General features: G+C 40.8%; 1 protein-coding gene across 1 annotated transcript; it reads left to right on the top strand.

Moving 5' to 3' along the window:
* The first annotated feature begins 14,369 nt into the window (after positions 1 to 14,369).
* On the top strand, positions 14,370 to 62,911 carry LOC133775700 (zinc finger protein 83-like). Its single transcript, XM_062214176.1, is given in 8 exon segments — positions 14,370 to 14,661; positions 15,039 to 15,291; positions 18,395 to 18,566; positions 33,839 to 33,896; positions 56,589 to 56,715; positions 57,278 to 57,370; positions 60,526 to 62,329; positions 62,331 to 62,911. Coding segments are annotated over 8 exon segments (2,607 nt in total). The 5' UTR covers positions 14,370 to 14,658; the 3' UTR covers positions 62,428 to 62,911.
* Positions 62,912 to 72,089: the final 9,178 nt, after the last annotated feature.

Here is a 72,089-nt window from a genome sequence, read left to right as displayed (position 1 = left end):
TATTCATCACAGTACAGAAAGGAACTCTGGCTGCTAATGCTCATGTACAAATTGAAAGGCAGACTGTAGGATCGTCAGTGTTTCACATGTAATGTGCTTCCCAGGTGGTTGAACTTTATTTTGAAAACTGAGCAATTAAGCATGAGCTCCATAAAAGTATTTGCTGAACAACTTGTTTTATTCATTCAACAAATGTTCATTGCCCATCAAGCTCTGTTCTTAGTGTAAGGGATAGGTCACCAGGAGTCACAAGGTCATGATCCAGAGGCTGCATCTTAATGGGTCTCACACCAGAAATGAATGAGATCTGCTGGTTCATTCCTCAATGGCCACAACAGAAAGGGCTGGGCCAGGCCAAAGCCAGGAGCCAGGAGCTTCAACTGGGTCTCCTACATGGGTGCAGGGGCCCAAGTACTTGAGCCAATCCTCTACTGCTTTCTTGGACACATTAGCAGAGAGCTAGATCAGAAGTGGAGTAGCTGGGACTTGAATCAGCACCCATATGGGATGCTGTCACTGCAGGTGGTGGCTTCACTCATTATGCCACAGCACCAGCTCCAGAAGTGAATAACTGAATGAAAACTCCCAGTGAAGGAGTTATAAGGGCTATAAAAATATGAATCTGGACAGAGAATGAACTGGATATAGACAGGCTACTTTGGGTACTATTAGAACAAATCAAACCATATTGACAAGCTCACCCACTAACACAAAGATGACTGATGATGTCCTGCATCACAGTGGTGTGCACACATTACCCTGGGATGTGAGTAGTAAGGCCCATTCTTCTTAGGTGAAGTCTACAGCCATATACATAAAGGTCATTGATTTCTGAAACATCAGACATTCTGCTTTGAACAGAACCTTCCCTACCAATACACAGATTTCAGTAGACCTGCCAGCACTGGAGATGGTGGAGTTTATGTTGAAATCTGCCCCTGTGTCTGAGATTCAAGACAACTGTTTGTCTCTTGCCTTAGACACTGCCTTTCATACATGTTGACACTCTTGCACATACTCTGAACACAAAATAGCTCCAATTACAGAGGAAATCTCATGAGGGCTGGTTTGAATTTACCTGGTCCTGATCTATTAAAATATCTCTGATTTCCTGAGAGGTGGTTTTAAAATGTTTACTTGGGATTTATTTCATAACTAAAATCTCCCATGAATTTCTAAAAACTCATCAATAGGCAAACAATAACCATCACATGCTTTTTAGCAAATGTGACAATTAATAAATATTAATTTGCCTCAACTTCACTTTTCTCATTTGTAAAATAATTTTTTTAATTTTGTAGAATATTATAGGATTCAATAAACACAAGTGATAGATGTAGTCTTCATCAAATGTCATCACCTTGAACCACTGTTCATCGCTATCCAGGCCTGAACAGCTTCATCCACATTTGGGATCATAAGTGAGGCTTCTCATCTCCAAAGAACTTGGATGTGGTAACAGCACAAGCCAGTGGCTCCAGAACTGCTATAGTGAGGGGAGGTGATCGCCGCACTGTTCTTATGCTATTGGACTGCCTTTTCCTCTTGCTTTCTGTGGGACCTCACAATATCATTTCTTGTCATCTCTTCAGGATCTTTATCCTTTGTCTCTGTTCACACTTTAACTGAAGGCTCTTGATGGGTTCAGATTTTCTAGTGTTTCAAAAATGATCTCTGTACCCTGCAGTTCACATGTGTAGACACATTCTCCAGAAGGCATTCTCAAATTTTTCTGGTGTCTAATTAGAATAAATTTTACTACAAGACTTTGTTCATGACATTAGTGCAAAGGCTAATTTATCATTATGGTGTTTTTAGAAAATCAAAACTTGCTACCTTTAAAATGGGAAAAATAGTTGATCATTGCCTGTTTGGCACAGACATACAGAAGTATAGGTGTCCATCTTTGACCCTCTGAATCCTGCAAAGTCACATTCTTCAGCCTATCACAGTCACTGACTAGATCATTTGTTTAGGTATCCTCCCCCTCCAAAATGGATCTAGAGGAGAAAAAGACAAATGCTGTATTCTGTGTTCAAGAAAAGTTACATTACTTAGGATGAATCAGTGTCAATGTTGGGATTTTGAGTGTGACTCCGTCTGTGACTCACTAAGTATCACAGATTCCTGAGAAAATGAACGGGAACTCCTATCTTTGAACATGTCTTGAGTGCACTACAAGCTTCCTGCCAAGATTAGAAACATGCCGTCTGTCAGCAAACGTAGGAAATGAACAGGTCTCAATTTCTGATGTTTCATAGCCAAGAACTCAGCGACCTCCTCTTCCTCACTCTCTCTCAGAGACTGCCTGAGCATTCAGCAGGCAGAGCTGAGCAAGGAGGTTAATGACCCGAGGCCCTGTCTTTCCATGGTTCCCATGCGTACCAGGCATGAATCCCCAAACCAGCTCTTAAATGGGGCCCCCAACCCAATCCACATGCACATGCAGAGTGCTCCAAGGAGTGAACGGAGGGAACCCTCAACCTCCTCTATGTCAAAACTCAGAAGGGCTTTTTTTTTTTACTACTACTACTTATAAAGGATACATTCATATCCCCAGTTTACATAATAAAAACTATAATTTTCTTTTCCTTTTTTTTTTAATTTTTCACAGGCAGAGTGGACAGTGAGAGAGAGACAGAGAGAAAGGTCTTCCTTTTGCCGTTGGTTCACCCTCCAATGGCCGCCGCGGTAGGCGCGCTGCAGCCGGCACACCGCGCTGATCCGATGGCAGGAGCCAGGTGCTTCTCCTGGTCTCCCATGGGGTGCAGGGCCCAAGTACTTGGGCCATCCTCCACTGCACTCCCTGGCCACAGCAGAGAGCTGGCCTGGAAGAGGGGCAACCGGGACAGGATCGGTGCCCAGACCGGGACTAGAACCTGGTGTGCCGGCGCCGCTAGGCGGAGGATTAGCCTAGTGAGCCGCGGCGCCGGCCAAAACTATAATTTTCTATGTAAATTATCTTACTTTTCAAAGATATTATTAACCACATCCCTTTAACCCCAACCTAGAGCAATCTGAAAAATATCACATGTGGACAGTGATCCAAGAAATTACTTCATTTTTAGATTTCATTATTCTTGGGTTCGTGTACTGTCATTTTCCCTCCATCATCCATCTTAGAACTGCAGCCTTGGACCCATCACACACTGAGTTGTGTTCTTACCTTTTGAAGAATGTTGATCTCAGTAAGCCTGGTTTTCCATACTAGGGGTTTGGATGTTGGTTCCTCAATCTGACCCCAACCTTCTTCCCACCACCTTGTATTTGAATTTCTGCCTGGGCAACTAAGGAATCTAGTTTGTAATTAGGTATGTTGGAAGATTCACAGATTCATTTTTTAAGATTTACTGATTTATTTCAAGGACAGAGTATTAGAGAGACAGAGAAAGAGGTTTTCTAACTGTAGTTCACTTCCCAAATGGATGCAACAGCTGGGGCCAGGCTAAAACCAGGAGCCTGGAATCCCGTCCAGGTCTTCCACATGGGTGGCAGTGGTCCAAGCACTTGGGCTATCTTCTGCATTTACAGGTAGCTGAATAAGAAGCAAAACAGCTGGGACTCAAGCCAGTGCTCAAAATGGCACTCTAATATGGAATGCCAGCATCTCGAGGGGCAGTATAACCCACGGCATCACAACCCAAATATCAATTCAGAGATCTTATCAAGCAAATTCTCTAGCACATGAAAATGGGGGGTACATAGAAGTTTCAAGGCTTATTTTTTTATTTTATTTTATTTATTTTATTTTATTTTGTCTTACTGCCCTTGCATGGCAGCAAATAAAAATGCAATGTGAAGAAGTCTAGGGAAATGTGTTTGGCTCCATAAGCTGTTCCAGAGAAGTAGCAGCTGAAACTGCCCTTTATCAGTATTCAGTGTGAGCTGCAATACTTTGCATTTCACTGAAGCATTGTTAACTAAAGTTCTGCCAAATACATTGCTACTAATTATGTGTGCTCATGATCAATGATGGCCATGTGTCAAAATAAGGAGTAAGATGATCTTTACCCTTTGATGCTGACATACCACAAAGAAAAAGCAAACTATGCTCAGGGACTTCAAATACATTGGCTTACTTAATCCTTAAAGTAAACCTGCTATTTAAGGATTAGTTACCCATTTCAAATGATAACAGCAGTTAACAAAATGATTTTGTACTCTAACAAAGCTACATACCTACAATATGAAATGGCAAGAATCGGAATTTAGGTCTCCTTCTTTCAAAACTGATTACAGTTCAGTTTGAAAGATGTATAGCAGACCTGAGTCTTATATGGAATGTCACTTAGTAGATTGTTCACCCAATTCTTTCTCATGACTCATTTTTCTCATCACCAAGATGTACCTCTATATTGATCAACTTTCCTTCCATCAGCCCTAACTTTCCTAATTTTACTTGCCATTTTAATCCAGTCATTTATTTTACCATATATTTACCAACATTGCATATTCTCATTCACCACATCTGATTATCAACCTGAGCTTCATGACTATAAATATATCTGCCTACCCCATAGCTGCACATGACAGAGTACCTTATTAGGTTATCAATCTTGATCTATTTGATTCAATGTTCTCTAAGTGATCTTAATATATACTATACATATTATATTTAGATAGCCACAACAATTATATATGCTGCATAAATATTTCAGACCTCTCCCTACATATTTTGGTTTCAACATATTGCTTCCCTTTTACTAAACAGATGGAATGAAGCCAGCAGCTTCCTCTGGGTCTTTCATAAGGGTGGCAGGGTCCCAAATGCTTGGGGTGTTCTCTTCTGCCTTTCCAGGCATATGAGTAGGTAGCTGGATTATAAATGGAGCTGTCAGTACCCAAACCCATGCCTAATATAGGATGCTGGCAGTGGCTTAACCTGCTATACTACAATGCTGGCACCCCAACCCAGTTCTTTAACTAACCTAGCCATTCCTTCCTAGTGTCTTTGACAAGGTCCCCTCAATCAATTACTGCCACAGGACAAGAGAAATCCCAACTCTGGTTCTCTTTGATGGTATGTCATCTTGGCATTCTCAGGTACTGACTCAATTGCTTCAGTTTTGTCTCTTAGTATCTCTATGGTGCCAATGCCTAAAGATTCACTTGAGATTTCCACTATAAGGTCTAATCTCAACCTGTGTATATCAGAGGCCCCCAAAATGACATATGATGGCACTTTGAAAAGTTAATGCAAAATGGAAATAAATGACAATTTTATGGCAGGCCTTTGGCCTAGCAGTTAAGACACCATTTTGGAAAGCTGCATCCAGTATCAGAATACCTGGTCTAAATCTTGGCTCTGCTCCCCATTTTAGCTTCTGGATGGGAGCCTAGGAGGCAGCAGGTGGTAGCTCAAGTTGTACTTTGGCCAGATTCAACCCCAGATACTGTGTTTTTTGTGAAGTGAACAAGCAATTGAGAGATCTTTCTCTCTTTCAAAAAATAAATATTTCAAAGACATGTGACCTTATGTGGGGGTAAAAAAATTTAAAATCCATGAATAGTTCTGTCTTAATGTGCATTTTTCATGGACTTTTTGAACACTTATGTTAGACCACAATAAAACTATTACTTTTGGTTATTTGAAAGACAGAGAGGAACAGGAAGCAATCTCTCACCCACTAGCTCAATTTCAGAATACCCAAATATATTCAGGGCTGGGAAAGATCAAGTAAGATTCCTAGAATCCTATCCAATTCACGTCTGTTACATGGGTAGCAGAAGCCTAAGCAGCCATCAGGATGCATTAGCATCAGGATGCATTAGCAGGAAATGAATCAGAAGCAGAGTAGCTGGAGTTGAATTGTCACTCTGACATGGGATGCAAGCATTTCAAGTTTGAACTTGCTGCATCACAATGCCACCCCCTGCCCCACACATGCTTTGAAAGAACTTGGACATTTTGTCAAGATATACCTCATGTCACTAGAAAGCATATGAAAATGTTTTCCTGTATATCTCTAAAAGACTTCATGTGCTCAATCTCAATAATACAATGTAATACATCCACATTGTCAAATCAATATATCCAAAATCCTGTTAACTGGTTCTGTAAAAAAAAAAACTCCTCAGATCCAACAATAAACCCAATCCTTTCCAATAACCCCTCTACACTCCAGTGCCCAGCAAACATGCATTTATAATCCTGCCTCATGAATCCATATAATCACCCTGCATGCCTTAACTACAAACACCTATGATGAAAAATAGTTTTTTAAGTATTTACTCCCAAATACAATCACCACTAACCCACAGCATCAGGGTACACCTAGCCTATTATTATGTCTTCATCATGTGCATGAGTCTGTGAGTATGTTTGTTAAAGTGAGCATGTGTGGCAGTATTTGTGTGCAATATTTGTGCCAGGATTCTCTTAGATTTGATTTCCCTTTATTGAGAAGACAACTTTCCACAAAGCAACCTTCTGGAAATTTCCCTATACAAGTGCAAGTATTTGTGTAGTGGCAAAAAGAAAATAAAACAAAGATGACAGTCTTGAAATCTTTCTTCTACCATTCTTGACCCTCTATTTTATTCTTCAACAATATGGATATGAAGGTCATGATAAGTTAATCTACATACTTAGGTGTATGTGTAAAACTTAACCACAAAAATTTCATGTTTGTCAATAAACTCTTCCAACATGAATCACACCATGTGATTTTTAAACTCAAGTGTTCTAATTTGTTGTATTATATATGCTTGTTCTGCGCAGTTGTGCTACTCAATAACTACAGATTTTGGTTTCCATATTTCAGAGAATGTATTCTTCATTTTTGTACAATATTAAGTTTTATTTTGGAAATCTGAAAGGAGACTGCACCTACATTTAAACTGGAATTCTGAGTGACTTTTACAGATCAGTGTCCGCCAAGCAAGTATCAGACTGGATTGTCACTCTCAAAATGTTTGCATGTAGGACATAATTATTGCAAACAAGGTGCAATCTTTAGTCCACTTTACAGGAATTCAGCAGCAACTAGGTATGGGGTGAGTGATCAAAACCAAATTCATACAGACCAGCCATACCAGACAAGCACACCCTCTGCTAGACAGGAGGCACAGTATAGGACAATAAGAGGCTTAGTTTAAGTGATAGTCATGGCTTCTCATTCCATGTCATCTCACTAAATCACTAAAATTAAAATAATTCAATGTCATTTTTTTATTATTATTATTTTTGACAGGCAGAGTAGACAGTGAGAGAGAGAGAGAGACAGACAGACAGAAAGGTCTTCCTTTTTGCCGTTGGTTCACCCTCCAATGGCCGCTGCGGCCGGCACATCTCGCTGATCCGAAGCCAGGAGCCAGGTGCTTCTCCTGGTCTCCCATGCGGGTGCAGGGCCCAAGCACTTGGGCCATCCTCCACTGCCTTCCCGGGCCATAGCAGAGAGCTGGCCTGGAAGAGGGGCAACCGGGATAGAATCCGGCGCCCCAACCGGGACTAGAACCCGGTGTGCCGGCGCCGCAAGGCGGAGGATTAGCCTGTTAAGCCACGGCGCCGGCCAAGTTGCATTTTCTTAATGAAAAAGTTATTCCTGTATCTCATAATTTTTTAAAGTTCAGTATATTATGTTCTTGTTTCTAACATGTATATATTACATGTAAAGATAACTCTTCATTCATTTGCTCAATTTGAATAGGAGAATTATCATTATATTGTTGAGTTTTAAAAGTTCTTTATATATTTTACTTTCTATCCTTAAAGATATACATTTTACAAATATTATCTCCCAGCATATGGTGTATCTTCCATTGTTTGAACAGGGTCATTTGAACAGAAGGCATTTTTAATTTAGTACAGTCCACATTTTTTTTACGGTTCAGCATTTAGTGTTGTATGTAAAACTAATCACTAAACTGAATTCTTAGAAATTTTCTCCTATGGTTTCTTTTTTTTTTTTTTTTTTTTTTTTTTTTGACAGGCAGAGTGGATAGTGAGAGAGAGAAGAGACAGAGAGAAAGGTCTTCCTTTTTGCCGTTGGTTCACCCTCCAATGGCCGCTGCGGCTGGCGCATCTCGCTGATCCGAAGCCAGGAGCCAGGTGCTTCTCCTGGTCTCCCATACGGGTGCAGGGCCCAAGGACTTGGGCCATCCTCCACTGCACTCCCGGGCCATAGCAGAGAGCTGGCCTGGAAGAGGGGCAACCGGGATAGAATCTGGCGCCCCGACCGGGACTAGAACCCGGTGTGCCAGCACCGCAAGGTGGAGGATTAGCCTATTGAGCCACGGCACCGGCCTCAATGTCATTTTTGAGATTTAAGCAGAATTAGAGCCCATAGTCCCAATCATGGTAAGACATGATGGAAATCATAGAAAATTGAGTAAAATGCTTACTATTGTAAATGGTAGACATAAACAATTGTAATTTGAAAGAATGTAGTATCATTAATAATACAAAAACAGAGAAAGTTGTGATAGATAAATAGAGATATAGATATTGTGAGAAACAAGATGATAATGAAGAATTAAATAAGATATAATCTAGTAGGAATCCTTATAATGTATACACATATTTATGGCAAAAGTTATGAAAAACTATCAAAAGGAAGAAAATCTAATTCAGTGGAATATATGCCTTGTTAATGATTGAAAGACAATGTTATTAAGATATCCATTCTCCTAATAGGTTCAGTACAATCCAATAAAAATTAGCAATCATATTCTGCAGACAATGATAAATACTTCTCCAAACTTCAGAAGTCTAGGACATAATAAATAAGAGCAACATGAGAAATCTATAATTCTTGATATCAAGTTTTATTATAAACCTACAGTAATCAAGTGACCATGATGTTGGACAAGGAATAGACATGTGGATAGGTAGAATGGCATAAATAGACTTAGGTGACTATTTATACTTAACTGATCTTGGTCAAAAGATCAGAGGCAGTCCCTTCAAAATATGAAGTCCTTCCAACAAATTACGATGGTGCCAATGTATAACAATGTAGAAAAAGGCATCAGGACAAACATTTTGTACCTAATTTTTAACTCAATCAACATAGTAAAAATATTTTTATGTTCAATGAAAAAATAAATGAATTCCAGTAGAACCATAGGAGGCCGGCGCCGTGGCTTAACAGGCTAATCCTCCACCTTGCGGTGCTGGCACACCGGGTTCTAGTCCCGGTCGGGGCGCCAGATTCTATCCCGGTTGCCCCTCTTCCAGGCCAGCTCTCTGCTATGGCCTGGGAGTGCAGTGGAGGATGGCCCAAGTCCTTGGGCCCTGCACCCGTATGGGAGACCAGGAGAAGCACCTGGCTCCTGGCTTCGGATCAGCGAGATGCGCCGGCCGCAGCGGCCATTGGAGGGTGAACCAACGGCAAAAAGGAAGACCTTTCTCTCTGTCTCTTCTCTCTCTCACTATCCACTCTGCCTGTCAAAAAAAAAAAAAAAGAAAAAAAAACTGCAGAGAGACGCTTCCGGATCTTGTGGATGAGACACGGAGGACTTACAGGGAACCCACCGCGTGGAAAACCAACCGAGACGAGTCGAGCGGGAGAGGAGCCAGAGCCACAGAATCTCGCCAGCGCGGGAACGGAGAATTGAAAATGAATCTTTACACGAATGGAGGGAGAAAGGGAGCGGGAGGGGGGAGGGTTGCGGGCGGAAGGGAGGTTATGGGAGGGGGGAAGCCATTGTAACCCACAAGCTATACTTTGGAAATTTATATTCATTAAATAAAAGTTTAATTAAAAAAAAAAAAAAAAAAAAAAAGAAACCATAGGAGAAAATTTCTAAGAATTCAGTTTAGTGATTAGTTTTACATACAACACTAAATGCTGAACCGTAAAAAAAATGTGGACTGTACTAAATTAAAAATGCCTTCTGTTCAAATGACCCTGTTCAAACAATGGAAGATACACCATATGCTGGGAGATAATATTTGTAAAATGTATATCTTTAAGGATAGAAAGTAAAATATATAAAGAACTTTTAAAACTCAACAATATAATGATAATTCTCCTATTCAAATTGAGCAAATGAATGAAGAGTTATCTTTACATGTAATATATACATGTTAGAAACAAGAACATAATATACTGAACTTTAAAAAATTATGAGATACAGGAATAACTTTTTCATTAAGAAAATGCAACTTGGCCGGCGCCGTGGCTTAACAGGCTAATCCTCCGCCTTGCGGCGCCGGCACACCGGGTTCTAGTCCCGGTTGGGGCGCCGGATTCTATCCCGGTTGCCCCTCTTCCAGGCCAGCTCTCTGCTATGGCCCGGGAAGGCAGTGGAGGATGGCCCAAGTGCTTGGGCCCTGCACCCGCATGGGAGACCAGGAGAAGCACCTGGCTCCTGGCTTCGGATCAGCGAGATGTGCCGGCTGCAGCGGCCATTGGAGGGTGAACCAACGGCAAAAAGGAAGACCTTTCTCTCTGTCTCTCTCTCACTATCCACTCTGCCTGTCAAAAGAAAAAAAAGAAAAAAAGAAAATGCAACTTAAAATAACAGACAGACAACTACACATCTTTTTTTTTTAAGATTTATTTTATTTGAAAGTCAGAGTTAGAGAGAGAAGGGGCAGAGAAAGAGGGAGGTCTTCCATCTGCTGGTTCACTCCCCAGTTGGCTGCAATAGCTGGCGCTGCGACGATCGGAAGCCAGGAGCCAGGAGCTTCCCCCAGGTCTCCCACGTGGGTGCAGGGGCCCAAGAACTTGGGCCATCTTAAACTGCTTTCCCAAGCCATAGCAGAGAGCTGGATTAGAAGTGGAGCAGCTGGGTCTTGAACCAGAGCCCATATGGGATACCAGCACTGCAAGTTGCGGCTTTACCTGCTGTACCACAGTGCTGGCCCTGACAACTACACACCTTTAAGATGGGTATAATAAACAGATAAACACAGCAGTGTCAAAAGTTGGCAAGGATACAGAATAGCCAAAAATCTCATTCACTATTGGTCAGAGTTAATAGTGGTGCACAAAGCATCTGGAGATGTTATTGAAAACACTACAACAGCATCACCATAAAATGCAGTAAAGATGTCTATATATATATTTACATAGCTGATGTGAAAACATATACCTACACACCATTCAGCATGAAGATATGTGCAGCAATTTTATTCATAATGGCTTTCACCTGTCTGGAACCAAGATGTCCTTGGTGAACAGAAAACCAAACTGTCACAGAAAGTGGGGACACTTAAGGCACAACAGGGATGATAATACACGAGACCCTTAGGGTGAAGACTGGACATCAGGGTACAAGGAAAAGTGGGGGGGGGGGGCTGGATCATACAGTTTCCAGAGACAAAGGAAGACATTGTCTGCAGGTAAATGGCATGTAGGCACCTGAAGGAAGCCACAGCTTTAGGCAAAGGGCACAGTGGCACTCAAAGGCTTCCAAAAGCTACAAACCGGGTATTAAGTTAATCCAGGGTAGGACCAAAGTCACTCTGTAGACAGAAGGATTGGTAACACAGAAGTCCTGACATATACTGTATGGACCAGGGAGGCAGGTCATGGCTACATGCATAGGGCCTGGAGATACATGAGGATTGGCATGGGATGTAGGCACTGGAAAAAAGGCCCTTGAGGAAAGAAGTGCTGTAGATAAAATGGATGGAGACTCATGCAGCTGGTACAAGCTGCTGGAACAAGGAATAGTGGCTTTTAAGTGTTGGCCTGATATAAAAGACTTTTAACATGAAAATCATACAAAGACAAACATGGGTCCCAGCCTCATGAGATGTTGAAACTACAGATAACATGAGTTCCAAGAACAAGATTAGAGATACACAAAGCCACTCATAGCTACTGGAATGTGGGACTGTGGACACTGGGAATCAGACAAGGCCTGCAGGTACAGGATTTGGAAATAGGAGATGTTATATAAGTCAATTCTTAGAGGAAATTCATAGTCTTAAGTGAATATGTGAGAAGACTGAAAAACAATCATTCTGGCTCCCTTCTTAAGAACGAAAATGTGCTATCCAGTAAAACATTCAATCATGGCAAGGAAAAATAGACAGGCATCAATGAAATATCTGTGGTAAGACTGTAGTAGTAAAATCTTCAACAGAAACAAATAAGGAAAAAAGCTATTTAAAAATTTAATTAAAAATAATAAAAGCCCTTAAAGAAAAATGTAACACCAATTACCCATTTCAGAAGTCAAAGAGAATTATTTTTTCACAGATAGTAAGAAGATTTTCTGAAATACCTAAGGGTAAGATTTCAAAAAAAGAGACCAAAAGCCATCAAATTTTTGAAATCAATTTACCGAACCCATATACTGCATGATAGGAAACTTCTATATGAACTAAATAAGCTGAATCAATGTTTTTTTAAAAGATAATTCACCGTATACATTTTATTTATAGTTTTGTATACTGTCAATATGAATGGAACTACTTTTATACTTGAGCCATCTTTTTCCTAGCAAAATAATCTAAGTACTACAAAGTGTTAAAACACAGCATAATGATATAAAAATAGCTTTGTAGTTACAAAAACCAAAAAACCCGAAATAACGCACAAAATTAATGTTCAGTCCACCTTTATGTCATATTCCTGAATCCTTCATCAATGTTACATGAAGAAAAAAACAAAAGCAAAACAAATGAAAAGCTGACATCAGAATCACTAATGTTATCAAATAGGGAAACGAATTAAAATTGAGCAGCCATCTGCAAAAGTACAGCAAAGATGATGCTGTAAAAAGAAACAAGAAAAACTGCTAGAAAACTGTGTACATCATACTACTTCAAAGCAGAAAAATATGCTCCTTCATATAATTGAACATAAACAATACTTTTTCTATAAGGTATAGAAATGCAAGCTCTTTTTTTTGAATATTGTGGATGGGTAAAATGTGTTTGTATAATTCTACTAAACTATTACAGAGTGTGCAAGTAATAAGTCAACGTTTGCAATATCAAAATAAGAAACAAACAGTGAAATTCCACAAACAAAATTTCAGGTCCAGACTTATAGAACCTTCCAAACTTTTGGGGAAAAAAAATCTTTCTCAATTCCCCAGATTTACTCACAGTGACAATAAGCAAGAAATATGTTGACTTTATTTTCTGAATTCAGCATTCCATAGATGACATGGTCAGATCAGGACGTGGAACACAAAGGAATGTAAAAAAAAAAAATCTCTTTTTATACAGACACAAATATTTTAAGCAAAATAGTTTTGTTTAGCCATATATGTACAGAACAAGCAAAAATATTTAAATCATGTAAATCATTCATGTGAGTGAAAACCACAAGAGGAAAATCACATGCTCATTTTGATTAAGTGTTACAATGTATTTAATGGAATTCGGTGTTTAGCATCTAATGAAATTTTTTGCAGAATAATAAAAAAGAGAAATTTCGTTATGATTAAAGTCGCCTTCAATAAAGTCATAACAAACAGCATAATAAACACAGAACATTGAAATACATATTTCCCTGGGAGTAGACCTGGACAAGGTTCCCTCTTCTCTCTTCAAAATTGTTCTGGAGGTGTAGTCAGGAAAACTAAACAGGAAATAGGTAATATCAGGGAGAAGGCTCAATTTTTAAGCCAGAAAACTGTCGATATATGTGGATGACACCATCATATATGATTATATATATACATAAAAACAAATACAGACTCATAGGAGGATTAAGCAAGATCACTGGGTACAAGAGCAATCTATATAATTAAGGGTGTTAGTGTGTAGTACCAAGAAATGGAATAATTTTAAAGCATAAAATATCAACTAAGAAATGAATATCAATGAGAGAAATGAGACAAAGAAACGTTAATGAAGTCTTGAAATCAGTATTAAAAAACTCAGATAACCCAACAGAAAAATAATCCACGCGGGTAAAGAAAAGGCGTGGACTCCAGGAAACTCTCGGGAAACTCTAACTCGGGTGCGTGTGCTGGAATGAGAAGGCCTTGCCAAGACAGCCACTGGCAAGCAAGTCAGTTACTCAGAATGGCTTCCGAAACCCCCTGGGAAACCACCGGGCAATGGAGCCTCAGGAATGGCTTCGGAAACCGCCTGGCAAGGGAGCCCGCATGGCAACAGGCGGTGATTGGTTAGGGCCTAAACCGCCCCTTGACTGGATTGGCTGCCTCGGCTATATTAGCTGTTGTAGCAACTGAAACAAGGAGTCTGCGGGCTGCTCGCCTCTGGCGCGCTTTCACCCGCCTCCCGGGGTCTGTGTGGTGACTCCGTGCCTCTTGCCCCCACCGTGCTCCTCCTTTAAGAACGAAACCACAGCAACAGGTGAGGACGTGAACCAGCAGCCTTTGTCACAGGATCCCAGCAGGATGAGTGACAGGGAGGCGGGAGGCGGCTGAGGAGGTGAGGTCATCAGAGAGGGTCCTCACCCCGGTGGGGAGGTCCCAAGAAGATGACGCAGCTTCAGCGCTGAGCCCCAGCCCCGGCCCGCCATCTGCGCACGGAGCGCAAGCCCCAGTGACCGCTCCTGCAGGGGCCGTTCTGATTGGCTGAGTCTCCGCCACCTCGCGCGCGCACTGGCTGTGTGCGGGGTCCTGGCAACAGCGCGCCAACGGCTCTGTTCTCCGCGGCAGCCATTCTCTGCTTCCCAGCCCCGGCCCGTAGCGGCCCGGGAGGCTCAGTCCTTGCTGCTCTGTGAACTTCCCTCTCTCCACGAATCCTCAGGAGGACACCCACAGCCTCAGAGACGGAGAATGGTGAGTGTGGGCCCCGAGCCTGAGGCCGACAGGATGTGGGCGGGGCCGGCAGCGGGACGCGGGCGTCTTGTCCGGTTCCTGCCGCAGCGACGTGGGCTCAGTGCCCGAGCCTCAGGTCTTGCCGAATTGTGCGGTGAGCCCAGGAGGGCCCTCAGCAAGATTCTGGGGTTGCTGTGTGGGATTCATGCGGGGAGAAGCTGGGGGCGGTGGAGTCCTCCGTCCCACCTCTCCCAGGAGTGACGCGATCCCCGGGTTGGGAAACAGGAGCTGATGTCTGCAACACAGGACTCAGCGTACTCTTCCTAGGGTCTTTCTGTCTTTATTACACGTGCAACATACAAAAATTGGTGTGATTTGGCTCAATATTTTTGTCCCAGGTTGAGGCAGCGTCTGGGGATGGCTTTCTTGTTGGCAGAGGCCCAGGATGGCTCAAGAGATCACGTGGCCAAAGACGGGGCGTGCAGGAGACTAATGCAGAGTGGGTTCTACACAGACCCCCTGGAGATTACCACATTACTCCTATGAATGGACTAATATTGATGATTCCTTGCAAAGTCTCACTTCTTAATTTAATTGGCATTAAATTTCCCCATGAGTTTCAGAGGGGGATAGACCATGTAATAAAGCACGGTAAGTCTGGAAAAAGCTCTCTCAGTGTGCAGATCTCCTCCCCCATTGCCAAATACCACCGCCCCCTGAAGTTCATAACACTATCAGCTGTTTGTTCCGTGACACATTTTTTCATTTTGTTAAAATGCTGTTTTTAAAACAATATTGTCTTTTTTTTTTCTGCAGAAAAATCAGTAACCCTTCAAAGTGTTTGTCTATGAACATTTCACATAAGAGAAGCAAAGAATGCCTACCTGACACTCCAGTGTAAACAATCTTTGTTCCGGATTGGGTGTTTGTAGCAGTGACTAAATTGCTACCTGGGACTCCCACATCCCTATCAGAATTTCCTGATTTGATTCCCTGTTCTTCCAATCCAATTTGTAGCTAATGCACACTCTAAGAGGAAGCAGAGTATGGCTCAAGTACTTGGGTCCCAACCACCCACAGGAGAGAAAGAGATTAATTCCAGACTCCTGGCTTCAGCCTTGTCCAGCCCTGGGTGTTACAGGCTTGTGGGAGTGAGCCATTGGATGGAAGATCTCTCTCTATAACTCTACATTTTAAATAAATAGAACTAGATTAATTTTTAAAAATCTGTATACATCTTTTATGTGCGTAAAGTGTAGATATCTGGAGATTCCGCTTGGAAACTCCCTTTCTCTTGTGTTGTGGGTGATGACTAAAAATGGCCCAGTGGGCAGGTACCTAGCAGTGTGACGTGAGTGTTAGCCCCTGATTCTTCCTAAAAGAAGCAGTAGGAAGGAGAGCATTCAAGGGCCTTCAGCCCGAGTGGCCTGGGAATCTGGTTAACCTGAGTGTGGGGTCCCCTGTGAGCTGTGGGGTAGGAAGGTCTTTCCCTGAGCTGCTTCTCTTTCACGACCTTTGTGGAAACTTGCTGCATTTTATGTATACTTTGTCCACTTAGGCAGAAAGTATGTCAGGTAGAAAGTATGTGCCATGACTTGAGTGTTGGATTTTTATTTTGTTATATTGAACCTCTGTTTATTCAATATTATCTGAAAAAAGAAATTGAATTCTTTACATATGAATGCAAACATCCACAGTGATTACTCAGGTGAAGAAGGAGTGGGCCTTGGTCAGTTCCGATGTCTTCCTAATCTTTTCTTCCTCTGTCCACAGAGGTGACCAAGTCCTGATTCTTTTTTATATTCTTTATTTCTTAACTTCCATATCACCCAACAGGGTTTTGCATATTCAGAATGTTCAAGAGATTGCTATTGGGTATTGTATTATGCTTAAATCATTTTTTCCATCCTTTTCCCTGGTCTTGTATATACACGCTGCTACCTAAGGCTGTGATTCAGCCAATACACTCACTGCTTCTACCACTTATGGGACTTGCCTTACTTCATGTTTATTTTTTGATTTTGGAGACACTATGCTTCTTGATTTTTGTTCCCCATGTGCTAAATCAGAATAATTTTTCACATAATGAGAAAATATGGTTAAGTTGTAGGTTGTAGATAAATAAATTCAAATTTATCAGGAAGTGTTTATACAGTAGATAAATTAACTGTGTGTTGTTCATTCATGTGTATTTATTTATTTTGTGATTTGCCAACACTTGGAATGGCCTTATTTATTTTTCCAATGTAGCATTCATATGATTACATACTATTAACTATTAATTACCATTGTTTGAGTATTTTTCTGTTGTATTTATTTTCACTGATTACTGCCGGTGAATCTGTACTTTTCCTTACAGTTCTATAACTTTGTTTTCCTTACATAGGAAATTTTTAGGACTACTGGTAAAAGCATTGTTTTCTTGGAGAATGGCCTGCAGTCTTACTATATAACCCTTGTTACTTAAATCCTGATTAATCTGAAATAGATATCAATCCAGGCTTCACTGGATTGCTGTAATAATGGACTATTTTTCTGCATATTTTTATATTAGTCTATCTATGTTTATGTTTGTCTTTTTTTTAATTTATTTATTTTTTTTGATAGGCAGAGTGGACAGTGAGAGAGAGAGAGACAGAGAGAAAGGTCTTCCTTTGCCGTTGGTTCACCCTCCAATGGCCGCCGCGGCCGGTGCACTGTGGCCGGTGCACCGCACTGATCCGAAGACAGGAGCCAGGTGCTTCTCCTGGTCTCCCATGGGGTGCAGGGCCCAAGCCCTTGGGCCATCCTCCACTGCACTCCCTGGCCACAGCAGAGAGCTGGCCTGGAAGAGGGGCAACCGGGACAGAATCCGGCGCCCTGACCGGGACTAGAACCCAGTGTGCCGGCACCACAGGCGGAGGATTAGCCTATTGAGCCGCGTCACCGGCCTATGTTTGTCTTTTAAATATATATATATATGTGTGTGTGTATCTTACATTGACAGAAATTGGATGTATTTAGCACTAAAATGATTTTTGGAAATACTTACATAGTGTTGATATATAAGTCAAGCCAATTACCATGTGTATTACATCATATAATTGTTTTGGTACTTAACTCATTCGCTTTTTTTTTCTCTTTTTAAAGATTTTATTGTTTATTTGAGAGGTAGAGTTAAAGACAGAGAGGTAAAGACAGAGAGAAAAGTCTTCCATCCTCTGGTTCACTCCTCAAATGGCTGCAATGGCCAGAGCTGGACCTATCTGAAGCCAGGAGCTTCTTCTGGGTTTCCTACATGGGTGCAGGGGCACAAGCACTTGGACCATCTTCTGTTGCTTTCCCAGGCCATAAGCAGAGAGAGCTGGATCAAAAATGGAGCATCTGGTCCCTGAAACAACACCCATACGACATGTTGGTGCCTCAGCGCCAGCCCCAATGAAACCCATTTTCATTAACTATCGTTACCATGTTGTTCAACAGACCTCTTGTACTTAGTCCTTCTATGCAAATGAAATGAGTTCTTCTTTGACCAAAATGGCCTCAGATCCCCTCTATATGTCTTTTTATTTAAATGGTTTTCCATTAGATAGCACAAAGTTGAGTCTTGGCTTTAATCTTCCTCTGTCAGTTTCTTTCAATTGTTGTATTTAGTTAATGTACCTTTAAAACAATTATTGATATAGTTGGATCGATATGTAAAATGCTTGTAATTATTTTATGTCTTTACTTTGTTTAAAAAAGACTTGTTTATAGATTTTTATTTATTTGAAAGACAGAGATTCAAAGACAGAGAGTGAGGAAGCTCTTCTATCTGCTGTTTCACTCTTCAAATGCCTTCAACAGCAGTGGCTAGGCCAAGCTAAAGACAGAAGCCAAGAAGTCAATCCAGGTCTCCTACATGTGTGGCAGATATCCAAGTACTTGAGCCATCACCTGCTGCCAGGGTATGTATTAGCAGGAGACTGGATCACAGTTGGCAGCTGGACTCACACCTGGCACTCCAGTATAAGATATGGTCATAACTCGTGTGTTAACTGCTGCAACAAACACCCATGCTTGTGTTGTTTTGTAAATTTCACTATTTTTCTTTTACTTTATTTCTTTATTTTTAAATATATATTTTATTTGAAAGGCAGAGTTACAAAGAAGCAGAGATGGGGGTGGGGAGACAGGAGCCAGGAGCTTCTTCGGGGTCTCTTAAGTGGTTGCAGGGGCCCAAGGGCTTGGGCCATCTTCCACTGTTTTCCCAGGCCATAACAGAGAGCTGGATTGGAAGTAGAGGAGCTGGGACTCAAACCGGCGCCCATACGGGATGCCAGCACTGCTGGTGGTGGCTTTACCCGCTATGTCACAGTGCCAGTCCCTCACTTTATTTTTTTTTTTTTAAAGATTTGTTTACTAATTTTAAAGAGTTACACATAGAGAGGAGAGGCAGAGGGGGGGGGGTCTTCCATCTGTTGGTTCACTCCCCAATTGGCCAAGACAGCCGGAGCTGTGCCAATCCAAAGCCAGGAGCTTCTTCTGGGTCTCCCACGTGGCTGCAGGGGCCCAAGGACTTGGGCCATCTTGTGCTGCTTTCCCAGGCCATAGCAGAAAGCTGGATCAGAAGTGGAGCAGGTCTTGAACCAGTGCCCATTATGGGCACTTCAGGCCAGGGCGTTAAACCGCTGTGCCACAGTGCTGGCCCCCCTCACTTTATTTTTAAAAAAATGTTTATACATTTATTTTATTTATGAAAGAGAATCACACAGTGAAAAAGAGAAAGAGTAATCTATCTTTTGAAGATTCACTTCCCAAATGCTTGCAAGAAATGGGTCTGGGCCTGGCCAACGACAGAAACCAGAAACTTAATCTATGTCCCAGATTGAGATGGCAGTGCCATAAGTACTTGATCATCTCCTTCCTTCCAGGGTGTACCTTAGAGGAAATTGGAGATGGGAGTGGAGCAAGGACCCATGCCTGTTTTTTTAAATTTTCCCTATTTTTCTTATTCTTTCTATCTTTATTCATTTATTTATTTACATAGTATCTGTAATGTATGATGATGAAAGTTAAAAATAGCCTCCTATTGACTATGTCAAATGCCAACACCTCTCTTCTCATTTTAATTGAGATTTCTATAGGATTCCATTTTCTCTCTTCTATTAGCATATCAGGGATATGTGTTTTGTAAATTGTTTTGGCAATTTCCCTAAAGTTTGCAATGTACATTTTCAGATAACTTCAACCCACTTTTAGATAACATTATACTATTTTTTAGGTAGGGTGAGTGTGGGTACCTTATAATACAATTCCTCCCTCCTATCCTGTATACAATTTCTGTCATTCCTTTTAGTGATCAGAAGTTGTAATAACCTAGTACATCGTTGATATTAGCATTTTGAATAAATATTTTAGAATTTTTCTGTTAGGTCATGTGGAAATAAAGTATTTTGTTGTATTTCCATTTAATTGGTTTGAAATACTTTTCTCTTTATGTGATTAGACATCAACATGTATATTGCTCTTTTTTTGTCTGATGAATTCTTTTTTGTAGATTATTTATTTGAGAGACAGAAGAGTCTTACCTACATGTTCACTTTACAGATGCCCAGAACTACAGTGAGAGGCCATGTCTAAAGTTGGGAAATAGGAATTCAATCCAGGATTTCCACATGGGTGGCAGGAATCCAATGACTTGAGCCATCACCACTGCTTCCCAGTGTCTGCCTTAATGTGAAGCTGGAGTCAGGAGGAAGAGCCACAAGTTGAACCCTTACTACTAGGCTAAGCACCAACCCTAAGCCTGTTTTTTAAACTGATCCCAGGTTGAACACCTTGCCTGTAATTGATCAGCAGTATTAACAATGAATAAAACACTATACAGTAACTATGTGGTGTGGTGCAGTGTGTTAAGCCACCACTTGGAATACCCACATCTCATATCGGTGTGCCTCAATCAAGTCCTGGCTACTCCACACTTCTAGTCCAGTTTGATGTTAGTGCATCTGGGAGGAGGTAGGTGATGGTCCAAGTACTTGGGTACATTCCACCCACATGGGAGATCCAGAAAGTGTCCCTGGCTCCTGGCTTCAGCCTGGCCTAGACCCATCTCTTGCAGGCATTTGGGGAACAAACCAGTGGACAGAAGGTTTCTTTTTGTCTCTCCTTCTCTGCCACTCTGCCTTTCAACTGAACAAAGAAATCTTAACAAAAACAGTGTAACTAGCCTTCCATCTAGGTTCAAGTTTGGTTTTCTTTTCTTTTTTCTTTTCTTTTTTCTTTTTTTTTTTTTAAGATTTATTTAGTTAGCTGAAAGGCAGAGTCAAAGAGAGGCAGAGAGAGAGAGAGAGGTCTTTCATCTGCTAGTTCACTTCCCAGATGGCCACAACTGCTGGAGCTGCACCAACCTGAAGCCAGGAGCCAGGAGCTTCTTCCGGATCTCCCAAGTGGGTACAAGGGCCCAAGGACTTGGGCCATCTTGTACTGCTTTCCCAGGCCATAGCAGAGAGCTGGATTGGAAGTGGAGCAGCCAGGTCTCACACTGGTGCCCATATGGGATGCTGGCATTGCAAGCGGCAGCTTTGCCTGCTAAGCCACAGTGCCAGCCCCTCAGGTTTGGTTTTCTAATACTGGCGTTTAAAGGATACCAGGTAAACTAATTATAAATCATGTAAGGGCTGATCTGAAAGTTCACTGGAAAGGCAACCTTGACTTCTTAATCTATAATTAAGGACAATATAATATAGGATCTGTGTCCTATAAAATATTGACTCCTAATTAGTTTTTGTGCTTTGTAAGTGGAGTTGTTCTCTTAATTTCTTTTTCAGATACCTCTTGTTAGTATATAGAGATGTTTTTGGTATTTTACAATTTTATTTAAATGATTTTTGTTAACATGTACTACTTGTATATTATTATTTATAATATAGTTATATTGTATATTATCATGCAGTTTAACATTTGAACATATATATGCAACATAAACTCATCAAGCCAAGCAACTAGCCTTTCCATTTTTTGTGCTTGTTTAGGTCATACCAGCTCATCTCTTCCAGTTCTTTATATAGTATATCATATCGTGAACTATAGTTACCATGCTGTATTATGGAACACTGAAACTTGCTATTTCTGCCTAACTGTATTTTAGTACCCATTAGCTGATCTCCCTCTCTCTAGATCCCTCACTTTTCCCAGTCTGGTAGTTGCAATTGTAAGTTCAGATACATTATTTTTAAAACTTCCACATATGAGAGACTACACATGACATTTATTTTTCTATGTCTGGTTTGTTTCACTTAATGACTCCAGTTCCATCCATTTTGCAACAAATAACAGTATTCCTTTTTCTTTTTTATGGGTGTCCATTCATTTATTGGTAGACACTTAGATTGGTTCTGTATCTTGGGTACTCTGACTCCTGCTGTAGTGAACATGGAAGAGCAGATATCTCTTTGATATGCTGATTTCATTTCTGGCTGATAACTATCCAGAAGTGGGTTAGCTATGCCATAGGGTAGATTGATTTTATTTTTGAAGAATGGCTATAGTTTTTTCCAGAATGCCCATACTAATTTGCTTTCTCATCACCGGTGTATAAGGGTTTTCTTATTTTCCCCTTAATTTATTTTTAAAAAATTTTATTTATTTATTTGAAGGAGTTAGAGACACACACACCTAGAGAAAGAGAGAGAGAAAGATATCTTCCATCTGAGGATCTGCTGGTTCACTCCCCAAATGGTGACAGTGGTCAAGGCTGGGCTAGCCCAAAGCTAGGAGCCAGGAGCTTCTTCCAGGTCTCTCACATGGGTGCAGGAGCCCAAGTACTTGGGCCATCTTGCACAGCTTTCCCAGGCACATCAGCAGGGAGCTGGATTGGAAGCGAGCAGCAGAGAACTCAAACCAGGGCCCATATGGGATGATGGCACTACAGACAGCAGCTTAACTGCTGTGTAATAGTGCTTCCCCATCAAAGATTTTCTTCAACACCCCACCAGCGTTTCTTATTTTTGTCTTTTTGGAGTGAGGAGACATTTCAGTGTGTTTTGATCTGCATTTCTCTAATGACTAGTGATATTAAACATTGTTTCACATATTTGTTGACTATTTGTATTTGTTCTGAGCAATGCACATTCAGGTCCTTTCTCAATTCTTAAATATATTGTTTGCTGTTGTTGCTGTTATTTTGTAGTTTTTCCAGTTCCATGTATGTTCTGGGTATCAGCCCTTTGTCAGATGAATAGTTTGCAAATGTTCTATCCCATTCTATTGATTATATCTTCACTTGGAATTGTTCCCTTTGTTTAGAGAAATCTTCTTAGTTGATATAAAATTTGTGTATTTGGGCTTTCTTGCCCAAACTTGTGGGATCTTATCCAAAAGCATTGTGTTTTCAGTGTCTTATAGCTTCCTGTCAGTTTTGTTATATTTAGGTCTTACATTTACATGTTTGGCTTACTTTGATTTTTGTGTATGGTAAGGTGTGTGGAGGAAGAGAGTCTAGTTTCAGTCTTCTGCATATGGATATCCAGTTTCCTTAGGACCATTTAGTGAAGAGATTGTCCTGTCTGTGTTGTATTTTTGAAGGCATTGTAAAGATCAATTTTCCTGTAGATGTGTGCGTTCCTTTTTGGAACCTCTGTTCTGTTTCATTAGTCCGTGTCTGTTTTTATGTCAGTAGTTACAATACCTCTGTACTATGTCTTGAATTTAGATACTGTGACTTGTTTTGTTTCTCAAGATTGCTTTGGTTACTTGGGGACTTTACAATTCCATATTAATTTTAGGTTTATTTTTTCAAGCTCTGTGAAGAATTTCATTTGTGTTTTGTTGCTAGTTGTGTTGAATGTGAAGATTATTTTGTGTGGCATGGAAACTTTATAAATTTTCCCAATCCATGAACATGGGGGTCTCCCTATTTGTTTTGTCTTCAATTACTTTCATTAGTGTTTTGTGATTTTTCTTCTAGAGGTTTTTCACATCATGGGTTAAACTTACTTTAAGGTTTTTTTGTTTTTGTTTTTGTTTTTTTTTGTAGCTATTATGATTTAATTATTCTTGTGATTCCTCAATGAACTCAATATTGGCATATAAGGCCGGTGCCATGGCTCACTAGGCTAATCCTCCGCCTGTGGCACCGACACCCCGAGTTCTAGTCCCGGTCGGGGCACCAGATTCTGCCCTGGTTGCTTCCAGTCCAGCTCGCTGCTGTGGCCCGAGAAGGCAGTGGAGGATGGCCCAAGTGCTTGGGCCCTGCACCTGCATGGAAGACCAGAAGGAAGCACCTGGCTCCTGGCTTTGGATCAGCGTAGCACGCCTGCCGTAGCAGCCATTTGGGGGGTGAACCAATGGAAAAGGAAGACCTTTCTGTCTGTATCACTCTCTCTCACTGTCTAACTCTGTCTGTCAAAAAAAATTATTGGCATATAAAAGTACTCCTGATTCTTTTGTTTTCATTTTGTATCTGCAGCATTACTGAATTTGTTTGCCAGTTCTAGCAGTCTCTTGATTGAATCATTAAGTTTCTCCATGTGTAGAATTATGCCATCTGGAAACTGAAATAATTTTAATTGTTTCTTTCCCTATTTGTATGCCTATTTTCTTCACTTGACTACTTCTTTGGCCAAATTTTACGGTGCGATATTGAATGACAGTAGTGAGATTGGGCATCCTTGTCTGATTGCATATCTTAAAGAAAATGCTTTAAGCTTCTTTTTGCCATTGAGTAGAATGGGTATTCGTCATATATATGCTTTCCTGAGTTTAGATATGCGCCTTCTGTGGATATGCTGCTCACAATTTTGCTCATAAATCAATTTTAATTTCATTGAATACTTTTCTACATCCATTGAGATGATTATATTGTTTTGGTTTTTTTTTTTAATTTATTTTTTGACAGGCAGAGTGGATAGTGAGAGAGAGACAGAGAGAAGAGGTCTTCCTTTTTGCCGTTGGTTCACCCACCAATGGCTACCGCGGCCGTTGCATCATGCCAATCCGAAGCCAGGAGCCAGGCGCTTCTCCTGGTCTCCCATGCGGGTGCAGGGCCCAAGCACTTGGGCCATCCTCCACTGCCTTCCTGGGCCATAGCAGAGAGCTGGCCTGGAAGAGAGGCAACCGGGATAGAATCCGGCGCCCCGACCGGGACTAGAACTCGGTGTGCCGGTGCCGCAAGGCGGAGGATTAGCCTGTTAAGCCACGCACCGGCCTATAATGGTTTTTATCCTTCATCCTATGATACGGACATTTGGTTTATTGATTTGCATATCTGACTTATTCCCTACATTCCCCAGGATATAAAGAACTTGATTATGGTATGTAAGCTTTTTAATAAGTTACTAAATTTCGTTTGTTAATGTTATGAGAAATTTTATATCTATTGATCAGGCATGGTGGTATATAGCTTTTTTTTTTTTATTTGAAAGAGACAAAGAGAGGTCTTCTACCTGCTGATTCCCTTTGGTTTTGGAGTCAAGGCAGTGCTGGCTTCATAGGATGAGTTTGGAAAAGTTCCCTCCATTTCAATTTTTGAAATAACTTGAGAAAAATTGATGTTAGTCTTTTTTGATCAATTTAGTAGAGTTTAGCAGTGAGGCCATTTAATACTGATCTTTCATTTGCAGACTTTTAATTCCTGATTTCATCTTCTTACTCATTGGTCTATTAAGGTTTTCTATATCTTTCTGTTTCAACTTTGGTAATTTATATGCATCTAGAAAATAACCATAGCTTCTTGATTGTCTAATTTGTTGTTTCTAGTTACTGTTAATAGTTACTGGTGATCGGGGCCAGCACTGTGGCGCAGCAGGTTAAAGCCCTGGCCTGAAGCACCGGCATCCCATATGGGCGCCGGTTCTAGTCCCAGCTGCTCCTCTTCCAATCCAGCTCTCTGCCATGGCCTGGGATAGCAGCGGAAGATGGCCCAAGTCCTTGGGCCCCTGCACCCGCGTCAGAGATCCGGAAGAAGCTCCTGGCTCCTAGCTTCGGATCGGCGTAACTCCGGCCTTTGTGGCCAACTGGGAAGTGAACCAGCAGATGGAAGACCTCTCTCTCTGTCTCTACCTCTCTCTGTAACTCTGTCTTTCAAATAAGTAAAATAAATCTTAAAAAAAAATAGTTACTGGTGATCCATTTTATTTCTATGCTATCAGTTATAATTTTTTTTGTTTTCTTGAGTCTTCAGTTTTTGTCTTAGTCTATCTAAAGGCGTATTAATTTTGTTTCTTATTAAATTTGTTTCTCTTTTCAAAAAACCAGTCTTCATTTCATTTATCTTTCATGCTGTTTAAGATTATTTTTCACTTATTTCTACATGGTGGCAGTGGACCCCTCTACTGCCCTCCTATGCACACCAGCAGGGAGCTGGTTTTGCAGTATAGCATCCAGGAATTGAATTGGTACTCATGAGATACTGGCATCACAAGTGGCAGCCTAACCCACCATGCTTCAGTGACACCCCTCCACTTGAGCTTTTTGCAGTTAGTGTTATTGTAGTGTATCCTTTAAAGTGTTTATTTACTTGGGAGAGAGAGAGAGAGAGAGAGACATATTAACAGATACTGGATTACTTCACAAATAAGGCAGTAGCTTCTTCCAGGGCTCCCACGCGGGTGCAGGGGCCTAAGGACCTGGGCCATCTTCCACTGCCTTCCCAGGCCATAGCAGAAAGCCGGATTGGAAGAGGAGCAGCTGTGTCTCGAACCAGTGCTCATATGGGATGCTGGCGCTTCAGGCCAGGATGTTAACCCGCTGCGTTACAAAACCAGCCCCTGTCTTCGTATTTTTAAAAAGATTGATTTATGTGCAAGAATTACACAGAAGAGAGAGAGAGGGAGAGACAGAGAAAGAGATCTTTCATCCATGGGTTCACACCCCGGATGGCTGCAATGATCAGGGCTTGGCCAGCCCAAAGTCTGGAGCCAGAGTTTCAGCCGGGGTTCTCATATGTTTGGCAGGTTCTCAAACTCTTGGGCCATTTTCTGCTGCTTTTCCTAGGCCATTTGCAGGGAGCTGGATTGGAAGTAGAGCATCTGGGACACTAATTACCACCTATACGGGGTGGCAACATCACAGGCCGTGGCTTTACCCACTATTCCACAGTACTGCTCCAAATTATTTTATTCTTTCTTTTTTAGATGTTTGGCCACCTGAAGCCATAGTTGTAATTTCTTTCTTTCTCAGATAATAGTGATGGTCTTCTAGTTGGCTGCAAGAAATTTTGGCAAAGGTCTAAAGTTTGGTAGTTTGGGAAGGTTGTTTATTTCTCATAGTTCTAATAGTTGGTTTCTAATGTCAGATCTGGGCTCTCCTGAGGCCTCTCTCCCCATCTCCCTATCTTGCTATGTCTTCACATGGTATTTCCTCTGTGTGTACCTGTGGTATGTCTCGTTCTTGTAAGGACATAGGTCAGTTTGAATTAGGACCTCACACTTAATCTCACTTGACCTTAATTAACATTAATTACCTGCTTAAAGACCCTATTTCCAAATAGAATCATAGTGGTGGTTAGTGTTGCAGAGTATGAATTTTAGAGAGACATGCTTCATTTCATAACAGTGAGAAGGGGCTCAGTGGTCTACTCATAGGCAGCCATTTCTGAGGAGGATTTAATTTTTGAAATGAATAGTAGGACTTCTCACAATATTTTCACTTTTACCTTTGTCAAAACAGGTGCATGCATACACACACATACACACATATACACCTGTATATACATATACATACTAGAATGAAAGAGTTTGATGTTTGTACAGGTAAAATCAATATAATAATCCATAAGATGGTGTATTAGCAAACATTAAAAACAATGAAAAATAGAAATAGCAAAATCTGCATTTACAAAGAATAGTATCTGTTATTTATAGTTTCTGAAAGATAAACATTGAGGTATGAGGAATAAAAAACTCACCTTATAGTACTACAGACCAGTCAACATGAGGGCTGTTTTCCTGAGACCTTAAATTTCAAATTATTGTTCCTTAAAACTAATACTTAGGGCTATATCACAAATAGGAAAGATGCACTCCCAAAGCATGAATTATTGTAGCAAAATTTTTAATTATTGCTTTATATTTTCTCAGCCTTATCTGCTAAATTGGCCACATAGTGAATCATTATGGGATTTTAGGAACTTTGACAACCATTTGAGATACTTAACCTTTTTTCACATTTATCATCATATTTGTTGTCAACAATGTGCTGAAATTTCCAGTTTATCAAATATGGGGTCACCATTACAAGATTTTTTAAAAAGATTTATTTATTTGACAGACAGTTACAGAGAAGCAGAGGCAGAGAGAGAAGAGAGAAGTCTTCCGTATGGTGGTTCACTCCCAAAATGGCTGCAACACGCAGGAGCCAAGAACTTCTGGATCTCCCACTCAGGTGCAGGGGCGCAAGGAATTGGGCCGTCTTCTACTGCTTTCCTAGGCCATAGCAGAGTGCTGGGTTGGAAGTGGAGCAGCTGGGACTCAAACCAGCACCCATATGGGATGCCGGTACTGCAGCTGGTGGCTTTACCTGCTACACCACAGTGACAGTCCTGATTACAGGATTTAAAATAAAAAACTATACAATATAATGACACGGGTCATCTTAACATTTGCAGTGCCTCCAAGACACATAAATAATAATGTACTTCATTTCTAAGAGATTGTTATTGACTTTTTTAGCTAATATGTTATTACTACATGGTAATTATGAACATAATTAATAATTAGCTGAACATGCAAGTATTAAAGTTTATTTCCTAGAGGGAATTCTGATGTGACAGTGTGAGCATATATATGCTCTTTGACATTAGAACTGATTAGAAATATTTTAAAACAGAATTCTTGTAAAGTCTCTAGAAATGGTCCTAAGTACATATGGCAGATAAAAAGATATTAATGGTATGGGGCCAGCGCTGTGGCATAGCAGGTAAAGCTGCTGCCTGCAGTGCTGGCATCCCGCGTGGGCACCAGTTCGAAACTCAGCTGCTCCACTTCCAACCCAACTCTGCTATGGCCTGGGAAAGCAGTACAAATGGCCCAAGTCCTTGGGCCCCTGCACCCACCTGGGAGACCCAGAAGAAGCTCCTGGCTCCTGGCTTCAGATTGGCGCAATCCTGGCCTTTGCAGCCATCTGGAGAATGAGCCATTGGATGGAAGACTTTCTCTCTCTCTGCCTCTCTTCTATGTAACCGTGACTTTCAAGTAAAAATAAATGAATCTTAAAAAAAATTAACTGTAGGCAATCTAAGACTTTGGAAGAGCAGGGAGACTCAGTTCTATTTTAATCCACATGTGATTCTTCCTCCCTTGTGCAACTGAGAACACAGGGCTCCCCTTGCTGCCCGCTGCATTTGGCTGGAAAGACATCCTCATTTCTTGTCTCTCTAGTTATCTGGTACCAGAACCATGTTCTGGTGAATACTACTAAGAGGCCCAGATTACATTTGAGTGACAGAAGCTTTATATTGGGCATGAGAACACTTGGACCCTATCTTGCATTACGTGCAATATCCATGGTTGGATGGATAAGCCATTGATTGTGATGCCCACATCCCCTGTCAGAGGGTCAGTTCAGGTCCTTGCTACTGTGCTTCTAATTCAGCTTTCTGTTAACGTGCATGAGAGGCCACAGATGATATTCCATATACTTGGCTTTCTGCTGTGCATATGGGAGACATGGATGGAATTCCTTAATCGTGATTTTGGCCTGATCCAGTTCTAAATGTTATGGATATTTGAGGAGTGAACCAAACGATGACTTCTGTATCTCTGCAGTTCAAATTAATTAATTAATTAATTTTTAAAAACTTGCAAAACTGGGAGCTGGGAACTCACCTAGGTCTCCAATATGTCTCACATTTTCTGATTTACTTGAGGCCCTGCCTTTTGGATGGTGTGGTCCCAGGGTGGGCATTAGCAGGAAAGTGGAATCAAATCTGGTGTGTAGCTGGGACTCAAACTCGAGTAGTCTTGGATGTCTTAATCCCAAGCAGCATCTTAACCTCTAGGGCTGCCTCACCCTTTTCTTTGAGGTAATAAAAAGTGCTCTGAAATTGACTGGTGATGATCATGTATAACTGAAAAAACAATGAATTGTATGTGCACTCTTTAAAAAAAAAAAAAAGATTTATGTATTTGAAAGACAAGGTTGCAGAGAGATAGGGAAGAAACAGACTGAGGTTTTCCATCTGCTGGTTCACTCACCCAAATGTCTGCAGTAGTCAGGAGCTGCAACTCCATCTGCATTTCCCAAGTGGCAGGGGCCCAACCACTTGAACCATCTTCTGCTGCTTTCCCAGGCATCTTAGCAGGGAGCTGGTTAAGAAGTGGAACAGCCAGGACTCACACCTGTACCCATATGGGAAGCCAGCATTGTGGGGGATGGCTTAACCCACTGCACCACAACACCATTCCCTGTATGTGTACTCTTAATGAATAAATTGCATAATACATGATTTATATTAATATCACATCAGTTGTTCTGCTTATTCATTGAAATCATACCTATTCAATGAATACATATATTCATTCATGTCAATTGTGCTACTTAAGAAAATATGATTTCTGACAAATTGTAAATATGCTACATTGAATTTTTCACACTTATATGCGGGTAGTTCATATTGTAATATTAAAAGTCAAATCCACATAAATATGATTTTCTTCTGTAGTCTGCATTGCATATTTATATATTGATATTTATATAAATGCAAGAATAAGTGGTCTAGCAATTAATTTGGGTATATGACAATGATTATTAATTCAGGATCATGGTATTGTGAGGAAAGATATTAATCTTATCTGTATGCCTTTTTAAAAATATGATGTAAATTAATACAAAACAAAATATGGCCAGGCACTGGAGTTTCCTGACTAAATATTTTTACTTGGGATGAATCAGAAATGATCAAACTTAGGTGCTACCATTGTTGTAGAGTAGTTCAAGGCACTGCTTGTGATTGCTGGCATTTCATATTGGAGGGCCGGTTGGAGGCCTGGCTACTCTGCTTCTGAACCAGATTCCAGCTAATGTGCCTGGGAAGGCAGTGGAAGATGGCACAAATACCTGGGTCCCTGACACCCAAGTAAAGAACCCAGATAGGGATCCTCACTACTGGCTTTGTCCTGGATACACACCTGGCTGTTGCCTCTATTTAGGGATTAGACAAGCAGAAGAAAAATATCTCTGTCTCTCTCTCTCTCTCTCTCTTGCTTCCAAATAAATAAGTAAATCTTAGGAAAAAATAAAAGACTAACCTCATGTCATAATCCTTGTGGGAGTCTTTTTCCCATTCTCTGGCTATCAACTCCTTTATCTTTACCACAGGGACTATTCCTCTGCATTCAGTACAAATTAATCACTAGAACTCCTGTCACTGATTGAACACTCAAAATTTGGGGCTCCAGTTATTACATGGAAGTTACACCTAAGAAACAGAAAAATGGGTTGCTTACTACTCCTTAATTATTGGTGAGTATGGGTTTGTTAATTTTTCTCTTCTTAGGACTCCTCTTAGATCTTATAGGTCTAGTCTCTGTAGGAACAGCTTCTGCTAGTAAAGGTACATATTAACAAGAGGAGACAATTCCTGAGAAAGGACATGAGGACCTACTACTTCATGGTGCCAAGTTAGGTCATTGATCCCTGTAAGTTCATTTTTCATTTCTAGTAATAAGGCATTGATACTTAACATTTCAGGCACAATTACCTTTTTGATCTGAGGTCAAGGTACCTAGGCTTGGAAGCTCAAGATGGAGGTTCCTGCATTATAAGACTTTGGAAGTTTTGTATTTGCACAATGATGTACCCATCTTAAAATCCATAATTTTATTTCAGTATATGCACATCCAGTTGTCCCTGGATGCATTACCAAGCATCTTAACAGATGAGAGCAAGCATCTTTTTAGAGGGACAGGCCTGAGTTGCAGTAGCAATATTAACTTCTTATTTAAATACCTTTAGTAGAATCATTTTTACTTTCTTCATGGTTTAAGCAAGCAACTATAATACATAGGTACATGTTCTTAATTATCAGAGCTAAAAATGAAAATAAATGTGGTGATAGTTATCCAACACTGTGCCCACATTGAAATTTCTCTAATAGCACATCTCTTATAGATGTGAGTTTGTCAAACCAAGAATTAATCTTAGTATTCCACATGAATGGAGATGAAGTCAGATGCACCATGTCTGACAGCATGGCTGAACACCTAGGAATTACACAGGTCATTCTTATTTCCTAATGGAGGGGTGCAGAGGCTTGTGTGAAATATCATCTTCCTGTGCCGTGACCACCACCACAGAGCCAAGGAAAGGTTTTTCAGGTTTCTTCTGAGCATGGTGAGTGAGCATCCTGCCCACTCCTGCCTTCTCAGGAATTCCAGGCCCTGCAGCTATCCTGTTGCTCCATGGGTTCTATTCTGCATTCCTGAAGGACAGTTCCTGGGGGAAAGATGGGGCCTCACAGGCAGCAGTGACTCCTTGGGAGTGGATGGGATGTATGTTCTCCACTTGTTAAGAACAGAAACATCGTGGTTCTCAGGTGGGTGAGTCCTGACATTCAGGTGTAAGCCGCAGGCTCTGGTCTGTTGGGGAGGACACACTGGCAAAGAATTCTCAGATCTGGAATCAGGGAAGGTCCACCATGGCTTATGTTTCAGGTGATTATATTGTCAGAGGCCAAGAGTAGTCTTTCAGATGTGCAGGCACTGAGTCCAGAAGCTTCACAAATGAAGTGGTTAGTCCAAGATTGCAATGAGGCAAGGAGAGTCTGCATATTCATGAGCAAGGAGGTGTGTGGTGTGAGTCTAGTTTGAACTCAGCCACTGTAGGTCCTGTTACTGACCTATATGACATGGGTTTATCCATCTGTAGCATAGAGGCATCCACAGTACCCAGTTAATGCCCCAAATTCCCAGCAAAATAAGTTGAAGTGTATGCATCCTCTCTTACTATGGAATAGTTGTATTTTGGGGTTTTATGGTGCCTCCTCAGCAACTGAGCCTTTTGTTGCTTCCCATGTGTAGCCTGCCCAGTACCCTTCTTTGAGTTTGTAGAAGTTTGTACACAATCTAGTTTTCAAAGGAAATGGGTTCAAAGAGGGAAATTAGTGTACTGGACAATGGTTCTGTCTTCCTAACAACGCAGTTTATGCTGAGTGAAGACTTGGACTGCATGAATGGGAATCCACGAGAAGGAACAGCCCCTCTGGCCCAAACTCTGTCTAGTGCTTCACAGTAGAGGCAAAGGAGTCCCAGAAAGGTGAACACCCTAGCTTTGCATGGCCCCAGCAATTATTGATTCTACTGCACAGAGGGATCAAGATTTGATTGACACTACCTCACTTCATCTCTAGTCTATTGAAGAATGGGTGGTATGGGAAGTTTTCTGTGAACTGTAAGAAGGGAGATGAAGGGAGATGTGAGTTGAGAGGGATAGGCAAGGGCCCAGAAAATGTTACCTTTTGGAATGTTCTTGTAGGTAAGTCCTATATATGCCACAGCGCCGGCCCCGTCACCCAAGTATTTTTTTAAAAGATTTATTTAATTATTTGAAAGAGTTACACACAGAGAGAAGGAGAGGCAGAGAGAGGGAGGGAAGGAGAGAGAGAGAGATCTTCCATCCACTGGTTCATTCCTCAATTGGCACAACGGCCGGAGCTGTGTCAATCCAAAGCCAGGAGCCAGGCACTTCTTCCGGATCTCCCATGCAGGTGCAGGGGTCCAAGGACTTGGGCTAACTTCTGTTGTTTTCCCAGGGCATAGCAGAGAGCTGAATAGGAATTGGAGCAGTTGGGTCTCAAACTGGCACCCATATGGGATGCCGACACTGCAGGGAGCAACAACCTGCTATGCCACAGTGCCGCCCCCACAACCAAGTATTTTTTATGTGCTGATTTTAATGATAGCAAAATGTTTTTTCCTATGGTATATTGCAGTTTAACAATTTTTTTGCAATGCATTATGGAATAAGTAGCAAATAAATGTTTTCAATGTCTTAGTGATAATGTGTATGTGATTTCTGCCAATTAATAGAATTATGAATGCTCTTTCAAGGAGTTCTTTCCTGCCCTCTTTCATTCATTAGGTGCTATTCCTGCACAGAGAGGCTGATTATTTTTGTTTCCTCACCTAATGTGTCTGTTACTCTGCATTTATCTCTATCATGATCTGGCTTAGCACAGTAGGATCTGGGAGCAAACCAGACCAGGCCTCTCACAACTCCTTCCATTCATCTTCTGTTCCAGGGATAATTCTACGGACTGCTTCATGTTTCCAAAAGCAAAGAAAATGAATACACCTTCAGTAAGTTGTTTACCTACTTATTCCTCAGCTTATTTTACATTGTATTTTACAAGCTGTATGGGGGTTTGTTAATTAAAACGGAAGAGTAAAAGTAATTATAATTCAGAGAATATGCATAAACAAAGTAGTTTTCATGGTTATAAGACATTAGAGCCATCAAAGCTGATTGCAATTGGTCTCTGATCATTCTGATGCCATAATGAAAAGACACACTACATGTTTCAAATTGAGACTTAGACTTTGATAAATTCCTATAGAATATGAAGTCTGAAATATCATTTATTCGTCATATAGATGATATAAAGGTCGTGGTTTAGTACCAACCTGGAAATAAACACTCAGCATTCTATCATGGTAAGAGTTACCCAGAGCTAAAACGCAAATTGGCAAATAAGATTTCCCTGGAATTGCTGAAGTAGTGTGATCCTCAGTCCCTGCTAGGAGGTGGTGCTAGATTCATAGATTGGACCAGGGATGTGAAGAGGACAAAATCTACTGCATGTTCTTAAACAGTTCTCCGTACATGTCTCTCAGCCAGTCTGTAGGTTCAGATTGTGCTTCGGATTTTTCAGAGTTACAGTCTCAGGCAAATAACTCCATTCTTCATTTGGAATTTTCAGTAATCTTATTCAATTCTTTATTTACCAATAATATTTAGTCAAAGCAGACTGTTCTCTAGTGTTTGCCTTACTTGAATTTTTTGCCATTAGAATATATGTATCTTAGATATATTATATTATAAAAATACATAAATATATTATAAATATATCAATATATTATATATTAAATTATTAGTATATAAATTATAATTAATATACGAATTAATTATAATTAATGTATAAATTAATATATAACATATTTTATATATATTTTAGAATTAGAGAGAAAAAGAAGAGGTAGACTAAGAGACAAAAGGTACAGCACTCTTATGCATTGATTCACTCCCCAAGTACCTACAGCAGGCAACGCTGATGCCAAGAGCCAGTAATTGAATCTTGGCCTCCCACTTGGGTGACAAAAGTCCAATTACTAGAGTCATTGTGACCACCTTCCAGCAACTGCATTAGAAAGAAGCTGGAATCAGGAGCCAGAGCTGAGTACCAAGTCCAGGTATTCTTACGCAATATTAGGTTATCATGTAAATGGCATTCTAAACACTAGGCTAAATGTCTGCCTCCCTTTTAATCTTTTTCTCTGCCATATTTCAAAATAGTATATGTGGTCTTCTCTTGGAAATTCTGTTTTTTTTTTAAAAAAAGATTTATTCATTCAATTTATTTATTTATGTGAAAGGCAGAATTACCGAGAGAAAAGGACAGAGAGAGTGAGAGAGATCTTCCTTCTGCTGGTTCACTCCCCAAATGACCACCTTGGCCAGGACTGGGCCCGGTGGAAGCCAGGAGCTTCATCTAGGTTTTCAACATGGGTGCAAGGGCCTAAGTACTTTCCCATGCACAACAGCAGGGAGCTGGATTGGAAATGGAGCAGCCAGGAATTAAACTGGCACTCATATGGGATGCCAGTGTCACAGGCTGCAGTTTAGTATAGTGTGGCACAAAACCAGCCCCATCTCCTGAAAATTCATACTCTTTTTCTCTTCTGAGCTCACTGATAGTTTCTTGTCTTTTTCTTTAAATTCTACTTTATCATCTTTGTTATCACTCATCTAATATTCCATGTGCTCTCCAAATCATCACCTTGAAATTCTCCTTGACAGATTTATCTCTCAGTGGTCTGACACTCCTGTTTTCCTCCAGCTTTGGCCTTTTCTACAGTCTTCAGATCACATTTTCTACTCTCTGTTGAATACTTCTTTGTAGCTTTCCAAATGGCATCTCAAGCTCAACAAGCCTAAAATGAAAATCAAAGCATTTCTTTTTTTTTTTTTTTTTTTTTAAGATTTATTTATTTGAAAGTCAGAGTTACAGAGAGAGAGAGGTCTTCCATCCTCTGGTTCACTCTCCAGTTGGCTGCAATGGTTGGAGCTGGCCAGATCCGAAGCCAGGAACCAGGAGCTTCTTCCAGGTCTCCCATGCGGATAACAGGTGCCCAAGGACTTGGGCCATTTTCTGCTGCTTTCCTAAGCCATAGCAGAGAGCTGGATCAGAAGTGAAGCAGCTGAGTCTCGAACTGGTGCCCATATGGGATGCCAACACTGCAGGCAGCAGCTTAACCTGCTATGCCACAGTGACGGCCCTTCTTTTCTCCTTTATACCTGTATAAGGTGTTACTACCAGTTAACCTGGACCCATATTACCAAAATGGGATTTTTCCCTGGACATCTCCCTTTCTCTCATGTCTAGTTTCATCATACATGAAAACCTGTTAAATCTATTTCCTTATTTTTAAATCCTTATTCTAGTGCCTACATGTAGCATGTAAAAATAAGAGTAGCTGCCATTCATTAAAAACCAAAAATTCTTTTTTATATTGAAAATGTTATTCTTGTCAATAATTGGAAATAATGTATTGGCTCAGTGATAAGCTTTGATCCCTCCTGAGATGTGCTGGCCCAAAGGATTTGGTGGGAGAGAACATTCAGGAGTTAGAGAGTTACATGTGAACCAGTGTGAAGACAAACATAAATAATTGAAAGGGAACACATCTTTATTTAATAATTTTTACCCTGTGAGCCTCATCAGGGATTGGCCTTTGACACAAAAGATTAAGTTGTCACTTGGGATGCCCATATCCCATATTGTCTGATTTGGGTTCCTGACACTCTGCTTCTCATCCATCTTCCTGTTAATGTGCTTCCTGGGAAGCAACAAATGATGGCCAAAGTGCTTTAATTTCTGCTAGCCACATAGGAGACCCAATCAAAATCCGGTCTCCTGGTTTTGGCCTGACTCAGCTCTGGCTAAAAGTGAGCATTTGTGGAGTAACCAGATGGAAGATCTTTGTGTCTCCCTATTCCTCTCTCTCTCCCCCTCTCTCTAGCCTCTCTGTTTCTCTGTTTTCCAAATAAAATGAAAATAGATCAATAACAACTTTGAAAAATATACCTCCAGCTTCTTCTGAATCCATTTGGAGTGTGTGGGTTTAAGTCCTAAATATGCTTCAAATTCCAGCTTCTTGCTAATGTAAACTCTAGAAGACTACAGGTGATTCTTCAAGTACTCAGTCCCTACTACCTACAAGGGTTACCAGATTGAATTCCAGGCACTTGTCTTCAGAGTGAGCCTGCCCTGGCCTTTGTGGGTATTTGGGGAATAAACTGACACGTTCTGTCTGTCGCTATTGACTATCTCTGTACCTCTGTCACCCTCTGTATGCCTTTAAATTTAAATACGTAAGTAAATGATTTTAAATACAACTTGTACCTTTTGCTCGTATATATGTATATGCTTTTTTCTACAGTTTACACTAATACCAAATTGTATGTTTCTAGCTCAAAGATTACTTGTGCAGTTTGTTTTAAAGATTTATTTGAGAGGCAGAGTTAGAGAGAGAAGGAGAGACACAGAGAGAAATCTTGCATCTGCTGGACCACTCCCCAAGTGGCCACGATAGCTGTGGCTGGGCCCAGCCAAAACCAGGAGCCTGGAGCTTCCTTCTGGTCTCCCATGTGGGCGCAGGGGCCCAAGCACTTGGTCCATCCTTCACTGCTTTCCCAGGCACATTAGCAGGGAGCTGGATCTGAAGCAGAGCAGTCAGGACTCGAGCCCATATGAACACCAGTGCTGCATCCCGCTGAGCCACAGCACTGGCCCTGATTTGTGCAGTTTTAATTGTTATGTTGCGTTATTTCATATATTAACTTCAAAATGAGTAATGGGAAACAGATAAGTGCATCAGTCATAGCAATGATTATGGATGAGGACTCTGCAAAAAGTTTAAAAACAAGCATTTTATTGTGATAAAAAGCATAACCTAATACTGGACAGTTTTTAAAAATTTTTAGTTTTTTTTATTTGAAAGGCAGAGTTACAGAGAAAGAATGGCAGGAGAGAGAGAGAGAGAGAGAGAGAGAGAGAGAGAGAGAGAGATCTTCTATTTGCTGGTTCACTCCCCAAATCACCACAATTGCTGGTCCTGGGCCAGGCTGAAACTAGGAGCCCAGAGCTTCTTCTGGGTCTCCCAAGTGGGTTCAGGGACCTTAGCACTTCAGATTTCTTCTGCTGTTTTCTGAGGTGCATTAGCAGGGAGCTGGATCAGAAGTGGAGCAGCTGGGTCTTGAATTGGAGCCCATATGGGATGTTGGCATTGCAGGTGGAGGCTTAATGTGCTTCACTACAATGCTGGCCCCAACACAGGACATTTTAAAGTGTACATATCAGTGGTATTAAGCATATTCATATTCATTTACAAGCATTATCACCATCCATATATAGAACTTTGTGTGCATTAAAGACTAAATCCTATTCCCCTCTACCACAGACCCTGGCAGTCACTACTCTGCTTTATCTCGATGACTTTCTCTCTTCTAGCAACCTCATTTATATGGGATAATGAAATATTTGTAAACCACATGTTGTAGAAATTGTGGTTACTTGTTCTTTTGAAGAAAAATGAGTTCTGTTTTACAAGGCAGTTAGTTGAGTGGATTCAGATTGCAAACTCTGTTCTTTGCAATGGTCAGCAACTGACTTTTTTTTTCTTTCAGCTTGTAGTAGCTATTTTCTAAGTGGTCCTTCTGAGGTCTCTCACAGATATTCAGTGTGTTAATCTACCAATGATTTTGTTGAGTTCTGTGAGCAAAATTAGGGGTTTAAGTTCTTTGGCTTTGTCTCTTTCAGCACTTCTCTTCCTCTTTCTCCATTTTTGGGTTTGAAGTAACACCTTGACAGTAGGGACTCCATTTTGGAGCACTTGAGACTCCATTCTGGGAAAGCATTCCCCCCCTACCCCCACCGTGAGACTCTGGTCTGAAACTGTGATCTAAAACAGTTGAACAATAGCAGTCCACTACTTCACACTTGGCAGGGCACAGAAACCCCCAGCATGATCGCTCAAGCTTGGAAGTGGATAGGCTACACCTGGGTTAATGATAAAAATATAATTTGTCTATGTCCTACATATGATTAAAACCAATACCTGGGTTAATGTCAAGATTATAATTGGATTGTCAAGATTGTAACTGGTATTGTCAAGATTATAATTGATACTAGTTTCGCATAGGTTTTAGGTCAGCTTGACCCTGGTAACCATGTATTCCCCCCTGTTCCTAGCAACCATGAATTCCCCTCCTGATTTTGTGGTTTTTGCCTTTCTAAACCCTGTTGCTTTGGGCTTCAGTGTCGAGAGTTTTTTAGGGCATGAGCCCATTCTCCACTGCTGGCAATAAAGGACCATCAAATTTTATCAATGTGGGAGCTCCTTTGTTTGCACTCGCTCAGGTACAACAATGTCTTGTAACCCCTGAACTTTGCAGTAGAGTATTCTGAGTCATTAAACCTGCAGCTTTTACTTCCTTCATCTTTCTTGATCTCTGACAAAATGCCCAAAACATGAGTTTTTCCTCTGCAGTTTCCCTCTAAGTTCTGTTTTTTATTCTGATTGATCTCTAATTCCCAAATAGTTAAGCTACAAATTTCATTCATATTTTCTAATTCTTTCTTTCAAATGTTTATCTTTTCAAATGCTGTGTCATTATCATGATACCTTTGAGTTGTTTATAGTATAAAATCAGCACTGTGTGTATTCATAATTTTATTTTCTCTTCCATGGACTATTGCTTCAGATAGTCTTCAGTTTTGTTTTCACTCTATAAGTCAGATCTATCCTGCATAAGAATAATTTATACAAAATAGGAATGAGCCTACTTGTCCGGTTTGGCTCACTTCCTATTTTTATGGCCTGTGAACTCCTTTGTTGACTTATTGTAAATTTCAAAATAGATGTTTTGTGGTTCTCAGTAATCATCTTTGCACCTGTGTTGTGGCACAGTGGGTTAAGCTGCCACCTACAATACCAGCATTACAAAATGGGTACCAGTTTGAGTCCCAGTAGCTCCACTTCCAATCTAGTTTCCTGCTAATGTGCCTGGGAAAGTAGCAGAACATGGCCCAAGTGTTTGGGCCCCTGTCACTGGTGTGAAAGACTTCGATGGAGACCCGGGCTCCTGGTCTCAGCCTGCCCCAGCCATGGCTTTTGCAGCCATTTGGGGGAGTGAACCAGAGGATGGAAGGTCTCTGTCTGAATGTAGCTCTGCCTTTCAAGTAAATAATCTTAAAAAAATAGTTATCTTGGGATCCAGGAGGCCTGGGGTGGGCGGGGCCTGGGGCTTCGTTTGATGACGTCATAGGATGGCCCAGGTGTACAGAGGCTTTGAGTCTCCCACCATGGGCTGGGGGAGGACCCTGGCTAACCCATCAGCGGTGTCACTTCCCCTTCCCAATCCAAGTAGCTTAAGAAGCAAATGTGAGGCCCAAGCAGAAAGTCCTGCCACCCCGCGCTGGGGACAGCGTGCTTGCCAAGCACAGCGACCGTGAGGGAGTGCCTCAGCTGCGGGTCAACAAGGGGCAGGAGCCGGCCCTCCCCCAGAGAGCCCGTGCGTCTTGCCGGGTAGAGGCTGTCGCCCATGAAAAGTGGCACAAAGCACTCACGACCTAGTGCTTGGGGGGGCTGGCCTGGGGGCAGGGCAGCACCTGAGACCTCACTGTGGTGCTGGCATTCAAGGCCTTTCCCAACGCCACACAGAGGAGGCAGAGCCCAGGAGGCTCGGCCTCCAGCAGCTGACGCGGCCCCCTCTCCGCTTCCCAGAATTCAGCAAAGCAACAGCCCAACAAAAGCTGCAATCCCATCAGACACATGCTAGGCTTCGTATCAGGGTCCCAGGGAGCGCGGCCCATCCCTCTGACCAGTTGGCGAGGCCTGGGGCCCCGCCCGAGCCTCGGGGAGAGGCCATGTTCTCCGGCACGGAGGTGACACTCGGGAAGCCTGATACCAAACCCCCGTGGGCGCGCGGGTCCGATACCTTACTGGTACACTGCCCAACGGTATTGATTAGCTCCTGGATAACCAGGTCGACACATTTCAGACAGGGCTCTTTCAGCTTCACCACCTGCTTTTTCACAATGGCCTCGAACGGCAAGTCCGGGGTGAAAAGCCCAGTCCTGAAGGCCGCCCGCGCCCGGGGACAGCGGGAGTGAGTCGGAGAGAAACAAGGCATGGTCAGTGACGCCCCTCGGCCTTGGCCCCAGGACACGCGGCTTGCGGCAGGCCTGGCTTCAAGCTCAATTTGGTGACGGTGAGCGAGGGGCCCCTTGGTGGCGAAGGTGGGGACCTGGGAGGGGACCAACACTGCCTTCTTGGGATCCTGGCTCAGCTCCGGGCCCGCTTGCCTCAGGCCACCAGCGGGGCAGGAGTCCAGGGCCGTCCACCCTCAGGTGCCCTCGCCACTGCCCAGGGAGAGGCTTCCAGCTACGGGACGGCACCCCGGGGCTCCCTGGAGGCCTCACGGGGCGGGGGGTGGAGGGGCACCCATACTGGCGGGCAGGCGGCACCGTGGAGGGGAGAGACCGCAGCGGCTCGGGCCGGGGCACGGGGGCACTTGCCTGACTCCGTGGATGTTCTTGATGGCGTAGCTGATCTCCCGGCGTTGGTCCTTCTCTTCGAACTCCATCTGAGGAGACACGAGGCAGACACATGCACGGGTGCGCCGGAGTTCCTGCAGCTGTGCGTCTGGAGGTTGTCGTCCCCTAAGTGCGGCCGCAGTCGCCAGGGCACAATAATCAGCTGGTCAGAAATTCAAACCAGAAACCAAGAAAGTCGGACTGAAAACTTGACTTCAGTATGGATGCTATAAAAACAGCGGTGCTGTGGCAGCGCAGGGTAAGCCGCCGCCTGCAGTGCCCGCATCCCGTGTGGGCACCGGTTCGAGTCCCGGCTGCGCCTCTTCCAATCCAGCTCCCTGCTGTGGCCTGGGAAAGCAGCGGAAGATGGCCCAAGTGCTTGGGCCCCTGCACCTGCGTGGGAGATCCGCGAGAAGCCCCCAGCCACTGCTACCATTTGGGGACTGAACCAGCGGATGCAAGACCTGTCCCTCTCTATTTCTGTGACTCTACCTCTCAAATAAAAAAATAAATCTTTTTTTTTTAAAAAAAACAAGAAACACAAAAACCCAGCAATCTTAACTGTGTGACAGGAACACGGCTCCATAGATGCTTTCCTATGGGCTCCTTGTTTGTACACTGAAGAAACTGAAAATCTACCTGTCCTGTCACTCATTTCTAATGCTCGAGAAATTTATCCTGAAGAATTAACGGTTTAGCTGCCTGCACAAAGCTTCTCATAACTACTTAAAAATACGATAAGGGGCCAGCGCTGTGGTCCTGCAGGTAAAGCTGTGGCCTGCAGGGCTGGCATCCCATATGGGCACCGGTTCGAGTCCTGGCTGCTCCACTTCCGATCCAGCTCTCTACTGTGGCCTAGGAAAGCAGTGGAAGATGGCCCAAGTGCTTGGGCCCTGCACCCGTGTGGGAGACCTGGATGGAGCTCCTGGCTCCTGCCTTCAGATCAGCAAAGCTCCAGCTGTCATAGCCATCTAGGGAGGGAACCAGCAGATGGAAGACCTTTCTCTCTCTCTCTCTCTCTCTCTCTCTCTCTCTCTCTTTGCCTCTGCCTCGCTGTAACTCTGCCTTTCAAATAAATAAAATCTTGAAAAAAAAAATATAAGTGTAACCCATGGGTGGGAGACCAGCACAGGGTGGACACCCAGCGAACAGCCCAACAGATGCACGTGACCAATCTGCAGAACAGGGGACGTGCACAGTGATGCGTTCTTGCTGGGTGACGCCAGCCCCTCCACGGTCACCATCTTCTTTCGGGCACACTCTATGCTGTCTACACACTGGAGCGACTGCTGACACGCTGTGTTTCTCGGAAGGGCCCCTGTTGCATGTACACTCTGTGCTCACTCATCCGCACAGAAATCAATTGGAAGTGGTCAGGCCTCCACCGGCCTTGCCCAAGGGTAAACGCTGTGGGGTTTTCTCTCTTTGGGTGCTGTTGTGGCTCAAGGGTTAAGAGATGGCTTGGAACATGCACGTTTCCCTATCAGAGTGCCTGGATTCAAGACGAGACTCTGCTTCTAGCACAGCTTCCTGCAGCTCCAGAGAGCAGCGGCTGACCAGGGGGCTGAGGTCTGGCTTTGGCAGGCATTTGGGGAGATGGAAGATCTCTCTCTCTCTCTCTCTCTTAAAAATATTTTATTTATTTATTTGAGTTACAGACAGAGAGAGGGAGAGACAAAGGGCTTCCATCTGTTGGTTCACTCCCCAAATGGTTGCAGTGGCCACAGCTGTGCTGATCCCGAAGCCAGGAGCCAGGAGCCTCTTCTGGGTCTCCCATGCAGGTGCAGGCCCCAAGCACCTGGGCCATTCTCTACTGCCTTAAACAAGACTAGTGTCTGCTAATACTAACTGATAGAATAAAAAAGGGAGAGAACGATCCAACATGGGAAGTGGGATATACAGCAAACTCATAGAATGGCAGATGTCCTAAACAGCACTCTGACCTCAGAATCAGCCCTTAAGGCATTCGGATCTGGCTAAAAAGCCCATGAGAGTATTTTAGGCATGGAAAGCCAAGACACTGGGGCAAAAGAAAAAAAATGATCTAAATGAAAGATCTCTGCAAGTGAGATCCCAGTAGAAAGAACGGGGCCATCAAAGAAGGAGGTACCTTTCTCTGAAGGGAGGAGAGAACTTCCACTTTGACTATGACCTTGTCTGAATAAGATCGAAGTCGGCGAACTCAAAAGGCTTCCATAGCCTTGGAAACTCATGACTAGAGCCTAGCGAGATTATTGATGCCATAAACAAGAGTGTCAAATTGTCAAGTCAACAGCAGGAGTCACTGTGTACTTACTCCTCATGTGGGATCTCTGTCCTTAATGTGTTGTCCAATGTGAATTAATGCTATCACTAGTACTCAAACAGTATTTTACACTTTATGTTGTGGGTGCAGACCGATGAAATCTTTACTTAATATATACTAAATCAATCTTCTGTATATAAAGAGAATTGAAAATGAATCTTGAGGTGAATGGAATGGGAGAGGGAGCGGGATATGGGAGGGTTGCGAGTGGGAGGGAAGTTATGGGGGGGGAGCCATTGTAATCCATAAACTGTACTTTGTAAATTTATTTTTACTAAATAAAAGTTAAAAAAATTATCTTTGATTTATGGTCTATGTTTAAGTAATATACATCTTCATGTAAAATATAACTTCATAGTACTGTAATTCTGGTTATTTCTTCCCACATATTTTAAGGCTCTCATTATATTTTACTATATTGCTTCAAATGATTAATGAATTTATAAGAAATATATTTGTACTCTCACATTTGCCATTTCCAGATTATTGACCCACATTTTTGTCTTTTGAAAAATTATGGATTTTTGGAAATTTGATCATAGCAAGCCTTTGAATGGTCATTTTCAATTTGTTGTTGTTTAATATTGGGATATCCCCATAGTCATGATTATTCTGATACCAAGTAATCCTCACATCCCTAACATGACTTTCATGTTCAGTGATTCCACAAAGTAATTAGGAATTGAAAAAAAAGTCTTCATTTTCACATTCCAGTTCATTCCTATAAAAGAATCCACTGGGGCCAGCACCATGGCATAGTATGTTAAGCCTCTGCCTACAGTGGTGGCATCCTATATAGGAACCAGTTTGTGTCCCAGCTGCTCCTCTTCCGATCCAGCTCTCTGCTATGGCCTGAGAAAGCAGTGGAAGATGGCTCAAGGGCTTGGGCCCCTGCACCTTCAGGGGAGATCCAGAAGAAGCTCCTGGCCCCTGACTTCAGATCCACCCAATTCTGGCCTTTGTGGCCCTTTGGGAAATGCAGTGAATAGCAGACCATTCTCTGTCTCTCTCTCTTTGTAACTTTACCTCTCAAATAAACAAATCTTTTTAAAAAACCACTAAAATGAGCTATGAAACAATCTTCATAGGCAAGAATTTGCATAGGCAAGGTCCATGATCCATCCAGCATGAGTTTCCAGTTTTTCCCCTTCAGTGGAGTCTAATTTTTGTTACCTAGTTCTTTCAATCATGATGTGGGATAATAAACACAGGGCATTGACAATAGCATAATCTCATCTGAGCCTGCATTTAAAGTCCTTTTGGAGGTTTGGCTATGGGGCCTGCATTGTGGCATAATGGGTATAGCCTCCACCTGTGATGCTGGCACCTCAAATGGGCTTCAGTTCAAGTCCTTGCTGCTCCACTTCCAGTCCAGATCCATGCTAATGCACCTGGGAAAGCAGCAGAAAATGGCTTAAGTGCTTCGACCTCTGCAGCCCTGTGGGAGACCCAGAAGAAGCTCCTGGCTGCTTCAGTCTGGCCCAACTCTGGTCATTGTGGCTATTTGGGGAGTGAACCATTGGATGGAATGTCTCTCTCTTTCTATTCCTCTCTCTAACTCTGACTTTAATAAACTAAATCTTAAAACAAAAAAGAAGTTTGTTCACAAGGATATGATTGAGTAATCATATCCTGCTTTAGTTTCCAGTATACCTAGAGATTGAGTTGATGTCACATGACCAAAAATCTGTTATGATAAATCATATTGTCAGTATAGACTGTGAGGTCCAAACCCTTAGAGTAAATGAAGACATTCATGCTACGTGAGTTATCTTAGTGTTCAGAGAAAAAAACCTCAGGGATGGGTAAAAGCCAATCTTTCTTTTCTTTTTTTAAAAAGATTTATTTATTTGAAAGCCAGAGTTACACACACACACACACACACAGAGGGAGGTCTTCCATCTGCTGGTTCATTCCCCAATTGGCCACAGTGGCCAGAGCTGTGCTGATCCAAAAGCAAGGAGCCAGGAGTCTTTTCCAGGTCTCCCACATGGGTGCAGGGTTTGGGCCATCTCTACTGCTTTCCCAGGCCACAAGCAGAGAGCTGGATCAGAGTGGAGCAGCTGGAACACAAACCGGTGCCCATATGGGATGCGGGAACTGCAGGTGGCAGCTTTACTCGCTACACCACAGCACCAGCCCCGTAAATTTCTGATACAAAAAAGTACTAGGATCTTCCCACTTCCTTCCATAAGATCTTTGTTTTTGACATCTTAAGCATTTTTCTTTTTTTTTTCAACTTTTATTTAATAAATATAAATTTCCAAAGTACAATTTTTGGATTATAGTCGCTCTTCCCCCCATAACCTCCCTCCCACCCACAACCATCCTATCTCTCACTCCCTCTCCCATCCTATTCTTCATCAAGATTCATTTCAATTACCTTTATATACAGAAGATCAACTTAGTATATATTAAGTAACGATTTCAACAGACTGTACCCACACAGACACACAAAGTATAGAGAACTGTTTGGGTAGTAGTTTTACCATTAATTTGCATAGTACAACACATTAAGAACAGAGATCCTACATGGGGAGTAGGTGCACAGTGACTCCCGTTATTGATTTAACAATTGACATTCTTATTTATGACGTCATTAATCACCCGAGGCTCTTGTCATGAGCTGCCAAGGCTATGGAAGCCTCTTGAGTTCATGAACTCTGATCTTACTTAGGCAAGGCCATAATCAAAGTGGAAGTTCTCTCCTCCCTTCAGAGAAAGGTACCTCCTTCTTTGATGGCCCGTTCTTTCTACTGGGATCTCACTCACAGAGATCTTTCATTTAGGTTTTGTTTGTTTGTTTGTTTGTTTGTTTTGCCACAGTGTCTTGGCTTTCCATGCCTGAGAAATTCTCATGGGCTTTTTAGCCAGATCCGAATGTCTTAAGGGCTGATTCTGAAGGCCAATCTTTCTTTAGGAAAATTTGTCTTTATTGGTGATTTGCAACTTAAACCTCTCTGATCAATGGGATTATACTTTTGGAAAATGCTTCATTTCTATTTCTATGAATATTTTTCTGATCCCATCCTCAGTGAGGTCTGCAGTAACATGTGTGTCATACTACCTGATACCCCACACACATCACATAAACTCCATTATGTCTTCTGAGATCTCATATAAACGGGGTCCCATGTCTGGAAAGATCTCTGTATATTCAGCAAGATGAGAATGAATGGTTTTTACCCCCCCCTTTTTTTTAAGGTTCTTTTTATTTATTTGAGAGGTAAAGTTACAGACAGGGGGAGAAACAGAGAGAAAGGCCTTCCATCCGTTGGTTCACTACTCAAATGGCTGCAATGACTGGAGCTGGGCCAATCTGAAGCCAGGAGCCAGGAGCTTCTTCCAGGTATCCCACGTGGGTGCAGGGGTCCAAGCACTTGGGCCATATTCTACTGCTTTTCCAGGCCATAACAGAGAGCTGGATTGGAAGAGGAGCAGCCTAGACTAGACCCGGCACCCATATGGGATGTCAATACCACATGTAGAGGCTTAGCCCACTACGCCACAGTACCGGCCCAATTTATTACCCGTTTTGGACTTTGGATTTTATCTCCTATCTTCCATACCTTTAGAATCTGGCAAACATCATGACATGGACATTGTCCATGTGTTGAGGCCGCTCAACCTGCAAATCTTGTTCCATCTTCATATGACATACAAAATTTTATGGCCTTGGTCTGCACTGTGTATTCACTTTTCATTCTATGTATGTTTCCCACACCATTTAATGAAAAATCCACAGAGTGACCACATAGACTTGCAATGGCATCTATCTTTGATGCTTTGTCTGAGTGAATATCAGAGGTCATGAGCTTGGTTATGATTAGGTAGCCTATGACTCCTAGTCTCTGCAGGGCTTCCACCTCTAGGATGTGTATCAAATCTGATTTTCCTAGCTTGGTAGAATCCCCTTTATTGGAACTTTGCTTGTCTTTGTGACTGGAGAAAAAGAGTGGACACTGAGTCCAGTAGAGCTCTTCTCAGTGTAATTTCTTTTGACTGATGTTTCCTTTGTTAGAATCCTCTGGCCTTGTCTGAATTTTCCCAGGTTAGGAAGAGGGTATGTGATCCTCCCACTAGAAGCAGTAATCAAGAGGAATGGGCAGTAGTCCCCACATAATAGAATTCCTCTTCTTCCACATGTACATATATTTTTTTAAAGATTTATTTATTTATTTGAAAGGCAGAGAGAGAGAGAGAGACAGAGACAGAGACTTCCATCTACTGGTTCACTCCCCAAATGGCTGCAACAGCCAGAGCTGTACTAATCTTAAGCCAGGAACCAGGAGCTTCTTCCAGGTCTCCCTTGTGGGTGCAGGGGCCCAAGGGCTTGGGCCATCTTCTACTGCTTTCCCAGGCTATAACAGAGAGCTGTATTGGGATGGAGCAGCTGGGACTTGAACCATCACGCATATGGGATGCTGGTACTGCAGGCAGTGGCTTTCCCCACTATGCAACAGAGCCAACAGGGGGTCGGTGTATCTTTAATTTTATTCCACACCCACCGAGGCATACCTAAGGTCTCCTCTATTCATCACTTTGCCTCAAATGCAAGTTCTCTGAATGATGCCATCAACTTGTATCATGTTTATATATGGTTATATATATGGTTTCTCTTGATGCTTAGACATGTGTCCTAAGTAGACAAGTTATTTTTCTTATCTGCACATAATGTACATGGGTCAAAAAGTGAGCAAAAAAAAATGAGCAAAATAATCCCAATAGGCTCCTCCCCCCGCCTTTTTTTTTTTTTTTTTTTTTTTTTTTTTTGTAGAATACCTTTTTGAAAAGGAAAAAGTACCTGGAGTGAGAAGAATGGGAGCATCATTTCAATGCAGTCTTGCCATAATAGGGACAAATGATGTTGGAAGTGGTCACTAACCTATAGATGGAATACATTCTTTGCTGAGACCTTGATTCTGTACTTTGGTAGCTACTCAGTCTGTTGCTATCCAAAGAACCACTGCCTGCTTTCTGAAATGTCTTTTTCTATCATCCATGCTGCACTCATTAGCAAAGATCCCTAAGAACGTGCCTACTTAGACTTATCAGTCTTGTTGGAATGCTTCCTGCCTATTATCTAAGATGGTGTCTTTACAGCTTAAATCCCCAGCATGTTTTTAAGTCAGTTTGGTTGTTTCTGAGAGTATAACTGTAAATATTCATACATTTTCATACTTATGATTGATTCTAACTATATGTCACATGATTTTTTTCCCTAGGTATATTATTTATGTATTATGTAAACAATGTTTTAAAAGATATAACCCATTCTCCAATTTTGGGCAATTTTGAACAATTGAAATAACTTATTTAGAGCCAATTTAATCCATTTACAAGTTTATGAAAATAGTTGCCATGTTCATTAGCTTCATTTTAACATTTCCATGGAGTTGAACATGATTGCATTTGATTCTCAAATGATTTCTTCTTGTATTCTTTTTCTGTAAGAACTAGAGTAGGTCAACTTTTCAACCTTAATTGATAAAAGGCTAAATGAGACTGCTTTGAGAACTTTCCATTCTTGTGGTCCCTAAAATTTGTAGTTTGTCCCTGTTCCCTTTTTCTCCTGCTTGTATGAATTGAGATTTTTTTCATAAGAGCAACATTTTCCTCCATTCCTACCAAGCCAAGTGATACATTACAGTTTTTCTGTTTTCCAGTCTGTATTTCTAAACCTTTAAGTCAGTGAGGTAAACATTAATTTATTTGCACTTAGGTTATATACTAACAGTTGTAATTAAGTACATGTAAAAGGTCATGAAAAAGTCCATGGAAAATGTGCATTGTGAAAAAGTTATGCATCAATTTCAAAATTTTTGTAACAAAAGTAGCTTATATTCTAATTGAATTTTTCATGACCTTTTTTAAGTACCCTCACCTCATGGATATTATATTAAGTAATACTTAATGCCTAAGTAGCCCTAGATAATATACATAGCATTGCTGTACTCACTTTAGTTACTGTTGGTGGTGGGTTTTTTGTTTTGCTAAATTATTTACTAGTTAAATAACCAGGCATTTCTTTCTGACTTATACTACCTATTCACCAAGTGTCAGATTTGCTTCTGTTTCTTTTGCTTTACCCCAAACCTTTTAGCATTTTCTTTCTTTCAAAATATATTTATGTGAGAGTTAGAAAGGTCTCATTACTGGTTTACTCTCCAAATACCTGTAGTGATTGGAATTAGGGTAGGACAAATCCTGGAAATAACAACTTGTTCCAGGTCTACAATGCAGAAACCCAACTATTTGAAAAATCATTGCTATCTCTCTGTTGTCTGCAAAAATTTGTTACTCTGATACTGAATATATGTCCCCTGTAGTTCATCAAACATAATATATCAGTCATGTGTATATACATATCTATGGGTTATGCTATGACCCCTTTCAGAATCAAGAGAAAGATAAGTCCAGATAAATAAAGGAAATTTTATTGTAATGATTTTGGTATTGTTGCTTTTAAATTTTATTTAAGTTATACAAGTTTCAAATATTTCTTATATACAGATTTAGGAGCATAGAGAGACTTACCCTCCCTCCTACCCACATTCCCACCCTTCCCCCTCCCTTTTGGATTCCCATTCTAAATTTTTTACAGTGATCTATTATCAGTATACTTAGTGATCATAGAGTTAACCCTATTCTAAGTAAAGGAGCTCAGCAAATAGTATGAAGAGAAAGAAAACAAAATAAAATAGAACAAAAAAAGATTGTTCCTAAAGGAAGATACAATGGCTATAAACAACCATCCATTCTCAAAATGTCTATTTCACATCAATACATTGTATTTCAGGTATTATATTAATTGCATTGTATCAGAGAAAACATGATTGTTGTCTTTTTGGGATTGGCTTATTTTGCTAAGTATAATGGTTTCCAGTTGTGACTATCTTGTTGCAAAAGACAGGAACTTTTTTTTTTTTGCAGCTGAGTGGTACTCCATAGTGTATATATACCATAATATCTTTATCCAGTTGATAATTGGACATCTGAATTGATTCCATATGTTAGCTATTGTGAATTGTGCTGCAATGAAAATGTGGGTGCATACAACTTTTTCATATACTGATTTCTTTTGTCTTGGATAAATTCTCAGGAGTGAGATGGCTGGATCATATAATAAGTCTGTATTCAGATTTCTGAGATATCTCCGTACTGTCTTCCATAGTGGTTGCACCAGTTTACATTCCCACCAGCAGTGGATCAGAGTACCTTTTACCCTGCATCCTAACCAGCATTTGTTGTTTGCAGATTTCTATATGCCAGTCATTTTAACTGGAGTGAGGTGAAACCTTGTTGTTTTGATTTGCGTGTCCCTGATGGCTAGTGATCATGAGCATTTTCACAATTGTCTGTTGGCAATTTGAATTTCCTCTCCTGAAAAATGCCTGTTTAAGTTCTTTGGCCATTTCTTTACCTGACTATTTATTTTGTTGTTATTGAATTTCTTGAGCTCTTAATAGATTTTAGATGTTAACCCTTTATCAATTGCACAGTTTGAAAATATTTTCTCCCATCTGTCAGTTGCTCTTCATTTTTCTGAGTGTTTCTTTTGCAGTGCAAAAGCTTCTCAGCTCGATGTAATCCCATTTGTCAATTTTGTCTTTGATTGCCTACGCATCTGGGGTTTTATCCAAGAAGTATTTGCTTATGTTGATGTCTTGTAGAGTTTCCCCCATGTTCTCTATGAATTTGATGATATCGGACCATTGATTTAGGTCCTTGATCCATTTTGAGTGGATTTTTGTGTAGGGTAGGGGTTTAATTTCATAGTTACACAAATGGAGATCCAGTTTTTCCAGCACCATTTGTTAAAGAGACTGTCCCTGCTCCAAGGATTGATTTTAATTCCTTTAGCAAATATAAGTCGGCTGTAGGTAGATGCTTGGATTGATTTCTGGAGTTTCTATTATGTTTCATTGGTCTATAAGTCTGTTTTTGTGCCAGTACCAGGCTGTTTTGATTATAACTGCCCTGTAGTATGTTTTGAAAACAGGTATTGTGATGCCTCCAGTTTTGTTTTTGTTGTATAAGATTGCTTTAGCTATTTGGGGTCTCTTGTGTTTCTATTTAAATTTCAGCATAGTTTTCTCTAGATCTGTAAAGAACATCATTGGTATTATTATTGGGATCACATTGGATCTGTAAATTGCTTTTGGTGGTAGAGACATTTTAATGATGTTCCATGAACATGGAAGATTTTTCCATTTTTTAATGTCTTCTATTTCTTAAGTGTTTTGTAATTTTCTAGTAGATATCTTAGACATCCTTGGTTAAATTATTCCAAGATATTTGATTCTTTTTTGAGCTATTATGAATGGTACTAATCTGAAAAGTAATTCTCAGCCATGATGTTGTCTGTATACAATTGCTATTGATTTTTATGTGTTGATTTTATATCCTGCCACTTTACCAAACTCTTTTATGAGTTCCAGTAGTCTCTCATTGGAGTCTTTTTGCATCTCCTATACAAAGGATCATGTCACCTGAAGATAATGATAGTTTGACTTCCTCTTTTCTAATTTGTATCCCTTTGATTTCTTTATCTTGCCTAATGGATCCAGTGAAAACTTCTAGGACTATATTTAATAGTAATGATGACAGTGAGAATTCTTGGCTGGTTCTAGATCTTAGGGATTATGCTGCCAGCTTTTCCTCTTGCTTTTTTTTTTTTTTTAAGATTTTATTTATTTATCTGAAAGGTAGAGTTGTAGACAGTGAGAAGGAGAGATAGAAAAAGGTCTTCCGTCTGTTGGTTCACTCCCCAAATGGGCGCAAGCACCGGAGCTGCGCCAATCCAAAGCCAGGAGCCAGGTGCTTCTTTCTGGTCTCCCATGTGGGTGCAGGGGCCCAAGGACATGGGCCATCTTCTACTGCTTTCCCAGGTGACAGCAGAGAGCTTGATTGGAAGAGAAGCAACTGGGACTAGAACTGGCACCCATATAGAATGCTGGCGCTGCAGGAGGAGGATTAACCTACTGTGCCATGGCACTGGCCCCACCCCTTTCAATGTGATGTTTTCCTTGAGTTTGTCATATAAAGCCTTTATTGTGCTGCTTAAGTCTTTGATCATGAAATGGTGTTGTATTTTATCAAATGCATTCTCTGCATCTATTAATATAATCATATGATTTTTATTCTTCAGTTTGTTTATTATTTTTTGAATGTTGAACCATCCCTTCATACTAGGGATAAATCCCACTTGGTCAGGGTAAATAATCATTCAGATGTGTTGTTGGATTCTATCAGCTAATATTTTGTTGAATATTTTTGCATCTTTGTTCATCAGGGATATTGGTTTAAAGCTCTCTCTGTTGCATTTTTTTCCAGGTTTAGGTGTTAAGATGATAAAAGCTTCATAGAAGGAGTTTGGGAGCTTTGCCTCTCTTTCAATTGTTTTTGAATAGCTCAAGCAGAATTGGAGTTAATTCTTCTTTAAATGTCTGATAGAATTCAGCTGTGAAGCTGTCTGGTCTTGGACTTTTCTTTGTTGGGAGGATCTTTATTACTGATTCATTTTCCATCTTGGTTATTTGTCCATTTGTTTTCTAGACTCAATTTTGGTAAGTTGTATGTTTCTAAGAATCTATTCATTTCTTCTAGGTTTCCTAATTTTGGTGTACATCTCTTTGTAATAAATTTCTGATGATTCTTTTTATTTCTGTGGTATCTCTTATTACATTTCCTTTTTCATCTCTGATTTTATTGATTTGGGTCCTTTCCTTTTTTTTTCCTTTAGTTGTATCAGTTTTGTTTATTTTTTTCTAAAAAATGGTGTATCAATTTTTTTGTTCATTTTTTTCTAAAAACCTGCTTTTCATTTCACTGATTTTTTAAAATATTTTTTTGTTTCAATTTTGTTCATTTTTTCCTCTAATTTTAATTATTTCTTTCCTCCTACTAGTTTTGGGTTTAATTTGTTGATGATATTCTAAGTCCTTGACATGCATTGATATCTCATTTATTTGATACCTTTCCAGTTTCTTCTTAAAGACACCAGTTTCTATAAACTTCTCTCTTAGCACTGCTTCTGCTGTTTTGCTATGATGTATTGTCATCTTTGTTTCTAGAAATTTTTTGATTTCTCTTTTGATTTCTTTTTATGACCCACTGTTCATTCAGGAGCATATTGTTCAGTCTCCATGTGTTTGCATATGATTTAAGAGATTCTTAGTTTGCTTAGTTTCCTTGCTGAATTTCTATCTGGTTGATCTGTCCATCACTGAAAGTGTGATGTTTCCCATTACTATTGTGTTGGAGTCTATGTCTCTCTTTAGGTCCATTAACATTTCTTTTAAGCAGGCACCCTGTAATTAGGTGCATATACATTTTTTATATCACATCTTCCTGTTGGATTCATCCCTTAATTGTTACATAGTGCCCTTAATCTTTTTTAAGTTATTATGTTAAAATCCATTTTGTCTGATATTAGGAAGGCAACACCTTCCCTTTTTTGATTTCTGTTAGTATGCAATATTTTTTTCCACCCTTTCACTTTCAGTCTGCATGTATCTTTGTTGGTAAGATGTGTTTCCTATAAGCAGCAAATAGATGGGTCTTGTTTTTCAATCCATTCAGCCAGTCTATATCTTTTAACTGGAGAATTGAGGCTGTTTACATTCAAGATGACTATTGATAAGTAATGACTTTGCCCTGCCTTTTTTCTGTAAGTATTCCTATTGTTTAGTTTGGATTTCTTTTGTGCTTCTACTGGTGGGTTTTCTGCCTCCTCATTCTTTCATAATGAAGGCTATCTTTCTATGTTTTCTCTGTGCAGCATATCCTTAAGCATCTTTTGTAAGGCTAGATGAGTGTTGACAAATTCTCTCAATTGCTGTTTGTTATTGAAGGTCTTTATTTCATCTTCACTTATAAATGCAAACTTTTCAGGGTACAGTATACTGGATTGACAATTTTTTCTTTTAAGCCTTGGACTATATCTCAGTATTCTCTTCTAGCCTATAGGGTTTCTGATAAGAAGTCCACTGTGAGTCTAATTGGTGATACTCAAAGTAATTTGGCTTTTCTCTCATGCACATTTTAGAATCTTTTCTTTATGTTTTACTCTGGAAAATTTGATTACAATGTGTTGTGGTGAAGATCTTTTCTGGTCCTGTCTGTTAGAAATTCTGTGTGCTTCCTCTTCTTGACCATCTCTTTCTTTCTCCAAATTGGGGAAGTTTTTTGTAATTATTATATAAGTAGGCTTTCCATTCCCTTCTCTCTTTCCACTCCTTTAGGCACTCCTAAGGCTTGTATGTTGGGTTGTTTAATAGTATCCCATAGATCTCTGATGTTTTTAAGTTTTCTATTTTCTTCTTGCTTTTTTTTGTCTTTGACTGTCAGATTTCCAAAGATTTGTCTTCTAGTTTATATATTCTTTCTTCTGCCTCATCAAGTCTATTGCTAAGGCTTTCCGCTGCATTTTTTATTTGATCTGCTGAATATTGCATTTCTAATAATTCATTTTAATTTCTGTTTAAATTCTAAATTTTCTGGGAAAAATTTTCATTCATGTTGTGTATGATTTTATTTAGTTCCTGGGTTTGCTTCTTTTTTTTAATCATCTTATGATTAATTTTCTAAATCTATGACATTTCCTTGATCTCTTCATCTTCACATTCTAATATTGAAATGTTGTCTTCCTCTGAGGGGAGGGGGTCATGGTAACTTCCTTATTCTTGTTTCTTGAATTTCGGCTCTTGTTTTTCACCATTTGTGGAGTTGATTTTTAATTTTTTCTTCTGATGGCTTTTATCTTTCGGACTATGCTTCTGTGGATTCTTGGAATGTCTCCTCTTTGTGAATACCAGAAGGTGTGTGGTGGGTGTGGCCAGGGTGCTCTTGTCAGTGCTCTAGGGTGGGGCAAGTTTCCAGGGTAACACCCAAGTTGGTCATGGTGGAACTGAATACCCAGCTACACCCTACACCTTCTCATGTAGCTGTTGAGTCCCCACGTTCTGTGCACACAAGGCTCCCACAGTCACAGAGTCCAGAGGGCACTGCTGGTGCAGGTGCCCCTCTGTCTCTCATAGCTGCCAGCCAGGTCCCAGCCAAGCTCTGAGTCATTGGGGGATGCAGGCCATTCCCTCCGCTCAAAGCTCTGGATCACACACTCACACTGCAGCCACTGCCCAAATGCCTGTCCCCCCCCCCTCCCCCACTGCTGCCAGCACTGTGTTCATGTGGCCCATCTCAGTGAGCTGTTATGTGCATACTTGCAAGCTCCCATATTTTTTTGCCCTATTGTAAAATGGTGCCTGCCCTTTCTCAGTCATATCGTGGGTTCTGTTTTGGAGAGACTGATTTGAATCAAACATCCCGACCCTCCACTTTCACTGGGACCACAGGCATCCACCAGCAACTGCCAGCCCTCAGGGCTTCAGTCTGGACCCATGCCACAATCTCTCTGGCTCTATCCCCATATATTGCTGCAGTCTGGCTTCCCCTCTGTCTCTAACATGCTGCCAGCTCTGGCTTTCCACCACTGCATCTGTGTAGGCTGCACATCAGCACTCACCATGCAGATTCACATTGTTTTGCCTCCTTCCATGGGGCTTCCCTGGCGATTTTCTCTTCAATTCTCCACCCAGAGTGTACCTCCTACCCTTTTCTCCTCACTGCTTATCCCTAGCCCCGCAAAGCATGCTGCTCCCTAATCTGCCATCTTTGATCCTCTGATTTTTCAATTCTAACATTAATACAGAGACAACACATTTTCAATATGATTTTGCTTTCTGTTACCATATAAATTACAAAATTAGCTACATCTTATATAAGTGGCAAATACACACAGAGAATGCACTTTTAGTCTTTCTGTTTTGTAACAGAGCTGATATGTTGAACAGAAATGTGCTGTTACAGGTATTGGTGTCATTTGAAGACCTGGCTGTGGACTTCACCCATGAGGAGTGGCAGGACCTAGACAATGCTCAGAGGACCCTATATAAGGATGTGATGCTGGAGACCTACACCAGCCTGCTATCCTTGGGTGAGTGACACTACCCATTACTACTCTGTAATGCTCAGGTGGAATTCATTTTTCCTACTTGACAAATAAAAGAACATTTTATAAAGTATAATGCTGAATAAGAATAGTATTTGAGACCATTAAGAATGGCCCTTTTGTTGTCCAGCTTCTGGAACCACGCTGTTGCCCTTCTTTAAAAAACTTAATATTGGGACTGGTGCTATGGCACAGCAGGTTAAAGCCCTGGCCTGAAGCACCAGCATCCCATATGGGCGCAGATTCTAGTCCCAGTTGCTCCTCTTCCAATCCAGCTCTCTGCTGTGGCCTGGCAAAGCAGTAGATGTCCCAATCCTTGGGACCCTGCACCCATGTGGGAGACCTGGAAGAAGCTCCTGGCTCTTGGTTTCTGGCTTCGGATCAGCACAGCTCCAGCCATTGCGGCCATCTTGGGAGTGAACCAGCAGCTGGAAGACCCCTCTCTCTGTCTCTACCTCTCTCTCTCTTTCAAATAAATAAAATAGATCTTTAAAAAAAAACTTAATAGAGTGATTTGATGAAGTCTGACATTCTTTCTCATTAACAGGGCACTGCATTATCAAACCAGACTTGATCTACAAATTGGAGCAAGGAGCAGAGCCATGGATAGTGGAAAAACCCCTAAAACAGAGCCTCCCAGGTAAGTCAACACATATTTGGGCAGGGAGACTGAAACAGAAAGACAGTTGTTGATTGGAGCTCTTCTCATTAATGTTTCTTAGGTGTCAACCCTCAGGACAGCTGGTTTCATGCACCCCACACATTCTACAGTCTCAGAGAAGGCTCTTGTGTATACACCAGTGTACCTCATTTTCTATTTTTCTTTCTGCTCTGTTTCTTTAATCTGTCACATGTAAATCCAATCCTTTTTTATTCAACTTTTATTTGATATAAATTTCGAAAGTACAACTTTTAGATTATAGTGGTTCTTCCCCCATAACTACCCTCCCACCCACAAACCACCCCATCTGCTACTCCCTTTCCCATCCCATTCTTCATTAAGATTCATTTTTAATTATCTTTATATGCAGAAGATCAATTCTATACTAAGTAAAGATTTCAACAGTTTTCACCCACACAGACACACAAAGAATAAAGTACTGTTTGAAGATTAGTTTTACCATTAGTTCTCATAGTACAACACATTAAGGATAGAGATTCTACATGGGGAACAAAAGCACAGTGACTCCTGTTGTTGATTTAACAATTGATACTCTTATTTATGACGTCAGTAATCACCCGAGGCTCTTGTCATGAGCTGCCAAGGCTATGGAAGCCTCTTGAGTTCACCAATTCTGATCTTATTTAGACAAGGCCATAGACAAAGTGGAAGTTCTCTCCTCCCTTTAGAGAAAGGGGTACCTCCTTCTTTGATGGCTCATTATTTCCACTGGGATCTCACAGAGATCTTTCATTTAGGTCATTTTTTTTTGCCACAATGTCTTCGCTTTCCATGCCTGAAATACGCTCATGGGCTTTTAAGCCAGATTCGAATGAATGCCTTAAGGGCTGTGAATCCAATGCTTTTCTGGCACTTTAAAAGATATTTTTTTTCTATGTTAGATACATTCCCTAAATTCTAACTTCTCTTTTTCTACACTTTAATACTCAGGGTTTTTTATGCATTTTTTATACATTCCGTTTTTTCAGTTGATCAGTACTGATTTCTTACATGTTGTCCAGATTGTATTCATACTCTTCATTTTAGCAAAGCCCAGACCTTATTCTTATATGTGTTTCAGGTCTGTACTAATGAATGGAAACTCTCTTTTTGCTTCTCTTTCTCTGTGTCTGCCTGTCAAATAAATAAATGATAGCCTATTGCACAGATTTAAGGAATATACCCCTGGATAGGAGTTCTCTGCTTTTGTTTCTCTTTCTCATTTTCCCTCTTTCAAGTAAATAAGAAAATGGTAGGGGCTAGCATTGTGGCATAGTAATTAAAGCCACTGCCTGTGATGCTGGCATCCCCTATGGTTACTGCTTTGAGTCCCAGCTGCTCCACTTCTGATCCTGCTCCCTTTGATGTGCCTGGACATGCAGTGAAGGATGGCCCAAGTGCTTGGGTCCCTGTTCCCATGTGGAGAACCAGAAGAAGCTACTCACTCCTGGCTTTGGCCTGGCCTAGCCCTGCTGTTGTTGCTGTTAGGGGAGTGAACAAAGCAACAGAAGATAAGAAATTCATAGGAGATTCAGGTTTCTGTGAAAATAGGATACATCTGAATCTCCCAACACAAAGATCAAAAGTCTTCAGAACTGCAAATTACTCAGCAGGAACATGTGTACCAAGAACTGAGAGGAGAATACCAGGAGTTTTGATCTCAGAATGAGCTAGAAGACACTTTTTAGAAAGTTGAACACAGCCTGGGCTGCAGAACCAGTTCTCTTAAACTGGTAGGGGAAGCATGCCTGGGATGCTTGTATTAAGACATTTTTGTTTCTGTTATGGTTCTAATAAGCTGAAGAGATAAGGTTTCCTTAATAATACAGGGAAATCAATCATCGTAGAGTGCAGGAAAGAAAAGATTTTTCATCCAACAAACCCCATAAGTGCCTATAGCCATTTGCCTGGGAAGACTGAATATGAGATTAACCATAGATGCAGACTCTGTTCTTTAACTGTGACCTTGCTTAGGGGCAAGAGTCTTTCTATACCTACAAGTAAATGATTCAATAAAACTGTCTAATTGTCAGGACTGAAAATCCAGTAGAGAAATGCAGAAATATTTTTGCTAAGTATTTCCATATCATTTAAAACACTGGGCTGGTGTTGAGGCATAGTGGGAAAATCCACTGCCCCCAATGCTGTCATCCCATATGGGTGCTAGTTCATGTCCTTACTGCCCATTTCTGATCCAGTTCCCTGATAATGGCCTGGGAAAAGCAGCAGAAGATGGCCCAAATGCTTGGGCCCCTGTAACCCATGTTGGAGACCTAGAAGAAGCTCCAGGTTCCTGGCCTTGGTGTGGCCCAGAGCTGGCCATTTCAGCCATCTGGAGAGAGAACCAGCAGATAGGATTTTTCTTGCTGTCTCTTCCTCTTTCTGTAACCCTGATTTTCAAATAAATAAATCTTAAAACTGCCTTATTTAGTTATTTTATCTCTTTGCAAGATATGTTGATAGTGGAAGCAGAAAGAGAGAGATCTTCCATTCACTGGTTTATTCTTCAAATTTCTACAGTAGTTAGAGCTGAGTTAGGCTGCAGCCCAACCCCTGGATTTCCATCATGATCTCTAGTGTGTGTCAGGAATGCAAGCACTTGAATTATCATGTGCTGCCTTCCAGCATACATTAGCAGGATATTGTTTTTGAGCAAAGTATCCAGGAATCAAACTGGCACTTTAATGGTTGCAGACATCCCAAGCAGTTGCTTTCCCACCTTACCATATAACCCCCCCACACACACACAATGAAAAAAAAAAAAAAACATTTAAATAGAAAATTAGGATTGAACATTGGGAAATCCATTGGTGTAATTTATTATAATAACATATCAAGGAGAAATACTATAGTGATAAAAAATGTGTGCTTTTTTTAAGATTTATTTATTTGATTTGAAAGGTTGAGTTACAGAGAGGCAGAGACAGAGAGAGAAATCCTCTATCTGCTGGTTCACTCCCCAAATGGCTGCAATAGCTGGAGCTGAGCCAATCCAAGGCCAGGAGCCAGGAGCTTCTTCCATGTCTCCCACGCTGTTAAAATCTTATGCCACTAGCTAGGCAGTTATACAAGTGGCCAAGAAGAAACACTTAGATATGGTTCATGGATTTTGTTTTTTTATTTTTATATTTCAGTTGTCCAGAAAATGAGTGATCTGATTGAGTCCAACCAGGAAAGGCAAGACATAAATTTGGGACAAATTGCAATCAGAAAAAGCACATCAACTCAGAAGAGACTCAAATTAAGAAAAACAGTTCTTTTAAGCTCAAGCCATATTCCAAAACTAATTACAAAAAAGAGAAATTGTTCAGGAAGGAAAACTGAAGCAAGTAGTGCATTTCAGAATATGCATTTCACTAGTGCGCTGGATGAGATGCAAGTACAAGAGAAATCTGATGGCTGTAATTCACCTGGGACAGCCCTCCCACCTTGGGAGCAACTTAGACAGCATCACAAGATTCAGACTGTGCAGAAGCCTTTTGAACAGAGTGGACAATGGAAAGCCTGCAATAGGAGGATGCTGTTGTTTGCATGTGAAAAGGCTTATGGAGGAAAGACCTGTAGTAATTTAACTGCCATTGTAGGAAAAACCACTCAGATAGAAAATAAAGCTATCCATAAAAATTCTAATGTCACTGAACAACAGCAATCACATATGGAAGAGAAACCATATGAATCTGTTGAAGAAACTCTCACTTACAAGTCAGATCTTAAAATAAGTCAGAGGCCTCAAACAGGGAGAAGACCCTATGAATATAAATGCCACCAGGAATCTTTCAATTGTAAATTATGCCTTACCATCCATCACAGAACTCAAGTAGGGGAAAAATCCTGTGAGTACAACAAATGTGGAAAAGTCAGTTATCAAAAGTCAGACTTAGTTAGGCAGAAGTTGGGCCTCATTAAGCATCAGAAAATTCATACAAGGGAGAAAACCTATGAATGTGATGAATGTGGGAAAGCCTTTCGCCTGAAGTCACACCTCATTAGACATCAGAGAATACACACAGGGAGAAAACCTTATGGGTGTGATGAATGTGGAAAAGCCTTTCGCCAGCAGCCACACCTCATTACCCATCAGAGAATACACACAGGGGGGAAACCTTATGAATGTGATGAATGTGGAAAAGCCTTTCGTCAGACATCAAACCTCATTACCCATCAGAGAATACACACAGGGTGGAAACCTTACAAATGTGATGAGTGTGGAAAAGCCTTTCGTCAGAAGTCAAGTCTCATCACACATCAGAGAATACACACAGGTGGGAAACCTTATGAATGTGATGAGTGTGGAGAAGCATTTCGTCAGAAGTCACATCTCATTACACATCAGAGAATGCACACAGGCGGAAAACGCTATGAATGTAATGATTGTGAAAAAACATTTTCCCGGAATTCAAGCCTCATTATACATCAGAGGATTCACACAGGGGAGAAACCTTATGAATGCAATGAATGTGAAAAAGCCTTTCACCGGAAGTCAGACCTCATTACACATCAGAGGATTCACACAGGGGAGAAGCCTTATGAATGTAGTAAATGTGGAAAAACCTTTTGTCATAAATCATACTTCATTAAACATCAGAGGATTCATATAGGGGATAAACCTTATGAATGCAATAAATGTGGAAAAGCCTTTCATCAGAAGTCAGACCTCATTAAACATCAGCGGATTCACACAGGGGAGAAACCTTATGAATGTGTTAAATGTGGAAAAGCCTTTCACCGGAAGTCAGACCTTGTTACACATCACAGGATTCATACAGGGGAGAAGCCTTATGAATGTAATACATGTGGAAAAGCCTTTTGCCATAGGTCATACCTCAGTACACATCAGAGGATTCATACAGGGGAAAAACCTTACGAATGTAATGAATGTGGAAAAACATTTTCCCAGAAGTCAAGCCTCAATAGGCATCATAGAATTCACACATATCATTGAATGCAATGAATGTGAGAGAACCTTTGGGCAAAAGTTAGATCTTAACAGACATTACAAGACTCATACAGAGAAAAAAAAATACCTATCAACATAATGAATGTGAAAACTTGTTTTGCTAGAACTCTGACTTCAGCACAAATCAAAGACCTCACAGATGACAAAGCATGTGTATGTGGACAAACTTTCTACCATAAATCTCTCACTGACTGACTATTAAAGAATTCAAAAAGAAAGACCTTATAAATGTAATGGAAGTGGAAACACCTTTAACTATAAATGCAAGCTTCAACAAGCATCAACAAAATTTTACTGATAACATAGGGTATGTGGGAAAATCCTTTCTGGAAGTCCCACATCAGAAGGGTTTAGGGAATTCACATGAGGGGGTAATCCTGTATGACAGAGATGGGCTGTTTTGTTTATTTTCTTCTCTCTGATACACAGTCTGCATTTTTTCTCTACCTTTTTTGTAAGGCAACTAAAGTAAATGAATTCTGCTTTCACATGTGAATTTTGTTAACAAATATTCAGTCTATAATCTGAAATACCATCTGTATCACTAATAAAGTTATTGTTTGGTGTAGCTTTTTTTGTCTGCTTATGATTTCTGCACAATGTTCCAACCAGGGGTGTGGCCAGACACATGCCATCTAGATCATGTTCCATCCATAGTGCTGTACCCTCAGCCCTGGATGATAATTGTTTTATTCAGGTTAGAGATTTAATGTCTGGTGGCTCATGAGAATCACAGACTTATCTGTGTGTATGCTTGAATTTACCCACACTTCTAGAGGTATAATTTATAGGGTGAAGAGGAATGTGAGCAAAGTGCTGTAGTGGCCTAAAATCCAAGTCCTCTTCCTGAGATTGAGTCTCTGCCAGTGTTTACTTTTGCTTTGTTTCTTGTATTGCTTTTCTTCCACTTTGTTGTAGGTTATTCCTGTTTGCAGTTGTACCCTGACTTTTTATTTACCTGACAAAATTCTGACCCATTTTACTCCATTGAGCAATTTGGAGATGATACAGGCAGGTAGCTAGTGATCACTGGGAATGGACTGTAAGCAGCATCTGGATCACACCCAATATACTACCCAAACCCTGCTCCTGTGTAGATCACACCCAATGCACTACCCAAACCCTGCTCCTGTGTACCCAAACCCTGCTGCTGTTTTGTCAGCTACAAATATGTGTGGCTGCATGCTCAATACACCTAATACTCATAAGGCAACTAAGCCTTACCTCTTATTATGTACCGGATGCCATGACACTTTTTAGATCTCCACATGTGCACTCCAGCCCCATGTGAAAATGATGCTATGAAAGTTAACCATCTTCGTTGTAAATACATCTAGTGATGATATTTTGTCAATGTTTTTAAAAACTGTGTACAGCACTGCATATGGTAGAGCATTTTCAAATTGTCTATTGTAGCAAAAACATTTTTGTTGTAGATCTGTTTTGTCTCTCTCTCTCTTTTTTTTTTTTTTTTTTTTGTTCTCTGACCACTTCTCTCCTCTCCCTCCTGACCCTGGCTCCCTCCTCTCTTTCCACCCCCACAACTAGTACTGATGTACATAGTAATTAAAATGTTTTAGACAATACAGAAACTTTCCTGTATTCTGTATACAAAAAAAACCAAACATACTTTAAAAAATGCTACTCTGAGAGTTCTCATATTTCAAAAAAAGGAACATGGATTGGGTTGTAATCAAGCCATGCCACACTCACACTATTTTATTCATTTAGGTACCAATACAACCTCTTCCTATAAAAAGATAACTCCAAATCTTGTACATTGCAGCACTTGTTTTCTCCTGAGATTTTTCACACCATCTATCAGAGTATGTACTGTCCCTTTAAGTGAATCTTGCTCTTCTGTTCCCCTTTATCTACCTCTATACCATATGGTATTTTTATAGCTATGCATTGATTTTAATATTACTTTTTGTTCCTTTACCACTCTCCTAAGGTGCCCCTCAGTTTTATAAGTTAAATAAAAACAAGTTTAAGTGTTTACTCTTCTTACCCATCCAGAATGTGCTTTCAGGATTCTGATTGGATTTATAGTCAGATCTCAGTTTTTACCCACTCTGGATAGACAGTTCACTTGGGCAGCATGGCTATTCCTAGATGATTATGCTACAAATATGATGCTGGATCCATCATAGTTTCAATGACTGCTTTTCAAAATCCCTCCCTGAAGACAGTCCTGCAAGTCATTCTGTCTATCCATTGCTACCAATTGACAACTGCTCATTGGCCTTGGACCTGCCACCTGGAGATCATACAAGTGCCATTCATAACATGCAAACCTTTAATCCAAAGATAAACATCTAAAGCCAGATAAATGCTTATGTGCATTTTATTGAAAAAATAGCCAAAGTAAGGGCAAAATAGTTGTTCAAGAAGTATTGACATAAGGTCAAAGCACTGTTAGGGACAGAAGTACAATACTGATAAAGAATTCAATCTGTCAGGGTGATGGGACAATTTTTAAATGTCTGCACTCCTCCTGACTCAGCCTTACTATATATAATGTAAAAATTAAGCAATATAAAGGAGCAAATAGTAGGAGATACAGTCATCTCTTTTGGGTTTGGAATGTGAAGGAGGAATAGAAATAGAGGTAAAACAAGAAGGAAAGAAAAGGAATAAATGCACATGGAAGCCTCTGAGTTAATAGTAGCCTTCAAAGCAAAATGCCCTAAATATTACTTTTCATTAATGTTTTCCACCAAACCAGAAAAATAACCAAGTAACATTGCCCAGTGCAGGAGAAATTGAATTTGGGGAGCTTGCCAAAACCTAGCTCCTGCACATCACAAAAGAGTTTCAGGACCATCCAGTCTGCAGACTTACTGCTGTTCCATCCCTGTAGCTGCTTTCCAACACAGGAGCCTTCTACATGCTGTGGTAACTCCACTACTTGCCATGTCACAAACTCCATAGAGTATTATCAATTGATGAAAGAAGTGTGCATTTGGGTATAGCTGGGAACTTGCTCACAGAGAGGGAGGTCACTGCACATCCTTTTTGTGGTTCCAAGTTATTGAAGCTGCAAGTATCAAGAATGAGACCACAAAAATTGGATTATATGTGAAGGCATAGGGCAGGCCTCTCAGATTGTGTCCAGGCTGTATGGTCTATATCCTGATACAGAACAATTACAATTCTTGGATTCATGGGCAACCCAGCTGAGTATTTTCTACCTGCTGTGATGTGTGCAGCTGCTTATGGGGGACTAGAGTTATGGGATACACATGCAACTTTTGTGTGGACCCTATGTGATAGAAGATGGAAGTGATTTTGCTGGCATCAAAGTTGTGTGCTGGAAATGAGTAGCATGGTCATTTGTCTCTGACCTAGATCTCAAACTTTCCAGCACCCATGAGACTCAAACAGTCTCACTTTCCACTTGCAAGTACAGCATATATAGTTTTGTAAAATTTTGTTTTAAATCTTTGTTGGGGCCGGCACCGTGGCGCAATTGGTTAATCCTCTACCTGTGGTGCTGGCATCACATATGGGCACCAGGTTCTAGTCCTGGTTGCTCCTCTTCCAGTCTAGCTTTCTGCTGTGGCCCAGGAAGGCAGTGTAGGATGGCCCAAGTGCTTGGATCCCTGCACCCACACCTGGCTCCTAGCTTTGGATCAGTGCAGTTCTAGCTGTAGCAGCCATTGGGGGGGGGGTGAACCAGCAGAAGGAAGACCTTTCTGTCTCTCTCTCACTGTATATAACTCTACCTGTAAAAAATATATATAAAAAACCTTTGTCAAACCACTTGTTTTTTATTTAATAGAAAATTTTATTTAATAAATATAATTTTTAAAAAGTACAACCTTTGGATTATAGCAGTTCTTCTCTCCATAGCCACCCTCCCACCTACAAAATATTCCATCTCCTACTCTCTCACCCATCCCATTCTTCATTAAGATTCATTTTTAATTATATATAGAAGATCAACTCTATACTGAGTAAAGATTTCAACAGTTTGGACCCACATAGATACACAAAGTATAAAGTACTGTTTGAAGATTAAGTTTTGCTGTTAGTTCTCATAGTACAACACATTAAGGACAGAGATCCTACATGGGGAGCAAAAGCACAGTGACTCCTGTTGATTTAACAATTGATACTCTTATTTATGACGTCAGTAATCACCCGAGGCTCTTGTCATGAGCTGCCAAGGCTATGGAAGCCTCTTGAGTTCACCAACTCTGACCTTATTTAGACAAGGCCATAATCAAAGTGGAAGTTCTCTCCTCCCTTCAGAGAAAGGTACCTCCTTCTTTGATGGCCCCTTTACACTGGGATCTCAGATCTTTCATTTAAGTCATTTTTTTTTTTGCCACAATGTCTTGGCTTTCCAAGCCTGAGATACTCTCATGGGCTTTTAAGCCAGATCTGAAAGCCTTAAGGGCTGATTCTGAGGCCAAAGTGCTGTTTAGGGCATTTGTCATTCTATGAGACTGCTATGTATCCCACTTTCCATGTAAGATCATTCCCTCCTTTTTAATTCTATAAATTATTATTAGCAGACACTGGTCTTATTTATGTGATCCCATTGACACTTAATCATATCTTTATGATCAGTTATGAACTTAAATCAATCACTTTAACTAGTAATGTAGCATTAGTACCTGCCAACTTAATGGAATTTTGATTAACATGACAAGTTTTTAGCATTACCCTTGGGGTAAGACTGAGGGAGTGTGTGCAAACTGTACATCTCCCTATCTTATTCCCACTCTTATTTTTAACAGGGATCAATTTTCAGTTGGGTTTAAATACCTAAGAATAATTCTGTGTTAATTAAAGAGTTCAACCAATGGTATTAAGTAGAAAAAGAAATACTAAAAAGAATAAAATAGTAAGTTCTTCCTTGACTGTCAGGACAAGGGCTGATCAAGTCATTGCTTCTCATAGTGTCAGTTTCACTTCTACAGGTTTCCTTTTAGGTGCTCAGTTGTCACAGGCCAGGGAGAACACATTATATTTGTCCCTTTGGCACTGGCTTATTTCATTCAACATGATGTTTTCCAGATTCCTCCATTTTGTTCAAATGACCAGATTTCAGTTTTTTTTTTTTTTACCACTGTGTAGTATTCTATAGAGTACATATCCCATAATTTCTCTTTGGGGATCATTACTTTTCCAAGGTTTCTTTGACATGACACGTTTCTTGGCAGTCTTAATCTAATCATTTCTTAAAAGGGTCTGTGGCAAGATCCCATTCAATCAATATTATTGCTGTGGCAAAAGAGTCAATCCTATCTCCATGTGCAGAAATATGAATCAAGACTCTTACCTTACACTCTATACAAAAATCAACTCAAAAAAGATCAAGGATTTAAATCTAGCACCTTATAATGTCAACTTGCTAGATGGGAACATTGGGGAAACTCTGGAAGACATTAGCATAGGCAAAGTCTTGAAACAGCTCTCTGACATCGGTTGCTGGTTGGCATGATTAATTTTTAGTAGGGGAAAATAACATGCATTTATTGTGTAAGAGAGCTAGCACAATAAATAGCAGCATAGATAAATGGTTGAAGTGAGCTGATGTATCTACTTTAGTAGAGGAAGGGGTGCAGGGAGTGTTGCACTGGAAGAACAAAAGTTTGCTAAGAAAGGCATATGGCTTTTCAGGAGAACAAATGAGACGTGAGCCAGTTTTTGAGAATGTTCTTTTATGCAGATGACTGCTCTTTTCTTCACAGCCTCTCCCTGTGGAGAGGGTATTTCTGATAGCTTTATTCTTGGTCTTCTACCCAGTAGTAGCCATCTTGAAGCTGGAATGTATGCCTACCTTATTTCCTGGAAGTTCCTGCCTTTTGTCTGAAACCAGAAGGTTTCTTTGTGCAACTATTGAATTGCATATATCTTTAGATTAAGGTATTTTTGATGCCATTTCTGATGTTCTGAGTGGGTTCTCAATGAACTGTGGTCCCTGGCAGTTTGCTCCATAGAGGACCTTCCATCCACACTCCCAGGATTCCTTAATGACCCTAACGATGGTTTTCAAGCTGTTTTACAGGGCAAGCAATGTCCTCATTGAACAGAGTTCTCATTTCTGGTGTTATGATAACAAAAATAAGAAAACATCACTATAGAAATTATATTGTTCAGATTTGACTGAGCAGTTATTAAAGGCTTCTGAATACAAAAATAACTTGCAAAGTAGTGTTTATCTGAGAGCAGTTAAAGTGTGGATTAGAAAACTAAAAGTGTGGGGACGGAGCCAAGATGGCGGAAGAGTGAGGGCACACACAACAGTTTGGGAAAAGAAATTTAAACAAGGGTGGAGTTACTGTACCCTGAAGAAGAGTCTCAGAGGAAAAAACTGCAGAGGAAACTCTTCCGGATCTAGTGGATGCGACACGGAGGACCTACTGGGAGAGTAAGGTGGCCCACTGCCGCGCCGCGCCGAGCACTGCTGCTCCACGCCGAGCCCTGCTGAGCCGCACCAAGCCGCGCTGAGCCGCACCTAGCAGCACCCAGCCGCGCCGCACCAACCCAACCCGACCCGACCCGCACGGAGGCGCGCCATGGACACGGCCCACCCACAGAATTTGAGCCCCGGCGCTGGAAGCAAAGGTAACTGGGAGACATTGGCCATGAAGGTTAGATCGTGGTCGGAGCTCACGCGGTGGGGAGGGGGAGCTACACCAGGCTGACTGGAAGAAAAAAAAAGGGGGAACCAGCTGGGACACTAGCCTCTCTCTGCACTCTCCTTACAAACCCCAGAAAGACAAAGAGCAGGGACCACTTACTTTACATAAGTAAAACAAACTCCTTAGCCTAGGCAACACTGAAGAATCAGAGCTCTTTGCCAACACCTCCAAGATGCCAAACAAACGTAGAAACCAAGGCAACAAGAGCAAGGAAGACACTATAATGCCTCCAAATGAAAAAGACACCCCAATTCAAGATTATGAAGATGATGAGATAGAAGAAATGCAAGAAGCGGATCTCAAAAAATTGGTAAGATCATTAAGAAGTTCTCAAAAACAAATCCTTGAACTACAGAAATCCTTCATGGACAAGATAGAAAATCTGTTGCGTGAAAATGAAATCTTAAGGAGGAATCAAAATGAAATGAAGCAACTAGTAGAACATGAAACTGTGATAGTGATGAGAAACCATAATGAAATGAAGAATTCAATAGATCAAATAACAAACACATTAGAGAGCCTTAAAAACAGAATGGGGGAAGCAGAAGAGAGAATATTGGAATTAGAAGACAGAGAACAGGAAAGGAAACAGGCAAACCAAAGAAAAGAAGAGGAAATTAGAAATCTAAAAAATATTGTCGGGAATCTACAGGATACTATTAAAAAACCGAACTTTCAGGTCCTAGGAGTTCCTGAAGGCATGGAGAGGGAGAAAGGATTAGAAGGCCTTTTTAGTGAGATACTAGCAGAAAACTTCCCAGATTTGGAGAAGGACACAGACATCTTAGTACAGGAAGCTCATTGAACCCCTAATAAACATGACCAAAAGAGATCCTCACCACGACATGTTGTAATCAAACTCACCACAGTGAAACATAAAGAAAAGATCCTAAAATGTGCAAGAGAGAAACATCAGACCACTCTCAGAGGATCCCCAATTAGACTCACAGCTGACTTCTCATCAGAAGCCTTACAAGCGAGGAGGGAATGGCGAGACATAGCCCAGGTACTAAGAGAGAAAAACTGCCAGCCCAGAATATTATATCCTGCAAAGCTCTCATTTGTGAATGAAGGTGAAATAAAGACCTTTCACAGCAAACAGAAATTGAAAGAATTCGTCGCCACTCGTCCAGCCCTGCAAAAGATGCTTAAAGATGTGATACATGCAGAAACACAGAAACATGGTCACCAATATGAAAGAAGGTAAAGGAATGAAACCTCACAGCAAAAGATCACAGGAAACCCAAAAATAATAGGGCAAAGTTACTACTTATCGATAGTCACATTAAACGTTAAAGACCTCAACAATCCAGTTAAAAGACACCAACTGGCTGATTGGGTTAAATAACAAAACCCATCTATCTGCTGCTTACAAGAAACACATCTTTCTAACAAAGATGTACACAGACTGAAAGTGAAAGGCTGGAAAAAGATATACCATGCCAACAGAAATGAAAAAAGAGCGGGAGTAGCCATCTTAATATCAGATAACAAATTTTACCACAAAAACTATTAGGAGAGACAAAGAGGGGCACTATATAATGATTAAGGGATCCATTCAACAGGAAGATATAACGATTATCAATGTATATGCACCTAATTACAGGGCACCGGTTTATTTAAAAGACTTGTTAAGGGAATTAAAGGGAGACTTAGACCCCAATACAATAGTACTGGGGGACTTCAATACTCCACTCTCAGAGATAGACAGGTCATCAGGACAGAAGAACAACAAGGAGACAGTAGATTTAAATGACACTATAGCTCAAATGGACCTAACAGATATCTACAGAACTTTTTATCCTACACAGAAAGACTTTACATTCTTCTCAGCAGTACATGGAACCTTCTCAAGGATTGATCACATGCTAGGCCATAAAGCAAGTCTCAGCAAATTCAAAAGAATTAGAATCATACCATGCAGCTTCTCATACCATAAAGGAATGAAGTTGGAAATTAGCAACTCGGGAATCCCCAGAGCACGTACAAACACATGGAGACTGAACAACATGCTCCTGAATGAACAATGGTCATAGAAGAAATTAAAAGAGAAATAAAAAATTTCCTGGAAGTAAATGAGGATAACAGCACATCATACCAAAACCTATGGGATACAGCAAAAGCAGTGTTAAGAGGAAAGTTTATATCAATAGGTGCCTACATCAAGTAATTGGAAAGGCACCAAATAGATGAACTTTCAACTCATCTCAAGGATCTAGAAAATCAGCAGCAAACCAGACCCAAACCCAGTAGGAGAAGAGAAATAATTAAAATCAAAGAAGAAATCAACAGGATTGAATCCAAAAAAAAAAAACATTACAAAAAATCAGCCAAAGGAGGAGCTGGTTTTTTGAAAAAAAAAAAATAAACAAAATTGACACCCCATTGGCCCAACTAACTAAAAAAAGAAGAGAAAAGACCCAAATCAATACAATTAGAGATGAAAAAGTAAACGTAACAACAGACACCACAGAAATAAAAAGAATCATCAGAAATTACTACAAGGACTTGTATGCCAGCAAACAGGGAAATCTATCAGAAATGGGTAGATTCCTGGACACATACAACCTACCTAAATTGAACCAGAAAGACATAGAAAACCTAAACAGACCCGTAACTGAGAAATTGAAACAGTAATAAAGGCCCTCCCAAAAAAGAAAAACCCAGGACCAGATGGATTCACGCTGAATTGTACCAGACATTTAAAGAAGAACTAACCCCAATTCTCCTCAAACTATTCAGGGCAATCAAAAAAGAAGGAATCCTCCCAACTCTTTCTATGAAGCCAGCATCACCTTAATTCCTAAGCCAGAAAAAGATGCAGCATTGAAAGAGAATTACAGACCAATATCCCTGATGAACATAGATGCAAAAATACTCAATAAAATTCTGGCCAATAGAATGCAACAACACATCAGAAAGATCATCCACCCAGACCAAGTGGGATTTATCCCTGGTATGCAGGGATGGTTCAATGTTTGCAAAACAATCAACGTGATACACCACATTAACAGACTGCAGAAGAAAAACCATATGATTCTCTCAATAGACACAGAGAAAGCTTTTGATAAAAGACAACACC

This window comes from Lepus europaeus, chromosome 17 (genome assembly GCF_033115175.1).
Source record: "Lepus europaeus isolate LE1 chromosome 17, mLepTim1.pri, whole genome shotgun sequence".
Classification (NCBI taxonomy): domain Eukaryota; kingdom Metazoa; phylum Chordata; class Mammalia; order Lagomorpha; family Leporidae; genus Lepus; species Lepus europaeus.
This window is presented reverse-complemented; position numbering and strand designations above follow the sequence as displayed.